This window comes from Trachypithecus francoisi, unplaced genomic scaffold (genome assembly GCF_009764315.1).
Source record: "Trachypithecus francoisi isolate TF-2019V2 unplaced genomic scaffold, Tfra_2.0 Lachesis_group16, whole genome shotgun sequence".
Taxonomy (NCBI): domain Eukaryota; kingdom Metazoa; phylum Chordata; class Mammalia; order Primates; family Cercopithecidae; genus Trachypithecus; species Trachypithecus francoisi.
The window spans coordinates 9,622,503-9,694,591 of NW_022681461.1; the positions used below are offsets into that span (position 1 = coordinate 9,622,503).

At 45.5% G+C, this 72,089-nt stretch overlaps 1 protein-coding gene and 1 long non-coding RNA gene across 2 annotated transcripts; both read left to right on the top strand.

Moving 5' to 3' along the window:
• Positions 1–17,685: 17,685 nt before the first annotated feature.
• On the top strand, positions 17,686–18,469 carry LOC117098383 (ubiquitin-conjugating enzyme E2 C). Its single transcript, XM_033236882.1, has one exon. The coding sequence runs from the start codon at positions 17,741–17,743 to the stop codon at positions 18,278–18,280; it is 540 nt and encodes a 179-aa protein (XP_033092773.1). The 5' UTR covers positions 17,686–17,740; the 3' UTR covers positions 18,281–18,469.
• A 6,053-nt stretch (positions 18,470–24,522) lies between these two features.
• Positions 24,523–36,493, top strand: LOC117098384. The gene is made up of 3 exons (XR_004443391.1): positions 24,523–24,692; positions 24,933–25,032; positions 36,133–36,493. It is a non-coding gene; the product is annotated as an uncharacterized LOC117098384 (long non-coding RNA).
• The last annotated feature ends 35,596 nt before the right edge of the window (positions 36,494–72,089 follow it).

Genomic DNA, 72,089 nt, shown 5'->3' on the forward strand with positions numbered 1-72,089 from the left:
ATAACAGACATCAATTTCTTCTTTTTTTTTTTTTTTTGAGATGGAGCTGTACTCTGTTGCTCAGGCTGGAATGCAATGGCACAATCTCAGCTCACTGCAACCTCTGCCTCCTGAGTTCAAGGGATTCTCTTGCCTCAGCCTCCTGAGTAGCTGGGATTACAGGCATGCGCCACTAGGCCCAGCTAATTTTTGTATTTTTAATAGAGACAGGGTTTCGCTATGTTGGCCAGGCTGGTCTCGAACTCCTGACCTCAGGTGATCTGCCTGCCTCAGCCTCCCAAGGTGCTGGGATTACAGGTGTGAACCACCACGCCCAGCTCAGAAATCAGCTTCTAAAAAGTCATCTGGTAAGTTGATGGAGATTGCATACTTAGATCAAAGAGTTTAATTGCTGACACCACTTCAGCTATAAGCATTAGCAGAAAGTAAAAAATGTATACTTTTGAAAGGGTTCAGAGTATGGGGGTTCATAGTATGATGCTCCAAAACATGCCACTGTAGCATAGGATTTATTTTGAGCTAAAGGCAGTTGAGAAAAAGCAGACACAGGATGAGTCCTTTGCCCTCCTGCCCTCTGTCTAAAAAGTAAAATACAAATTCCCCTGAAAAGGTGCCCCTCCCCATTCCTGTGTTAAGAAGGGAATAACAACCTTATCACTGGAGATGAGATGGCACCCAGAAAGAGCCTAGACAGACAAACCCCGCTAACTAGTGCTTATTGTCCATTAGCTTCCCTGTAGATTTGCCTCCTCATGATTGGCCACCTCTAGAAACTCAAAGGCTTTTTTCCTTTGTCTTATTACTTCTCTTCAAATGTATTGTTCTTTGTGAAGATGCCACATAAACCCACGATGGAACCACTACTTTGAGTTACTCATCTCTGAGTGCTCCCATGTGAATACATGGTGCATATGTTAACAAACTTCATTTTCCTCTTGCTAATCTGTCTTTTATCAGTAGAATTTACAGGACCCCATTCAGTGAACCTAAGATGAGCAGAGGAAAAAAGAATAGTTTTCCCTTCCCTATAGTTTCTTATGAAATATTGTTTTGTTGAGCAACTGACTTGAATATTTTGATCCTTCCGGATTAAAAGTATTCCTTATGTGCAAAGAAATACAAATGGTTGGCCGGGCGCGGTGGCTCAAGCCTGTAATCCCAGCACTTTGGGAGGCCGAGACGGGCGGATCACGAGGTCAGGAGATCCAGACCATCCTGGCGAACACTGTGAAACTCCGTCTCTACTAAAAAATACAAAAAACTAGCCGGGCGAGGTGGCGGGCGTCTGTAGTCCCAGCTACTCGGGAGGCTGAGGCAGGAGAATGGCGTGAACCCGGGAGGAGGAGCTTGCAGTGAGCTGAGATCCGGCCACTGCACTCCAGCCCCGGCGACAGAGCAAGACTCCGTCTCAAAAAAAAAAAAAAAAAAAAAAAAAAAAAAAAAAAATACAAATGGTTATTGTTAGGGGAGGTATTAAATGCATTGATTGAATTACGTTATTTTATAGATCTTATTTATCACATTAAAGGTTTTGAAAGATCAATATGTGTTCTTGTTTATGTAAAAAGAGAAGACAGATGTTAATAACAATTCACTTATTAAACTAATTCTGTTATATTATTAATTAAAATTTCTTTCTTCAAAATAACCCCTAGGAAGCATTAAAAAAGTAATTAAGAGCCAGGCACAGTGGCTAATGCCTGTAATCCCAGCACTTTGGGAGGTCGAGGAGGGTGGATCACCTAAGGTCAGGAGTTCGAGACCAGCCTGGCCAACATGGTGAAATCCCATCTCTACTAAAAATACAAAAAATTAGCCGGGTGTGGTGGCAGGCACCTGTAATCCCAGCTACTCAGGAGGCTGAGGCAGGAGAATCACTGAACCCAGGAGGTGGAGGTTGCAGTGAGCCGAGATCGTGCCATTGTACTCCAGCCTGGGCAACAAGAGCGAAACTTCATCTCAAAAAAAAAAAAAAAGTAATTAAGTACCTGCCAAATACCCACCTTTGAGTAAGACTGTAGCAGTATCCACCTGCTGAAGTTCCGGATCACCAACATGTTTTCACTTGCATTTTCTTTTCCAGAGACTATTTTGGGGAGATTTAATTCGATATACCAAATGTGTCTTTCCTAGAGAAAAAAAATATGCACTCAAGTCACTTCAAGAGCACATCAGAACAAAGTTTTAGTAAATTGCTAAAATACTAGTTTCTTATTCTGTACTCAGCAAGACCACAAATAAAACTGTCATTTAAAAAAAAGTAGAAAAGGGAATAAATTCTGTAGCATCAACTCCTGCTTGAGTTTCCAGCCTCCTAGTCTGCCCCACAACTTCAAACTTACCTACCCTACAGACTTTGGACTAGTCAGTCCTCACAATTGCGTGAATCAATTCCTTGAAATAAATCTCTAGAGCCTTAGGAGGACAAGAATTTTTGTTTTGTTCGCTACTGGATCCCCAGCGTTTAGAACAGCGCTTGACACATAACAGAGGTATAATGAGTGAAGTAATGACAACTTTATTTTTTTAAAATATGGAAAAGTATCTGCTAGGTGAAAGCAGAGAGTATGAGATATAACACAGAAGAATTCTGTTTATGGGGTGGGGCAGTTGCAAGAGACCCTTCTCCAGTCCTCACCGGGGAGACAGGCATCCACAGAACCCACTGGATGGTGCCTTGGGTTTCATTCTGTCTGGTGGGGCTCTCAGTCTTGCCTTTTCTTTTCTCATATCCACATTCCAAGAAGAATAGAAAATAAATGACTTAATTACTGCTGTGGTGGATCTCCTCTCAGGGAGAAGGCCCTCATTTCCTGGCTGCTGGGAGTATCGGCTGCTGATGGCTCCCTCCTCCGGAACTGCCCTCAGCAGAAAGAGGCTGCCTCACTCAAGTCATGTTCCTTTCATGGGGGGCAGCTCAGAAAAACCATCCCAGCTCAGAACTCCACGTGGTCCACTGAGGCTGCTGTTGCACCCACATCACAGCCCAAGTCTGCCCCTTCCCTCTTGCTACTCACATTCCTTCACAGGATGATTCCCATGAGGGTGCCTCAAAGATCCTGGTGTGCAAATCTCCTCAAAAACTCTGTTCTAGGGAACCTCAATTATAATGAGGTGTCTGACACTTCATTTTTGTTGTTGTTGTTGTTGTTGTTGAGACAGATTCTTGCTCTGTCGCCCAGGCTGCAGTGCAGGGGCACGACCTCGGCTCACTGCAACCTGCACCTCCCAGGTTCAAGAGATTCTCCTGCCTTAGCCTCCTGAGCAGCTGGGATTACAGGCAGATGCCACACCTGGCTAATTTTGTATTTTTAGTAGAGACAAGGTTTCGCCATGTTGGTCAGGCTGGTCTCGAACTCCTGACCTCGTGATCTGCCTGCTTCAGCCTCCCAAAGTGGAGGGATTACAAGTATGACCCATCACACCCAGCGACACTTCATTTTTTAAAAGAATGTTGCAAAAATATCAGAATGTCCAACCGTTATCAGATTTTAACATACTGGTCTCAAGATTTTCTCTTAGACATTGGTATTTAACTGATACCAACAAAAGGATGTTAATTTTTGCTCAGTGATGTTCAATAAATTCATATGACACAAAAATAGAAGTCAATCAATCAATTTAGTAGAAACAAAAATTATAAAATTAATTCTTTTGAAGCATAATTGTTTTTGAAAGGTACTTACTTGAAATGTGTAACCATTGCGTTCACTTGTGCTTTGAACAGCCTTGGTTGAGAGGAATCCTGCCTTCCAACACACAGGGAGTTGCTCTTGTCAAAATCCATCTCAAAAAAAAAATTGGCAGCCAAAAATGGGAGCAAGACATGCTACTTCTCTGCTGACCTTGGAAACCAGGCACTCTGGACACATCTGTGTCGCTGTGGGCAGGGATTGAGGTGGAGGATGAAGGTAGAAACATCCTCTTTCTGTCCACACGCTACACTGCCCTCCGGGCGGGCTTGTAGCTTACGTGTAACTTCATTTTAGACTCTATTTCAATGTCATGCCGCCGATGATCCAAAGACAAGGTAGGGGATGAGTCAAGGAGAGAGTGATTTGGCAAAGAAGATGCATTTTTGGTTTCTTTTCTTTCTTTCCTCAGTCCCCAAATCCGTCCTACCCATGCCACACTGGGTGTCCTGAGGAAACCTGGGCCCAGGGTGGGGCCCTTCCCATTCTCAGAGCCACGTGTAAAGCAAACAGTGGTCACCACCAGTCCCAGAGGGGCTTTTCCTCCAGACAGAGACTGCTCTAATCAAGTAGAGGGATGCAGGTTGACAATAACGTCTCCCATGTCGTTCCTTGAAAAATGTGGCATGGATTTTTGCATTTTTTTTTTACCTTGAATCCTTGAAGAAAGTTACCAGCAAGTCAGTGAGCGCCCTGTGACCCACTCACAAAATGCAAAGGGAAGCCATGTGGCGGGAAGTAAATGACCTGTCAATCATGGGGACAGAGCTACGGTGGGATAGAAGAGGGTCCCTGATATCAGCAAATGCAAATAGGCAGAACTTCTGACTCAAAAAATAAATAAATAAAAGTCATTGCCAGTATTAAAAAAAAAAAAAAAAGTTCTGTACTTGACCACCCACAGGAGGCACACGTGAAATAAAAATATGCAAGCAGGTGGGGCGCAGTGGCTCACACCTGTAATCCTAGCACTTTGGAAGGCTGAGGTGGGCGGATTGCATGAGCTCAGGAGTTTGAGATCAGCCTGGGCAACTCCATCTCTACTAAGAATACAAAAAATTAGCCGGGTGGGGTGGTGCATACCTGTAATTTCAGCTACAAGGGAGGCTGAGGCGTGAGAACTGCTTGAACCTGGGAGGCGGAGGTTGCAATGAGCCGAGATTGTGCCACTGCACTCCAGCCTGGGTGACAGAGCAAGACTCTGTCTGAAAAACAAACAAACAAACAAACAAACACGCAAGCATATTAGAAAGTAAGATTGGCCGGGCGCGGTGGCTCAAGCCTGTAATCCCAGCACTTTGGGAGGCCGAGACGGGCGGATCACGAGGTCAGGAGATTGAGACCATCCTGGCTAACACGGTGAAACCCCGTCTCTACTAAAAAATACAAATAACTAGCCGAGCGAGGTGGCGGGCGCCTGTAGTCCCAGCTACTCCGGAGGCTGAGGCAGGAGAATGACGTCAACCCGGGAGGCGGAGCTTGCAGTGATTTGAGATCCGGCCACTGCACTCCAGCCTGGGCGACAGAGCGAGACAAAAGTAAGATCACCCTGCTGGTGCAGACTGAAAGCGAGTGTGTTTCTTATGAAAGTCACTGAGAGACAATTTCCACGTGGGATGATGTGAAGATTAACTACATGCAATGATATTAAATTTGTGACCTCAAAAGCATGAGTAGACAGAAGAAGAATGATAATACCTCTATTTCTACCTAGATGATAGGAGATCAAGAACTGGTATTAAAATTATTCCTCAGAATAACAAAATAAACGTAGGCTTGATCGGCAGGTGGGAGATATCAGGAGGGACACTCTAGTGGGGATCCCAGATGTGGATGTGTGAAAACTCCAGAGAGCAGACCCAGCACCATTCTCACTGCACCTGCCCCCAGAATATAAGCTCCACTTGGAATAGGCACCGACTCTGCTGAGGGTTGGAATGAAAATGTCTTTAATTGTACCTGACCCACTTCATATAAATAAACTTGTTAATGGGCCAGTAGAAGGCCAGGATTTCTATGCTGGGTTTTTCTGTTTCTTTCCCCGCCCCCGTCCCTCTGTCATGTCCTTCCTACTTTAGCCCCGCCTGAACACACACATTCCTTTCTAGGAGTTGTTTGTAAACTGCTAATATTATGCCACCCGCAATAAACCAATGCTGAAACAAAAGCAGCCATATGTAAAAAACAAATTAATAAATTGTCTGACATGCCCTAACTTCCGAACCATGAAAAGTAAAGATGCAGCTAAGTAACATCCACGCTGCCAGGCACTGAGCAAGGAAAGGTGTCCATGCAAGCTAAATACAAGGCCTTCCTCATAAAGTGAAGTTTGAACTACCCTGAAATATCATCTCTAACTATATAGACACTGGATTTAGGAATATCCAGGTAGGATCAAGGGGTGTAAATCATGTGTAGGAGAAACAACGGTTAGGCCTAAAATAGGATTGTCACTCAGGGGCTGAAGTCACAACACACGTTGCATCTTGGCAGAATGATTGACACCAATGAAAGGGAAATGGCCTGGGAGTACTTTAGACAAAAGAGCCTACAAGTTGCAGTATGGATTTTTCAGTGTGTTAGCCACGTGCACAGTGAAGCTGTTCTGGCCAACTTGAGGTCCACATATGGGAGTGATGGACGCATCAGCCACAACAGGACACAGCTCTCAGCTTCCAATTCATAGATGCTTCCTGAGGCCGCCATCTGGGAAGATGCCTCTAATGTGTCGGATGCACCCCTCTCCTCCACCCCAGCACAGCCTCCTAAGAATAATGAACTTCCAATATTGAGGGCAGAGATGTACAACAGAGCAGAACTGTGCTTCTTCTAGTCCTTTATTCACTCCGAATTTAAAAAATCAGGGCCAGGCATGGTGGCTCATGCCTGTAATCCCAGCACTTTGGGAGGCCAACGTAGGTGGATCACCTGAGGTCAGGAGTTCGAGACCAGCCTGACCAACATGGTGAAACCCCATCTCAACTAAAAATACAAAAATTATCCAGACATGGTGGCGTGTGCCTGTAGTCTCAGCTACTCAGGAGGCGGAGACAAGAGAATTGCTTGAACTCAGGAGATGGAGGTTGCAGTGAGTCAAGATCGTGCCACTTCATTCCAGCCTGGGTGACAGACCAAGACTCCATCTCAAAAAAAAAAAAAAAAAAAAAAAATTCGTGTTTGGGGTCTCTTAAGAGTTTGGTTAACTTGAGTGTATAGCTATGGGTCTATGGAAAATAACTGTGGACACTAGGCAGAAGTAGAGACCTCACTAAGGTGACAATGTCTGGGAGAAAGCTCCCTGGCCAGCAGGCATCCTCCCTGACATCACAGTGAGTCAAAGCTTCAACACTGATGCTTGTTGAAAATGGACTGGGGAGTCTGGGATCAGTCCACCAGCAACATACCAAAGGCCTTCTCTGCATGTCGTTTTCCACTGGAAGACATTTTCTCCAAAGAGAAAATTCCTTGGATGTTTTTGTCTTTTTCTCTATCAAACAATAGACATTTCCGGAAAGTCTCAGCATTTCCTTTTTTTTGAGACGGAGTCTCACTCTGTTGCTCAGGCTGGAGTGCAGTGGCACGATCTTGGCTCATTGCAAGCTCCGCCTCCCGGGTTCAAGCAATTGTCCTGCCTCGACCTCCCAAGTTGCTGGGACTACAGTGTGCCACCATGCCCAGCTAATTTTTTGTATTTTTAGTAGACATGGGGGTTTCACCATGCTGACTAGGCTGGTCTCGAACTCCTGACTTCGTGATCTGCTCACCTCGGCCTCCCAAAGTGCTGGGATTACAGGCGTGAGCCAACGTGGCTGGCAGAAAGTCTCGGGACTTCCAACAAGAAGAAAAACTGTAGTTTAATTTTGGCCACAAAATTTCTTTTTTGACCCAAAGTTACACAACATGAAAGTTCTGCCAGTCATTTTGGGTTGGGCCAGCCTATCTAAAAGTTGACATCTCACTGGGGATTTTGATCCCTGTTCTTCAGCATCTTGACCTGTGACCATGCTGTACAACTCTCGTGATGCGGAAGCCGCTTTTTGTGAGAAGAGGACTCCTAGCTTAGATCTCACGGTGGTGATTTCCTAGCTGATGGGAAGATATGCAGCAGGCCAGTCTTGATGTAGGTGTGATGAGAGCAACAGGCTGGGCAAGGAGTTGATGTCCACGCTGGGAAAGGAGTTGATGTCCACAGAGGAGCGAGCTGGGACAGTCACACATCTGCAAGGAAGGGACAGGTTCGTGGGTCCAGGATGAAAATCTTTCAGAGGGAAGGGTTAGCTTTGGTGCAGTGGTTAACAGCTCCAAAGCTATCACAGCTGACAGCTTACTTCATGACCCCGCATCTAGACTTCTCCCTGTCCTCAGCAGGAACGGGAGAATGGGAGCGATTGTGCTGCACCAGCTGCCTGTCTCCTGGGGGTCAAATTTGAAGACAAACATCTCCTTCAGAATTACAAACAAAAAAGGAAACATTTATTGTAACATGAAGACCCCCATTCCCTTTGATAAAGTTGTCATATATTTTATTGAAAATTATCGAAATTATAGTTTAATTCATTTCAAGATGCTAGTAGCAATATCACACGATACTTGGCATGAATGAACACATGTAATGAGCGTAGTCATCTCATAGCTCTATCAAGATAAGCTGTGGTGTCAGTCACAACACAGGAGCAAAGAGCTTGCTCAAATAATGACCAAAGTTCCTGCCACTTCCCAGCCCCCTATTTTTCTACAAAGCTTCCTTTTCTCATTACATTTTAACATTTTGTACAAAATAGTTCTTCTAGCACTTTTCTTTCAAAATGATTTCATTACCCATTTCCTTCTTTTAAAATATGCCAAACTGGGGGCCGAGCATGGTGGCTCATGCCTGTAATCTCAGTTACTAGGGAGGCTGAGGCTAATTTGGTATTTTTAGTAGAGATGGGATTTCTCCATGTTGGTCAGGCTGGTCTCGAACTCCCAACCTCAGGTGATCCACCTGCCTCAGCCTCCCAAAGTGCTGCGATTGCAGGGATGAGCCACCGCGCCCAGCCGGTAGTTTCAATATGAGAAATACAGAAGAGAAAAAGAGATCTTCTGATCATCAGGAAGTTCATGTAAGATAGCCCATCCCAGACTATTGATCAGAAATCAAACAGGAGCTAGCCGCAAACAGAGATCATTGGAACCGAAGAAAATAGATTTGTAATCAAAATTTCTATTTTTCCACTTGTCTGGCTTTGTTGAGAGGAAATGTCCTCAGCACTGGGGCTTTTTCTCTAAGTCATCTAGCCACGTGGGCATCTGCTTACAGTTAGTGACAGCACTAAAATGATTCATAATAATTCATTGGTCATAATCATCAACAGTTTAGAGCAGAAGGCAGCAAACTACAGCCCCCCACCTCTTTTATGTAGCCTATAAGCTAGAAATAGTTTTTTTACATTTTTTAATGCCTGAGGGGCGGGAGGGTGGGGGTAAGAATATTTAGTGACATGTGAAAAGTATGTGAAGTTCAAGTTTTAGTGACTCTAATAAATGTCCAGAATAAAGTTTTATTGGAACACAGCCATGCTCGTTCATTCAGGACTGGTCTAGGACTGTTTTCCCACTGTAATAACAAGGTTGAGTAGTTGTGATAGAGGTTTGCAAAGCTTAAAATATTTACTATCTGGCCCTTCATGGAAAAATTTTGCTGACCTGTGATTGAGAGAATAAAGTATGTGTGCATTTTTAATTCATTCCTTGCTTACTATTTGATATGGCTGACTATAAAAATATGCTTAAATGTATCAAAGGCATTTAGAAAAGAGAAAGAGAAATCAGAACTAAACAAAGTGGCTTTTCCAGAGAAGGTATTTGTCAAATAAATGACAACATGAGCAAATTCCCAAAACTGATTAGAATTTCATACCCTTCGAAGAAATGAGAATTTTAGATACGCTTTGAGATTTAGAAAACAGGCTCATATTTATAATATGTTTAACACAGAAAAACTAGACAGAAGAATCAAAATGGTAACTCAAATGGAAAGGTTTGCATTCATATCATATTAATGGAGTTATGATTGCCTACTTGGCTGATAGCTAAACAAGGTTTGCATAGGGTGAGGCGAGGTTCACATGACCACCTCTTGTCAAAAATGTGAAAATTACAATGGGCATCCTCATAATCTGGAAACCTAACAGTCCCCATGACTGGTAAGCCCTTTGTGCCTGATATACCCTGGGCACTCTTCTAAGCAGGCATTATCTCAGGAGGATTCCATTTTGAATTAGTGACTCATTTTTATATCACACTGCTGATTTATTTCTTGCATTGTTTTAAAGGGTTTGGGTTTGTCTGTTTGTTTGTCTGTTTTTTAGCCAGAGTCTTGCTCTTTGTTGCCCAGGCTGGAGTGCAATGGCGTGATATTGGCTCAGTGCAACCTCCACCTTCTGGGTTCAAGTGATTCTCCTGCCTCAGCCTCCCGAGTAACTGGGCTTACAGGCGCCCGCCACCACACCTAGATAATTTTTGTATTTTTAGTAGAGACGGGGTTTCACCATGTTGGCCAGGCTGTTCTCAAACTCCTGACCTCAAGTGATCCACCTGCCTCAGCCTCCCAAAGTGCTGGGATTACAGGTGCGAGCTACTGCGCCCAGCTAAGGGTTTGAGGTTTTTATTTATTTATTTATTTATTTATTTATTTATTTATTTAAGACAGAGTCTCACTCTGTCCCCCAGGCTGGAATGCAGTGGCGTGATCTCGGCTCACTGCAAGCTCCACCTCCTGCGTTCACGCCATTCTCCTGCCTCAGCCTCCCAAGTAGCTGGGACTACAGGTGCCCGCCACCTCGCCCGGCTAATTTTTTGTACTTGTAGAGACGGGGTTTCACCGTGTTAGCCGGGATGGTCTTGATCTCCTGACCTTGTGATCCGCCCACCTTGACCTCCCAAAGTGCTGGGATGACAGGCGTCAGCCACCATGCCTGGCCAATTTTTAAAAAATATATTTAAACAAACAGAGGAATTGATGTGGAATGGTAAAAATGTAAAATATGTAGAGCCTGTCACAGTCAGAATAAATATATAGACCCAAATATCTAAATTTAATGTTTCATTTGGGAAGGGAGACTCTCAGTTCGGGGCCTACACACAGAACAGGTGCCCTCTGGTAAGCTCCGCAAGGTTATGTATTGCTCTTTGAGAAAGTTCATTGGCACTAGGAAGCTCTGGGGAGCTGGCAAGTTCTGATTGTTGAGCACTGGTAATGGGAAAAATTAGTCCTAGAATTGCAGCAAGTTATCTCAGAAGCTAGAGATAAAACTGGTTTCAGATTTCAACAAGCAGTTCCAGCAGCGAGACTTGCAAAGGATGACACCTTGGGAGCAATGTTTTGGTCCCTGAGCGCTTTTCCCACCGCCCTCCCCCACCCACACCACCCCACAACCCACCCCCCACCCCCCACCCCCCACCCCCCGCCCGGCTTCTTGCTTCTTTTCTCTGCTTTAGTTGGGTAGAACAAGAATGACCCAATTGGGATGATCAACCCTCACAGGCCTAAGATAATGTTGATAGCCTGAGCATTCCTCCTGGTCTATGGGAGGTCCTGAACACCATTTTGATGGGGATAGATTGGTTTTAAATACAGGTAAGGAAGGAACGAAGACACTATGAATTTTCACGATGGGCTTCTGAAGTCTCGATGCTGCTTCCTGACCCAGCGCCCCACAGCAGGTGAGGGCTGCTGGCAGGCAGGCAAAGTGGTTTAGGATTCCTGGTTTTCCATTGACTTACCTTTAATGCTTTTTACTAAAGTAGAAGCTTGATGCTTCTGAAGGAGCCTGTGACCCCAGTCCTCTCCCCGCACAGTCATCTTTTCTCTTCCGTATTTTCAGTCACTACGCAGTGCGTCCCCTCCTTCGTGCAGACTCCCACGATGAGAGGGGACCTGCTGCTGGCGGAGAAAGACAGCTTGGAGCACGTCGCGTATAGTTTGAGTGACATGGGATATAGAGGGAAGATTCCCAGTCCCCATCCAGAAACAAGACTGTTGAATGCTTCATCCCTTCCCCTTGAGCCATGAGAACAGGCACCTGGACAGGAGGACACTTACTCTGGAGGACTGTCTGCAAAAGTCCTTTCAACCCAGGGTTCTTGTCCGACCACAGCACACAGCAATTTGGACAAGCGCTTGTGGCTTGTTTGAGTTCTGTATTCTAGGGAGCTCTTATCTGAATTGTTGTGTACCAACTGAGAGAGGGAGGAAGCAATTCAAAATTTCTCAGTTTAGAAACAGGAAAGCTGGGTCCTTGGCTGTGCCTGCCACCAACAGGGCCATTCTCCAGGCCCTGCTGGGAAAACATGAGGTGGGGGTGAAATCGCTGTTGTCTCAGGCCCTCCAGCGCAGACATTAAAACTGCCTATGATGGCTGAGTGCAGTGGCTCACACCTGTAATCCCAGCATTTTGGGAGGCCAAGGTGAGTGGATCACTTGATGTCAGGAGTTCGAGATCAGCCTGGCCAACATGGTAAAACCCCGGTTTCTACTAAAAACACAAGAAATTAGACCAAGTGCAGTGGTGCACGCCTCTAACACCAGCTACTCAGGAGGCTGAGGCATGAGAATCACTGGAACCCGGGAGGTGGAGGTTACAGTGAGCTGAAATCGTGCCATTGCACTCCAGCCTGGGCAACAGAGCATGACTCTGTCTCAAAAACAAACAAACAAACAAACAAGTGATGAGAATTGACTATGTTGAGAATTGACCCCATCAGAGCATGAACAGGCTTTGCTAGTGCATTCAGCTGGTTAGAACTTCAAGCGACCATTCACCTTTCTTTTGAGAATCTATTTCTAAGGCACAGGGCAGAAAGATTTGTGATTAGTATATTTGGGAATATCTCACACAAATTATTTCAGAAATGTTATTTAACATTTCTAAATTAACAAAGTTTATTATGTGCATAACCTGGTTAGGAGGAAGGAAGCAGAAAGTTTAACTCTGAGATGAGTCAGACAAGTCAGAGATGTGCGATTGAAAAAGAATTGTTCCTACCTCTCCTCTGAGAATGTTCCTGAACATCCCAATGGGACACTTAAACAGAGGCGCTGATAGACATGGTCACAGGCATTAACCTTGGGACACTGGGCCACAATGTGTGCACTAAATGGCACTGATGGACACTTCAGAGGCCTGATAGCCCATCTCCCAAAGAACCTACCTTATTATAGAGCAGAGATCGACACTCAGAAACAGCAGAATGAGGCACTGTTTCCCAAGCTTAGCAGAAGATAAGAATGGCCTGGGATGCTTGCTGAAGATACAGATTTGGAGTCCAAACCAGGGAATTCTTACTTGTGTAACCACTCTGGATTGAAGCGAAACTTTCAAGAAATGGGGAGAGACAAAAAAAGAAAGAAAAAAGAAAAAATTAAGTGAAAATTTAAGTGTGAAAAAGGAAGAGAAGGGATTTGGAGCCTATGTGCTCCCTCATCTCCTTCTGCCTCTCACAGCTCCCAGGGGTCTCCCTGCCTCGTTACAGAAAGAAGGGCATGGGCAGAGCTGGATAAAAGCAAATGTGTTTTCTGTTTCTTTGCTATGAGAGATCCTGACCCTAGATTTCAGAGTCCATCAACTGACAGAAGACAAGGACTGCTTTTGTCTCTGGGCGCATGTCAGTGATTACTAAATTGAGTGCATTGGCAATTCACTAGGCCATGGTAAAACTCTTCAAAGAGAAAAGCCTTAGTGGCTTTTAGTCACTGTAAGATGGTTATCGATGTGGCAGTCTCTTCACAAACCACAAAGTGCCACCCTCTTCGGTTCCTTGTTTTAAAAGATGAAGTAACCAGAACATGGGAAATGACGTGAGCTGACATTTCAAAGATCTACAGATGGCAGACAGGCACAGGAAAAGACTCTCAGCACCATCAGCCATTAGGGAAATGTAAAGTAAGCAAAATGAGATATCACTACACTCCTAACAGAGTGACTGAAATACAAAACAGTGACAGCACCAAATACCAGTGGAGACGCTGGGAAAACAGATCACTCATACACTGCTGGTGGGAAGGCAAAGTGGGACAGCCACTCGGGATAGTTTCAGCCAAGTTTTTTGACAGTTTCTCACAAAACTGACCATGCAACTAATCTACAAACAAGCAAGTAAACTCTGGGGTATTTATCCCAGAAACATGAAGATTTATGTTCCTACAAAAACCTACATGTGGCTGAGTCTGGTGGCTCACACCTGTAATCCCAGCACTTGGGAGGCCAAGGTGGGTAAATCACTTGGGATTAGGAGTTCAAGACCAGACTGCCCAACATGGTGAAACCCCCATCTCTAATAAAAATACAAAAATTAGCTGGGTGTGGTGGTGGGCGCCTGTAATCCTACCTACTCGGGGGTCTAAGGCAGGAGAATCACTTGAACCTGGGAGGCGGAGGTTGCAGGGAGCCGAGATCATGCCACTGCACTCTGGCCAGGGGACCTGAGAGAGACTCTGTCTCAAAAAAAAAAAAAACAACAGTCTATATGTCAATGCTCAGAGCAGCTTTATTTGTAACAACCAAAAACTAGAAGCAAACCAGAGGTTTTTCATTGGATGAATTGTTAAACAAGCTCTTGTACATTCCATGTCATGGAATACTTGTCAGCAATCAACAAACTATTCATGCAACAACTTGTATGAATCACAAGGCAGTTATACTGAGTGTAAAAAAAAAAAAAAAAGCCAAAGGTAATTTACTGTAGGATTGTTTATATATCATTCTCAAAATTCCAAAATTAAGAAAGAAAAAAGGAAATCACAAAATTATAGAAATGGGGAATAATCTAGTGAAGATTACTGATTGCCCAGGGTTAGGGTTGGGATGGGAAAGTCAGGGGCCAAAAAGGGTTAACATGAGGGATCCCTGGAGTGCTGGAAATGTTCTGTATCTTGACTATGCCAGCATCAATATCCTACCATGGTACTTGTTTTACAAGATGTTACCATTGGGAGAAACTCAGTGAAGGATACTCGGGATCTCTCTGTATTATTATTATTATTATTTTTTGAGATGGAGTCTCGCTCTGTCGTCCAGGCTAGAGTGCGGTGGCATGATCTCGGCTCACTGCAATCTCTGCCTCCCGGGTTCACGCCATTCTCCTGCCTCAGCCTCCAAAGTAGCTGGGACTACAGGCGCCCGCCACGACCCCTGGCTAATTTTTTATATTTTAGTAGAGATGGGGTTTCACCGTGTTAGCCAGGATGGTCTCGACCTCCTGACCTCGTGATCCACCCGCCTTGGCCTCCCATAGTGCTGGGATTACAGGTGTTAGCCACCGCGCCCAGCCATCTCTCTGTATTATTCTCAAAACTGCAAGCGAGTATACAATTTTCTCTAAATAAAAGATTAATTTTCTAAAAATATGGTGTGATTATAATTGTGTTTCACTTCATTCTTGTTTTATATATCCCAGCACAACACACATGTATATTTGCTTGACCCCATAGGTATTTGTATTTCTGAACTCTTCTAAATGACAATCAAACAGCCAGATGAATAATTAACCACTGAAAAGATGTTAGCTTCTTGTCGTTTGACAAAAGGATTTATCTCTTTTTACCATTTCACATGACTGAATCATTTCCCCATATACATACCGCTGAGAAGCACTGTATAATTTTCTTTAGAAGTTATATATAAATAACATGTGTTGGCCAGGTGTAGTGGCTCACGCCTGTAATCCCAGCACTTCGGGAGGCTGAGGTGGGAGGATCACCTGAGGTTGGGAGTTCGAGACCAGCCGGACCAACATGGTGAAACGCCGTCTCTACTAAAAATACAAAATTAGCCACGTGTGGTGGCACATGCCTGTAATCCCAGCTACTCAGGAGGCTGAGGCAGGAGAATTGCTTGAACCCGGGAGGTGGAGGTTGTGGTGAGCCGAGATTGTGCCATTGCACTCCAGCCTGGGAAACAAGAGCGAAACTCCATCTCAATAAATAAATAAATAAATAAATAAATAAATAATAAATAACATTTGTTATTGGAAATTGGGATTCTGAAATGGGTTTCATTGAACATTGTATTACAGAATGATTAAATAGAAGCAGATGGTACCATGGCCATGAGACCCAAAGGATGCGGGAGAGACTGTTGCTTACATGAAGGAATGACAGTAAATGAGATATTTCAAGTGGACAAAATTGCTTACAATGACGGGGCCTATCATTTGCAAGCAAGTACAACTAGAATCAAGCACCGAACAGTCTGCAGGATCACATATAAAGACTATAAAGAATAAAAGCTAAGTCTGCAAGCATAAAATGCTATCTTTCATTTTCATCTTTCCTATGAAACATAAAAGACCCAAATCAAAAATTAAACCCACAGCCAGTGAATTGAGCGAGCCATCTCTGCAGCTGAATAGGCCTCAGGTGATCTTGGTGAGTAACAAATGAATAAGGAAACACCTGAAAGGCTAAGACATTCGTATAATTATGGAACCTGCTGAGGAAGGAGCAGCTGTAATGAAAGCCACAGGGAAATGCAACGCAGAGTGTTCTGGGTAATCCCCTAATCACACTTTTTAACGAGAGAAAAGTCCTTTCAGGCATGTACCTTTCATTCCTCTAGAAACTAAATGCTGAATCTCCCACTAGAAAATTACTTAAATCAATGAATATTCTTTGGAATTTGTCTTTATGTAGAAAGACAGATGAAGGATAAATAGTCCAGAAAAATAATTAAGTCCTATCGTTTTTCATAAGGCTCTTTTTCCTTGTCCTGAACTCAAAGCACTTTATGATCTAGATAGGCTATTGTACTCTCCAGGGCAGACTCAACTTCCATCCAGTGCTCCGTGGGACGACAGCCAATGGCCTCGGACACCCCAGCTGCTGGGGTTTGGTCTCCTCCAGTCCCCATCTGCCCTTTAATTGTCAGAGGCATTTGAACCAGAAGAACTCCATCTTGAATAGAGGCTGGGTAAAATAAGGCTGAGATCCACTGGGCTGCATTCCCAGGTTAGGCATTCTAAGTTACAGGAGAGACAGGAGGTCAGCACAAGATACACATCACAAAGACCTTGCTGATAAAAGGTTGTGCTAATGAAGCTGGCCAAATCCTACCAAAACCAAGGTGGCGATGAAAGTGACTTTTGGTCGTCCTCACTGCTCATTATATGCTGATAATAATAATATGTTAGCATGCTAAAAGACACTCCCACCAGCACCAGTTTACAAATGCCATGGCAACATCTGGAAGTTACCCTATATGGTCTAAAAAGGGGAGGAACTTCCAGTTCCAGGAATTGCCCACCCCTTTTTCCCAAAATCTCAGGAATAAGTCACCCCGGTTTAGCACATAATCAAGAAATAACCATAAAAATAGCCAACCAGCAGCCTTTGGGGCTGCTCTGCCTATGCAGTCACGGTTCTTTTATTCCTTTACTTCCTTAATAGACTTGCTTTCACTTTATGGATTCGCCCCAAATTCTTTCTTGCACGAGATCCAAGAACCCTCTCTTGCGCTCTAGATCAGGACCCCTTCCGGGGCACGTCATCACCATTCAGGAGGGTTAGTCCACTCACATTTCCAATCCCTGCTCCAATTGACTGCCAGCGAGAAAGGAGCTCCCAATGTCTCACACGTCATTCTTGACATCTTACCTCCTTCACGAAAACCATTTTAACTGACAGGAAATGAGATCATAAAACTTATTACCATCTTCTCTGCAACTCACCCCAACACCTCCCGTAGCTTTATCTTTGTCCCCGCTGCAAAAAATATAAATATATATATATATTGGTTGAGATGACATGTGCCTGTAGTCCCAGCTACTTGGAGGCTGAGGTGGGAGGATCTCTTGAGCCCAAGAGTTTGGGGCCGCAGTCAGCTGTGATTGTGCCACTGCTCTCCACAGCAGGTGATTGAGCAGGACCCCATCCCTAAAAAATTAATAAACTAAAAGTTAAAAAAAAATCAGTGGTGTAAAACAACATCCATTTTATTATGCTGAAAGAAGAAAAGAAGAGGCAGTTGCAGTCGTGTTCTCCGAGTTCCTGTCTCTCTGCCAACGCCGCCCGGATGGCTTCCCAAAACCGCGACCCAGCAGCCACAAGCGTCACCGCCGCCCGTAAAGGAGCCGAGCCGAGCGGGGGCGCCGCCCGGGGTCCCGTGGGCAAAAGGCTACAGCAGGAGCTGATGACCCTCATGATGTCTGGCGATAAAGGGATTTCTGCCTTCCCTGAATCAGACAACCTTTTCAAATGGGTAGGGACCATCCATGGAGCAGCTGGAACAGTATATGAAGACCTGAGGTATAAGCTCTCACTGGAGTTCCCCAGTGGCTACCCTTACAATGCGCCCACGGTGAAATTCCTCACACCCTGCTACCACCCCAACGTGGACACCCAGGGCAACATATGCCTGGACATCCTGAAGGACAAGTGGTCTGCCCTCTATGACGTCAGGACCATTCTGCTCTCCATCCAGAGCCTTCTAGGAGAACCCAACATTGATAGTCCCTTGAACACGCATGCTGCCGAGCTCTGGAAAAACCCCACAGCTTTTAAGAAGTACCTGCAAGAAACCTACTCAAAGCAGGTCACCAGCCAGGAGCCCTGACCCAGGCTGCCCAGCCTGTGCTTGTGTTGTCTTAATTTTTCCTTAGATGGTCTGTCCTTTTTGTGATTTCTGTATAGGACTCTGTATCTTGAGCTGTGGTATTATTTTTGTTTTGTTTTTGTCTTTTAAATTAAGCCTCGGTTGAACCCTTGTGATGTATATTAATAAATGCATTTTGGTCCTTTTTTAGACAAAAAAAAAAAAAAAAAAGAAGAAAAGAAGAAAACAAACTTTTTATCTGAAGAATATGAGCCCCTTTAAAGTATCAGGCCCAGAGAAGTGTTGGAATGAAACAGCAGTCATATGTCTCCCCTTTGAGCGAAATAGTTACATTTTGAAGCCCCTTGCTATGCGGACTCTAAACTAACTGACACCAAGTAGCCACAAAATGCCATACATTCGGCTGGTGAGGTGGCTTACGCCTGTAATCCCAGCACTTTGGGAGGCCAAAGTGGGCGAATCACGAGGTCAGGAGATGGAAACCATCCTAGCCAACACAGTGAAACCCCCATCTCTACTAAAATACAAAAAATTAGCCGGGTGTGGTGGTGTGTGCCTGTAGTCCCAGCTAGTCGGGAAGCTGAGCCTGGGAATTGCTTGAACCTGAGAGGCAGAGATTGCAGTGAGCCAAGATTGCGCCACTGCACTCCAGCCTGGTGACAGAGCTCCATCTCAAAAAAAAAAAAAAAAAAAGAAGCCATACATCCTGTGGTTGGTTCAACAATGTGTAGCTAATTACTAACCAATGTTACTTTTGTAAGCCAAAGAGCATTCTTGACAAACAGCTTGGGTAATATCCCCTCTCCTGATTCATCCTTTTTTCTTTGAAAACCAGAGCCTCCCCCTCGTTCCCCAGAACACTCTCCAAGGCGACCTGGGAAGTGTGTCCCGGGCACAGCCCTCAACCATGGCCCAAATAAACTGTCGGTTTTAATTTCGCCTCAGTTTCTTCCTTTTACATTAACAATGCCATCTAGATTCTGAGGTCAGGACTTTGAACAGGCCCTGAGAGGACAGCTTGTCTGCCCCACAGTGTCTGGGATCACAGCAAAGAGGACTCCAATGGCAGGGGCTGGAATCACCAGAGGCTTCTTTACTTACTTGAGGAAGTGAGTGAAGGTTTGACTTGAAGGCTGAACTCATCTAGGACTGGAGCTCTGATATGTGGCTTCTCTGTGAAGCTTGGGTTTCCTGCCAGCATGGCTGCCTCAGGTGGATGTGGATTCTTACAAAGGGACCCTCGGCTCTGAGAGTGTCTGATGATGAAGGCAGCAGTTGCATGGTCTTCTATGGTCCAGAATCAGAAATTTCAGTGTTTGGGATAAAACAAACTAATTATTTTCTTCTCTCACACCAACACACCACCAATCAACACAGCAGACTTCTGTGACCAAATGAAGGGTTTTTTTTTTTTTTTCCCTACATGCCAAGAAGCAGACACAAGCTGGGCGTCCTCTAATTCAATTCCAAGATTATCTGCCTGGAGATAGCGTCAGATCCCACAGGTTGAGGGCTCAATCCCACAAGCCCCCTCTCCTGCTTCCCCTCAATTGCAAGTCCAGGCCTCTGGAACTTCAGACTGACTGGCTTCACAGTGGAGTTCCCATAATTCCCTCTTTGGTTTTCATTAATTTGCTGGAGCAGCTCATGGAACTTAGGGAAACACTTACTTGTATTTACCTGTTGGTTATGAAGATATTTTATTTGATTTTTTTGAGACGGAGTTTCGCTCTTGTTGTCCAGGCTGGAGTGCAATGGCACGATCTCGGCTCACCACAACCTCTGCCTCCCAGGTTCAAGCGATTCTCCTGCCTCAGCCTCCCGAGTAGCTGGGATTACAGGCATGTGCCACTACCCTTGGCTAATTTTGTATTTTTAGTAGAGACGGTTTCTCCATGTTGGTCAGGCTGATCTCAAACCCCTGACCTCAGGTGATCCGCCCACCTCTGCCTCCCAAAGTGCTGGGATTACAGGCATGAGCCACCACGCCCGGCCTTATTATGAAGATATGTTAAAGGATACAAATGAACACCCAGATGAAGGGATACACAGGAAAGGCAGGTCTGGAAGGGTCCCTAGTGCAGGAGCTTCCGTCCCTGTGGAGCTGGGGTGCGCCACCCTTCCGGCATATGGATGAGTTCTTGCTTACCTTCCTGTCAGCCTCCACGTGTTCAGCAATCTGGAGGTAAGTTCTCCAAACTCTGTCCTTTTGGGTTTTTATGGAGGACTCATTTCCTAGGATGATTGACAACCATGTAGAAATGTGATTGGACAAAATGCACATGATCTAAACCTGGCAAGGCCTGCTGTCTGTTCAGACTTCTCTCAGGCTCTCTATGTAGCCTTCCTTCCTCTAGGGTCGGGAGCTGGGCCCTCTGTGGACTGCGAGTCTTTTGACCACAATCAGATGAAGTCCTGCCTTGGATAGATGAAAGATGGGCAGGAGAAGGGCAGAGAGAAGTTCTGTTTCCTGAGGCCTGCCTCTGAGGCCCAAAGTGTCCCAACATTATAACACAACACTGTAACAAGGGTTATGGGAGTCATTAATACAAGCCAGAAACTGTGGACACACACACACGCACACATATACACATGTATGTGTGTGTGTATGTGTATGTGTGTATATATATAGGTTTAGGACTTATATGTATACGTGTGTGTGTATGTATATAAAACCATAATATCACACATAGGGTCACCTCTGCCATATTCTGTTGATAAGAGCAGCCTGCCCAAATTAAAAGGGTGGGAACACAACCCCTACTCTCCACCTGATGGGAGGGGCTGCAAAGAATTTGTGGCCATTTTTAAAAACTGCCGTGTGTCTCATACATGTTCTTCATTTGACCTCCTGAACATCTCTGGGCCTGCTTCTTTTCTTCGCCACCACTACCCTATTCCAAACCATCCTCCCCCACCTGGACCACCTTGATACCCTCCCCCTGCTCACCCTGCACATGCCCTTAGGCACTGCTCAGCCACCATCTATTCTCTGCCCTGCAAGCAGGGTGATTGTACAAACCCAAATCTGCTTATCACTAGCTTCCAACCTTCGGAGGTTAAGATACAGAGTCCTGGGCTGGGCGCGGTGGCTCATGCCTGTAATCCCAGTACTTTGGGAAGCCAAGGTGGGCAGACTGCCTAAGGTCAGGAGTTAGAGACCAGTCTGGCCAACATGGTGAAACCCCATCTCTATTAAAAATACAATAAAAGTAGCTGGACGCGGTGGCACGTGCCTGCAATCCCAGCTACTTGGGAGGCTGAGGCAGGGGAATTGCTTGAACCAGGGAGGTGGAGGTTGTAGTGAGCCTAGATCACACCACTGCATTCCAGCCTGAGTGACACAAGTGAGACTCTGTCTCGAAAAAAAAAAAAAAAAAGATACAGAGTCTTTGCTTGGCCTAGAAGGCCCTGTGTGGTTTAGTCCCTGATGATATATCTAGTTTCCTGACCCTGGGCTTCATTATCTTCCTGAGGGCTGGGTGCTGTCTAGGGCTTCAGGGCCTTTGCACATTCTGGCCCCTCTCCCCTCAAATGCTCTTCTTTGCGGACCCCACTAACCTTCATCCAGAAACCTCCTATTCATACCACTTACACATGGGAGGCTTCTCTATGCCCCAGAGTAAGTAGGAGTCCTGCTGTGATGTGGCCTTGCAGACCGCACCGTCAAGAGGTAGAGTCTATGCATGGGAGTTGGTCATGTGATTTGTTTTGCTCAATGCATCATTCACAAACATTAATACAAGAGGAAATTTGAAAAGTGGTTGTGCATCAGGGTCTGCTCTCTTGCTATGACTGGAAGCCCAAGACCACCAAGTCCTAACCAGCCTTCTGAACACTGGAAGGTCATGTGCAGAAGAGCTAAGGCTCCCTGGTGGAAGACCTGCTGACTGGCAGACACGTGTGAGGCCATCTTCCATCAGCCAGCGCCAGCCCACCCCTTAACTGACCAGGGACAGAGGAGAGAGCTGAGCAGAGACCACACAAGCTGACCCAGCCTGGAAGCCCCTTCCAGCCCAGATGACACACAGAATCATGTACAACAATAAAATGGTGGTGGATTTAAGCCGCTGAATGTGAGGGGAAACTGATGGATATCCATGGAAGTTTTTTTACTATCAATAACCTCATCAGACTATGAGCTGCACAAAGGCAGGCACCAGGTGTATCTGCTTGCAGCTTGATCACATATATTTAAAACAACACCCCACACGAAGTGGATTCTCCATAATTATTTATTTGGGGAATTAATTAAGTAAATAAGTAAATAGTCTCCACTGGAGAGACGAAATTGGCTGTCAAGGTTTTGCAGCTCTTTTTTTTTTTTTGGGACGGAGTTTCGCTCTTGCTGCCTAGGCTGGGGTGCAGTGGTACAATCTTGGCTCACCGCAACCTCTGCCTCCTGGGTTCAAGCGATTCTCCCGCCTCAGCCTCCCGAGTAGGTGGGATTACAGGCAAGTGCCACCATGCCTGGCTAATTTTGTATTCTTAATAGAGATGGGGTTTCTCCATGTTGGTCAGGCTGGTCTCGAACTCCTAACCTCGTGATCCGCCCACCTTGGCCTCCCAAAGTGCTGGGATTATAGGCGTGAACCACCACACCCAGCTGGTTTTGCAGCTCTTAAAAACAGTGACTCTACAACGTTTTTCTCACATTTGCTGGGGTCACTTTCTAAGGTGTATGGAATAGTCCTTTACAAACCAACTCCTTCCTCTCCCTGACAACGTGGATATTGCTTCCTCCTCTGCCTGTCGAGGTATTTCGTCTGTACCTTAGTTTGAGTTTCCCCCCTGAGCACCAAGTTCAGAGCCAGGCTGTGGAACACATGGTAACTAACCCAATGTATTCCCTTCCTGCAGAGAATACACAAGTTCCAAGAAGGTCCACAGGGCCTCAGGGGAGGAAAATAAGGCAGGAGGACTGAGGTCTAATTGAAAGCCACTCACCTCCAGCCCCAAGGTTTTTTTGACCTGGATAAAGTAAAACAAAGACAGCACAGTGAAATCATAGGGAGGCAATGGCATTTTGCACACCTTAGTAACAGCATGTGGGGGCCTGTGGTGTCCTGTATGACTGCAGAGGACCAGAGAGCTCTCTGGGACAATGGAAACATTGTCTCTGTGGCGGTGATTACCTGAGTACGCATATTTGTTGAAACTTAGTAACTGCACACTTAAAATAGGTGCAACCTGTACATAAATCATTCTCCAAAACAGTGATTTTGGAAAGGCCTCATGTGGTCCTTTTCTCTTTCCTGGTTCCTTCTCTGATCACCTGCCAACAGTGCTTCCTGGTCCCCCGGGTTGGAGCATGTGGAGGGATGAAGCAAAGGTAAAACAGAAATGTCATTCACATGGATCCAGAAGTAAGTTGGCTCATACTGGTACCTAGAAACACCTCCCCACACACCTTCCCACCAAGAAGCAGTTTGCCAGCCCATCTGTTCTGCCCTCTGTGTTTCCCTGGGCGGGAGTTACCCCACAGCCATTGCATCCTCCAAACCCCAGAAGTTCAGTTGAGCTGAACCTCACCAAGCCTGAGGCAAGAAGATAAGCTCCCCCTACCTAAGTCCTTGACAAGGCAGGAGGAGGGGCTCACAGCGCACAGCTGCCTACAGAAGTCTTCCTCTCAAAGCTCCTTAACGTTCCTCCTCCTCGCCACGTGTATCTGCTCACCGCTTCATCACGAGTGTTTAAATCAGCACCATCTGTAGCTCACTTGGGAATGCAGCATCCTTGGAAATGTGGAGTCGGGTGGATATACCAATGTCCATCTCTTGCTACAAATGGTGACTGAACTTGTGGCCATCAGGGCTTTTTGTTCTGTTGTTGGTGGTTTTACCTGTTTTTTATACCACCCAGCATCCATTGACAATTGCAGCCTAATTTTTCCTCCATGATGGCTACTTCCCCAACTCCAGGTGGTTTTAGTAAAGAGGACTCCAGCGACGCACGGCCTAGGTTCAAGGGGTGAACAGGTCAGCCTTGCAGATATTCAAGGCAGAGCCACCTGGGCAGAGGGAAAGTTATGGACTAAACTATGTCCTCCCAAAATTCGTATGTCGAAGCTCTAACCCCCAGTGTGACTGCATTTGGAGGCAGAACCTAAAATTCTTATGTTGAAGCTCTAACCCCTAGTGTGACTGCATTTGGAGACAGAACCTATAAGGAGGTAGTAAAGGTTATGTGAGGTCATAGGGTGGGCCCTGATCCAATAGAAATGTGTCCTTATAGGAACAGGAAGAAACACCAGGGATACCTCCCCTCACCCGCTCCTTCTCTCTCTCTCCCTCTACCGCTCTCCCATGAGAGGACACAACCAGAAGGAGGCCATCTGCAAGCCAAGGAGACAATCCTCACCAGCCATGGAATCTGTAGGCACCTTGATCTGGAACTTCCAGCCTCCAGAGCTGTGAGAAATGCATTTCTGTTGCTAAGCTGCCCTGTCTGGATTCTGTTGTGGCACCCTGAGCTAAGACAGGGACTAATTGGTGCAAAGGCCCTGGGGGGGGGGACCTGGAGGCAGGTTTGAAGGGTCGGGGAGACGGGGCCGTGATCACCATGTGGAGGATGGCAGTAGGTGGACATGGGTTAGAAAGGCCGTGGGCCAGGCGGCCTCCTAGGCAGCTTCCTGATGTTGGCCTTTTCCTAGATGGAAGCCAGCCGTCGGGGCACACACACCACAGTACAAGGATCCCAGCCAGGCCCAGGAGGGGAAGCAAGGACGCCCTAGAGGCGTAGGGCACTGGCAGGTAGCACCGTGGGGGATGAGAGCGGGTTGGAATCTAGATCCAATTTGAGAGGGGAGGACGCTGGAGGGTGGGATGTGAAAACAGGAGGAGAGAGAGGACTCCGAGGTCATTGGAGGTCTGAACAAGTGCAAGGATAGAGGTGCCCCGAGCTGACACGGGAGGCCCGCCCAAGGGCCGGTGTACAGGGGGAGATCCTGGGGTCTGGAGGCCAGGGGTCGGGCCATGAGGCTGTACCAGCAAAGGTGGTGCGGGCCCTGAAACCAGGCGAAGACAGCGCTGGCGGGAGGCAGCGGCCCCAGAGTCAGGACCGAGGAGGCCCGGGCTGGCTGCCAAGGTCAACCAGGTGGAGGCCTTCGGGGCTCGGCAAGAGCAGTTCTGTGACCTGGCGGAGCCTGGCGTCTGCCTGCGTGATGGGGAGGAACCGCAGGCGGCGACCGCGGACAGAATGTCCAGGGTTCTGGGCGAGGAATGGAGAATGAGGCGGAGCTGGGCTGCAGGAGACGGAGGCAGAGAGAGACGGCCTGGCGGGAGATGCAGGGGCCCGCGGCAGGCCCTGGAAGCTCCAGGCGGGAGGAGGGACGTGGTGGCGGGGAGCAGGGCAAGGGCTGGGGCCCAGGCTCCTTCCGCAGAGCCTGCGGGTACGGCAGGCTGAGGGGTCAGACTGAGCACACGGGGCTGAATAGCGAGCCCCGCCCGGCAGGGGAAAGGAAGGGAGGACGGAGTGAGAGCGTCTGCAACGGCAGAAAGACAAGGGAGGGCGAGCAGAGCCAAGGGAGTGCGCGCTAGCCCCGGAAGAGGATGCGCAGGGCTGGCTGCTGAGCCACGGTGAGGAGCTGCAAGGGCTCGCGGGGCTGGAAATGCTGCGGCAGAAACTGGAAGTCTCCTGCCTAGGTTGGCTTAGGAGTAGAGGGGTGCACCCTGGTCACCCTCGCACCTCCGGGGCGCCACGCGCTCGCTGGCGGGAGGGCAGAGGGAGGCGGGAAGGAGACGCGAAGGCGCTGCGATCCCGGGCACGCAGCCCTGTAGGCGTGGAGGCTGCTGGAGCGGCCGGGCAGCTTCTCGGCGACTCCACGCGTGACTGCAGAGATGCTGCAGGGAGGCAGCGCTCACAAAAGCAGCTCCGCTCACAAAAATACGGCTACGTAGGCACCGAGCAGCCGTCTGCTTTGACACCACTCGACCCTGCCAAAAAGAGCGATTGATGGGGTCAGAAGGGCGGGAGGTGGAAGGGAAGGCGGGGAGTGGGCAATGACCGGAGCCTGGCTTTCCATCCCAGGACTGCGTGGTGTTCTCAAGGGAATTTAGCCAACCATTTCGTCCTAACCTCAACAACAGGTCCTCGTGAGTCCTCATACAGCCTATCCTTAGGCGGTAACAGGCTGCAGCTGTTGAAGTCTAATTTCACTCTATTGATCGATACTTTCAATAGAATGCTTTCTGATTAATTCTGTGCCTTTCGTTTTACTCTGGACATGTTTCAAGATAGTGTATTAATAGGACTCTGGTGTTATGTATTCAATCAATTTATAGATGAAACCCGGAAAACTCAAATATGGTTACAGGACTGGATTAAATGATATTTACTTTGACAATAGAGAAATAAAAGTATACTGGACTTATGGAAATATTCTAAAACTGTATTGCAGTGATGGTTACAGAACTGTACAGATTTACTGACAATGGGTGAAATTAGTAGCATGTAAAAAATACCAGCTGTTAAAAATGAAAAAAATATATATCAGTTAAAAAAAAAATACGTGTCTAACTGGAAGAACGTAGGATACAGAAGCTGGGGGGAAAGAGGGAAGGGTAGGGGGACTAAGACCCTCATTCACATCGTGGTGTGGAAGTTTATACAGTCTAAGTTTACAGAACAAGAAATTCAAGTTCAAGCATATTGATTAAATCTAGTTAACCTATAGGAAAACTGACTATAATAATATAAGCACAACAAATTAGGAGGAAGAAGATAAGTAGCCTTAATCAGCTAAACCATCTTTCATAATGGAAAGCCACTGCAAAAGAAATCGAGGTTGATAAATACAGAAGCTCGATAAGTGCATTATTACTTAAAATTCTGAATTTTGAAAGGAACTCCCCAAAATCTAAAAATGCTAATTGTTAAAAAAATGTTTTTGAGATAGGGTCTCTCTCTGTCACCCAGGCTGGAGTGGAATGGTGTGATCATAGCACACTACAGCCTCTCTGACTCCTGGGCTCAAGTGATCCTCACATCTCAGCCTCCTGAGTAACTGTGACTACAGGTGGGCACCACCACACCCAGCTGATTTGTTTTATAGAGAAGAGGTCACGCTGTATTGCCCAGGCTGGTCTCAAATTCCTGGCCTCAAGCAGTCCTGCCACTTCAGCTCCTAAAGTGTTGGGACCACAGGCATGAGCCACGTGCCAGCCTACATTTTTGCCTTTAGGAATTGTCCCACGAATTCCTGGATTGGCATAACAGTTGGTCTTGTCCTAATAGAAGAGATGTTGAAATAATCTGTCACCTTCACACTGCCGGGCATGTGCACACACGGCCATGTCTGTGCATGTCCGTATGTGTGCACATGTCACATGAATGTGCAAGTGTGTGCAAATGTGCAAGTGTTTGTGTGCTTGTCTGTGAGCATGTGTGTCCATGTATATGTGTGTATGTATGTTTTAAGAGACCTGTAAAATCAAAAGAAAAACTAGCCTCAAGTAAAATTACAAAAAATCCCCACACATATTTACAGTGATCACTGTCTTTCATTTCTTGAATAAATATTAAACTTTGATTATCTGAGATGCTTTTATATTTAGGAAACTAGTTAATACAGACTAAATTACATTTCAATATTTCAAATATTTTCCTAAATCTCAATGACTTTTATTACTGAATCTGCTGCTAAAGGTCTTGGTACAATTAAATTTTGAAACTTTTTTTGAAAGGAGGGGAGAAATTTTTATTTTTCTAATTTTATGCTTCTAATTTATATTCTGCACATTAAGTGCTATGGAAACTTGTCTTTAGGATATCCGTATTTAACTTGGGCAATATTATTTCATCTGAATTTTTTTGGAGAAATACGACGTAGGTGTCTGCTCATAAACATCAAAAAATGTGCCAAATGAGAAAATAGGGCATTAACAATCAGAATTTATTTTTTTTTAAATTTTGATGGTTTTGGGGGTGTAGGTGGTTTTGGTTACATGAATAAGTTCTTTCGTGGTGGTTTCTGAGGTTTTAGTGCACCCATCCCGGGAGCAGTGTACACTGTACCCAATGTGTAGTCTTTTATCCCTTGCCCCCTCCCCACCTTCCCCACCGAGTCAAAAGTCCATTATACCATTCTGTGCCTTTTCATCCTCATAGTTTAGCTCCTACTTATAAGTGAAAACACACAATATTTGGTTTTCCATTCCTGAGTTACTTCACTTAGAACAATGGCCTCCAGCTCCATCCAAGTGGCTGCAAAAGACATTATTTCATTCCTTTTTAGGGCTGAGTAGTATTCCATGGTGTATATGTACTAGATTTTCTTTATCCGTTCGTTGGTGGATGAGCACTTAGGTTGGTTCCATGTCTTTGCGACTGTGAACTGTACTGCGTGTGCATGTGTCTTTTTCATATAATGACTTGTTTTCCTTTGGGTAGATACCCAGTAGTGGGATTGCCATATCAAATGGTAGTTCTACATTTAATTCTTTAAGGAATCTCCACACTGTTTTCCATAGTGGTTGTACTAATTTACATTCCCACCAGCAGTGTAAAAGTGTTCCCTTTTCACCACATCCATGCCAACATCTGTTGTTTTTTGGCTTTTTAATTATGGCCATTCTTGCAGGAGTAATGTTGCATCTCACTGTGGTTTTAAGTTGCATTTCCCTGATGATCTGTGATGTTAAGCATTTTTTCATGTTTGTTGGCCTTTTGTATATTTTCTTTCAAGAAATGTTTATTCAGCCGGGTGCGGTGGCTCAAGCCTGTTCCCAGCACTTTGGGAGGCTGAGACGGGCGGATCCCGAGGTCAGGAGATGGAGACCATCCTGGCTAACACGGTGAAACCCCGTCTCTACTAAAAATACAAAAAACTAGCCGGGCGAGGTGGCGGGCACCTGTAGTCCCAGCTACTCCGGAGGCTGAGGCAGGAGAATGGCATAAACCCGGGAGGCGGAGCTTGCAGTGAGCTGAGATCCTGCCACTGCACTCCAGCCTGGGCGACAGAGCGAGACTCCGTCTCAAAAAAAAAAAAAAAAAATGTTTATTCATGCCCTTTGCCCAATTTTGGATGGGATGATGATGATGATGATTATTATTATTATTTTATTATTTTCTTGCTGATTTGTTTGAGTTCCGCGTAGATTCTGGATACTAGACCTTTGTTGGATGCAGTTTGCAAGTATTTTCTCCCACTCTGTGGGTTTTCTGTTTGCTGATTATTTCTTTTGCTGTACAGCGCTTTTTAGTTTAATTAGGTCCCATTAATCTTTGTTTTTGTTGAATTTGCTTTTGGGGTCTTAGTCATGAATTCTTTGCCTAAGCCAATGTCCAGAAGAGTTTTTCCGATGTTATCTTCTAGAATGTTTATAGTTTCAGGTCTTAGATTTAAGTCTGATGTTGTTTAGATCTGTGTCCAGGTCTGCACCAAATCTCATGTTGAATTGTAATCCCCAGTGTTGGAGGTGGGGGCTGATGAAGGGTGACTGAGTCATGTGGGTGGCATTCTCATGAATGGGTTAGCACCATCCCCTTGGTGCTGTTCTCATGGTAGAGTTCTCAGGAGATCTGGTTGTTTAGAAGTGTGTGGCACCTCCCCACCGTCTCTCTCTCTTCTTTCTGCTCCAGCCATGTAAGACATACCTGTGCGAGCTTTGCCTTTGCCTGCTGCCATGATTGAAAGTTCCCCGAGGCCTCATCAGAAGCCGAGCAGATGCCAGCATCATACTTCCTCTAAAGCCTATGGAACCATGAGCCAATTAAACCTCTTCTCTTTATAAATTACGCAGTTTCAGGTATTTCTTTATAGCAATGTGAGAACAGACTAATACTAAGTGTTTGACCATCTTGAGTTGATTTTTGTATAAGGTGAGAGATGGGGATCCAGTTTCATTCTTCTACGTGTGGCTTGCCAGTTTTCCCAGCACCATTTATTGAATAGAGTGTCCTTTCCTCAATTCATGTTTTTGTATGTTTTGTCAAATATCAATTGGCCATAAGTATTTGACTTTATTTCTGGGTTCTATATTCTGTTCCAATGGTCTATGTGCCTAGTTTTCTTTTTTCTTCTTTTTTTTTTAGATGGAGTCTAGCTCTGTCTCCCAGACTGGAGTGCAATGGTGTACTCTCAGCTCACTGCAATCTCTGCCTCCTGGGGTCAAATGATTCTCCTGCCTCAGCCTCCCCAGTAGCTGAGATTGCAGGTGCCTGCCACCACACCTGGCTAATTTTTTGTATTTTTGGTAGAGATGGGGTTTCACCATGTTACCCAGGATGGTCTTGATTTCCTGACTTCGTGATCTGCCCGCCTCGGCCTCCCAAAGTGCTGGGATTACAGGTGTGAGCCACTGTGCCTGGCCTACATGCCTGTTTTTATACCAGTACCATGCTGTTTTGGTAACTATAGCCTTGTAGTATGATTTGAAGTCAAGTAATGTGGTGCCTCCAAATTTGTTCTTTTTGCTTAGTATTGCTTTGGCTATGCAGTCTCTTTTTTGGTTCCATGTAAATTTTAGGATTGTTTTTTCTAGTTCTGTGAAGAATGATGATGATATTTTGGTGGGAATTGCATTGAATCTGTAGATTGCTTTGGGCAGTATGGTCATTTTCACAGTATTGATATGTCCCATCTGTAAGCATAAGGTGTGTTTCCATTTGTTTCTGTTATCTATGATTTCTTTCAGCAGTGTTTTGTAGTATTGCTTGTAGAGATCTTTCTCCTCCTTGGTTAAGTGTATTCCTAAGTATTTTATTTTTGCAGCTGTTGTAAAATGGATTGAGTTCTTGATTTGATGTGATTTTCAGCTTGGTCGTTGTTGGTATATAGCAGTACTGCTGATTTGTATACATGGATTTTGTATCCTGAGACATGATTGAATTTGTTTATTAGATCTGGAGGCTTTTGGGATGAGTCTTTAGGGTTTCCTAAGTATACATTCATCATCGGCAAATAGCGACAGTTTTACTTCCTCTTTTCCAGTTTGGATGCCTTTCATTTCTTTCTTTTCTCTGATTGCTCTGGCCAGGATTTACAGTACTGTGTGGAATAGAAGTGGTGAGAGAGGGCATCCTTCTCTTGTTCCAGTTCTCCGGGGGAATGCTTTCAACTTTCCCCCATTCAGTATGATGTTGCATGTGGGTTTGTCATATATGGCTTTTACTACTTTCAGGTAGTCCCTTCTATGCCTATTTTGTTGAAGGTTTTTGTTATAAAGGGATGCTGGATTTTATGAAATGCTTTTTCTGCATCTATTGAGATGACCATATGGTTTTTGTTTTTAATTCTATTTATATGATGTATCACATTTATTGACTTACATATGTTAAGCCATCCCTGTATCACTGGGATGAAATCCACTGGATCACAATGTATTATCTTTTTGATATGCTGCTGGGTTCAGTTCACTAGTATTTTGTTGAGGATGTTTGCATCTATATTCAGCAGGGATATTGGTCTGTAGTTTTTTTTTTTTCCTTATGTCCTTTCCTGGTTTTGGTAGTAGGGTGATACTGGCTCCACAGAATAATTTGGGGAGGATTTCCTCTGTCTCTATCTTTTGAAATAGCTTCCGTAGGATTGGTACCAATTCTTTGAATGTCTGCGAATTTATCTGTGAATCCATCTGGTCCTGGACTTTTTTTGTTGTTGTTGTTGGCAAATTTTTTTATTACTGCTTCAATCTCACTGCTTGTTATTGGTCCCTTCCGGGTTTCTATTTCTTCCTGATTTAATCTAGGAGGGTTGTATACTTCCAGGAATTTGTCCATTTCCTCTAGGTTTTCTAGTTTTTGCATATACAGGTGTTCAAGGCAGCCTTTAAATCTTTTGTATGTCTGTGATATCAGCTGTAATACCTCTTGTTTCATTTCTAATTGAGCTCATTTGGATCTTCTCTCTTCTTTTCTTGGTTAATCTCACTAATGATCTATGAATTTTATTGTGTCAAAGAACCAGCTTTTTGTTACAATCAGAATTTTTAGATTTACCCACATACTTTCTTCTTTCAACTTGCTATTGGGTTAATTTATATATAGCATTTACCCTTAAGGTTGTTGAAACATCCTATCAAGGTATTATACAGGAGTTTACATCTTTTGCATAAGTGGTGCCCTGGGTTGCACTTATTTTGACCAAATGAAAAATAAACACCGCTGGCACCATACACTAAACTATCTTTGTAAAAGATTGTGAAAACCAAAGGGAACCTTTAAGGTTGAAAGGACCCATTAGTAGTTCATCTTTGGGCTTACAGAAAGAAAAGAAAAGTTGGCCTGTACTACATTTCACATCTCCTACAAATAGTGTTTCAGCAACTGAAGCCTTTTTACTTCTAAAACTTATTACACTAGGATTTACTTTGAAATATAGTTTACAACCAAATCAAGTATAATATACAGACACTGGCACTTTAGCACAAGGGCAAACTTTTTAAAAATTTGTTTTGGACCTTTAAAATTAGACCATACTATAAAAAACAGTCCACGCTCTTATATTCAGCAAATTCATACTAAAATATCTCATTCCTGTAGGATAAAGACCAAGAAAACTTTACATATGCTACAAGTTTATTACATGTATTTACATGGCTCTTTCTTCCCTACTTATTTAAAATTTTCACATTATACAACTCCCCAAAGTAAGTGTCCTCTCCCCAAAGCAAGCTTTGCAGAAACAATGAGGCCAGATCACCATAAGAATAGCTTGTGCAGGCCCGGCATGGTGGCTCATGCTTGTAAGCCCAGCACTTTGGGAGGCCCAGGTAGGCAGATCACGTGAGCTCAGGAGTTTGAGACCACCCTGGCCAACATGGCAAAACCCCATCTCTACTAAAAATACAAAAATTAGCCAGGCGTGGTGGCACATGCCTGTTATCCCAGCTACTTGGGAGGCTGAGGCACGAGAATCGCTTGAACCCTGGAGGGGGAAATTGCAGTGAGCTGAGATGGCACCTCTGCACTCCAGCTTGGGTGACAGAGCAAGACTATCTCCAAAAAAAAAAAAAAAAAAGAATAGCTTGTGCAGTGCTATAATACAAAAATGTATTTTGAAAGCTGTTGAATCACTATTAAATAATGTTTCTATAAAAATAGTTTTGGTGTATTTGTTGGCAGACACCTATCCAATGCATTTAAGAAAGAGAGCTATTGGGGTATACTCTGCCTTATTCTAATGAGCCCCAAGTACCCTTTCCACCTTCATCACTGTACAGTTTACTAAAATGCAACTATTAGGCCGGGTGCGGTGGCTCAAGCCTGTAATCCCAGCACTTTGGGAGGCCGAGACGGGCGGATCACGAGGTCAGGAGATCGAGACCATCCTGGCTAACACGGTGAAACCCCGTCTCTACTAAAAAAAAAAATAAAAAACTAGCCAGGTGAGGTGGCGGGCGCCTGTAGTCCCAGCTACTCGGGAGGCTGAGGCAGGAGAATGGTGTGAACCCGGGAGGCGGAGCTTGCAATGAGCTGAGATCCGGCCACTGCACTCCAGCCCGGGCGACAGAGCGAGACTCCGTCTCAAAAAAAAAAAAAAAAATGCAACTATTAGGAAAAGTTCATCTTTTCATTTTACAGTACATCAGGTTGTTGGCATATTAATGTCTTGGCTATTTCTAGTATACTAAACATTTAGATGTTTATCTACTTCTCAATCTTTATGTTCTTAGCTAGATGCTTATAATCTGATTCACTAACTTTCAGCCATTTACTGTCCATGATTGATAATCTTATATTACTATTTTCCTCAAACCAACAATAGAAAAAGTTGGTTCCTTTACCACTCCCTATGTCTAAACATGAATGCTTTCACTTAAAAGTTACTCAGTTGAGAACACTTACTGTCAAGTACAATTATTAATTTAATTACTTTAAGTTATACTGATGCTACCATTACATCACAGTGCACCCAACACATAAAGCAACATGTAAAGCAAATGAGATGAGGTCTGATTAAGTGTGTGTGTGTATAGATAGATAGATATGTACATATATAGTTTGTTTGTTTGTTTTTTGAGACGGAGTCTTGCTCTGTCATCCAGGCTGGAATGCAGTGGCCGGATCTCGGCTCACTGGAACCTCCACCTCCTGGGTTCAAGTGATTCTTCTGCCTCAGTCTCCCAAGTGGCTGGGATTTCAGGCACCTGCCACCATGCCCAGCTAATTTTTGTATTTTTAGTAGAGACGGGGTTTCATCATGTTGGCCAGGCTGGTCTCAAACTCCTGACCTCAAGTGATCCACCTGCCTCGGCCTCCCAAAGTGCTGGGATGACAGGCATGAGCCACCACATCTGGGCATATTTTTTACATTAATTAGCAGTTCTATACAAATAGATTAATTCCCTGGTGAATTTGTTTCAGACCAATTGACATCTGTAAACATAATTAAATTTTAAATACTTTATCTTATTTTATATCTGCACTTTCTGTTTTTTTTTGAGACAGGGTCTCACTCTGAGATGGAGTTTTGCTTTTGTTGCCCAGGCTGGAGTGCAATGGCATGATCTTGGCTCACCGCAACCTCTACCTCCTGAGTTCAAGCAATTCTTGTGCCTCAGCCTCCCGAGTAGCTGGGATTACAGGCTGGTCTTGAACTCCTGACCTTAAATGATCCACCTGCCTCAACCTCTCAAAGTGCTAGGATTACAGGCATGAGCCAATGTGCCTGGCCTGTATCTGTACTTTAGATTTTAGGTTGAAATGTCCTTATTTTCTTATCTAAAGGATTAAAGGCAACAGGAAGTGTATTAGTCCATTTTTGCATTGTCATAAAGAAACACCTGAGACTAGGTAATTTACAAAGAAAAGAGGTTTAATTGGCTCACAGTTCCACAGGCTGTATAGGAAGCATGGTGGCATCAGCTTCTGGGAAGGCCTCTAGGGAGGGAACTTACAATCATGTTGGAAAGCAAAGGGAGAGCGAGCACTTCACATGACAGGAGTGGGAAGAAGGCAGGGAGATGTCACACACTTTTAAACAACCAGATCTCATGAGAACTCACTCACTATCACAAGAACAGCACCAAGAAGGAAATCTGCCCCCATGATCCAATCACCTCCCACTAGGCCCCACCTGCAACATTGGTGATTACAATTCTACATGAGATTTGGGCAGGGACACAGATCCAAACCGTATCAGGAACCCAGTGGTTTGGTGGTTAGGGAAGAACACCTGGTGATGGCAGCTCACTGCATTTGGCTCTGGCATCGTTCTGGTTAGCTTCATTTTTTTTTTTTAAGTTGAAGTTTCACTCTTGTTGCCCAGGCTGGAGTGCAATGGTGCAATCTTGGCTCACTGCAACCTCTGCCTCCCAGGTTCAAGTGATTCTCCTGCTTCAGCCTCCCAAGTAGCTGGGATTACAGTTGCCCATCACCACACCTGGCTAATTTTTTGTATTTTTAGTAGAGATAGGATTTCACCATGTTGGCCAGGCTGGTCTCGAACTCCTGACTGCAGATGATCCGCCCGCTTCTGCCTCCCAAAGTGCTGGGATTACAGGTGTGAGCCACTGCACCTGGCTGTAACTTGAGATCTTAAACTGGGACTTGATAAACTAGAGCTCCAGTTTGACTATTTGGAAAAGTTTTGTTAGTCCCCTTATCTGGCATGGCTTGCCATGCAGTTGCTGATGAGTTGTAACCCTGTCCTCTTTCTTCTTACAAACAGTCTTCATCGGGGAATTCTGATCCTTGGTCTTCTGTTAAGCTACTGGTGGTTCTTACTGTCCTTTCTAGATGGAGGAGCTGCGTTATTATTCCTCTCTCCATCACCTGTCTTCAGCTGCTTTGTCACCTTTCTGTCTGCTTTTCAGATTGCAGGATTTCCGCTACCTGTCCTTTTCCTTGGTGTCAAGCCCAGGACAATAGGTGTTGCTTTCTGACAGATCCTTTGCTTTGTCTCGATATAGGATTTTTCATGGGCCAATCTGCTGAATTCAGCCTAGGAGCTGAGGCCAACATCTGAGTTTCCTCAGCACACAGGTTTGAAAGAAGTCCTAGCAACTTCAAGCTCAGAACCATGGGTGGCAGTGGCTCTCTCTCCCTTTCCAGAGAGAGTCGAAGCCTCTCTCCCTTTCCAGAGAGAGTCAAGGTTTGGATCAAACAAAGCCCACAAGCACCAATGACTGAGCTGCTGACTACTCCAACATCTCTAACTCAACCTCCTCTTTCTGCCTCTACCCAAATTTTAAAACTTTTACATATGGGTTTAAAAATGGTGATGAGTAAAGTTGCATCCAAATGTATCAAATAAAATTAAATATCCATAAATGCTGTAATAATTCCTGCTTTCATGCTGAACTAAAGCATTTTCTGCTGGGCGTGGTGGCTCACGCCTGTGATCCCAGCACTTTGGGAGGCCGAGGCGGGCAGATCACGAGGTCAGGAGTTCAAGACCAGCCTGGCCAACATGGTGAAACCCCATCTCTACTAAAAATACAAAAATTAGCCGGGTGTGGTGGCAGGCATCTGTAGTTCCAGATACTCAGGAGGCTGAGGCAGGAGAATCACTTGAACCTGGGAGATGCGAGGTTGCAGTGAGCCGAGATGGCACCACTGCACTCCAGTCTGGGCAACAAGTGAGATACCATCTCCAAAAAAAAAAAGGAAAAAAAAAAGAATTTATTTTCCATTTATATTTCACATAGTCTCACTTCATATTTCAGCTCTCTCACCTCTGGTACCTGGAGTCCTTGGCTAGTACTGAAATTGAGTAAAGTCATTCTCATGAGTTTTAGTAAACTCAAAACTCATGAAGTTGGCAAAACTCAAAGAATGCTTTTGGTCTAGTTTGACATTGGCCAGTATGTTTTTCATATCCAGTCATTCCTTTTTGCCCTGCTGACATCCTCACTTCCTGCCTGTGGAGTAAAAGTTAAATATTAAATTTGAACTCAATTGAATGTGGACACAAACAATGGTCACCAAGTCCGGGAACAGGTTGTGTGAGTCACTTGAGGCATTTATCCTGCCCTGTTTCAGAGAAATCTCTATTTCAAACTATTCCTATGTGTTACTTATTGAAAAACAACAGACAATCGCAAAAACAAGTTGACCTTTTTGTGTTCCTTGAGCCCAGTCACAAAGGGCCCTCATGACTGGGCCTCATGCCAAACAACTTGTTACAAAAAGAGCTAGGGTCCCAGACTGCGCCACAGCTTCATGAGACCTCTCCTCATCTTGCACGGACTGGTGGCCGACTCTGGAGCCCAGGCTGTTGCTTCCTGGTCTGGTGATGAATCCTCCATAGTCTGGTGAGTGTAAAATATATATATATATTTATATTTTTTTTTCCTGTCTCCCCTTCCCATTGTAATTTGCTTATTATATCATTTGCTTATTATATATGTATTGCCATATACTTGGGATAAAGGCTGTTTACCCTTAAAAATATTGTCTGTGCCTTTTCTTTTCCCCTTGCACATTTCTTGCACAGAATACTGCCCTGGAGGAGGGGGTGGGAGAAATCTATGGGGATAGTACATTGAGTCTTAAAATGAACTTTGAAGGTCTCCGCAGAAATAATAGTTTGGAAGAAAAGATTTTTGAATCTCAAAACCATGAATTCTGAGTGTCATAAGCAATGGTACTGTCATAAAAGACTTGTCGTAAACAGGTTTGGCCATGGGGAAGACAGTGGGCCATGTCCAGGAGGGAAGTTGTAGAAGAAATTCAATGTGCTAAAACCCCAAGTGTGTAGATTAGGAGGATACCTTACTAGCTACATGTTAAAATGTGCTTAAAATCATATTAGTGTAGCCAGTGGTAAAAAGAAGGCTAAGAATTGGGATCTGTTCTTTGCCATTAGTCTAAGAATCTAAAAACTTACCTGGCTGAATAAAAAATATTGAATCTTAAGGCAAATGAGAGCCTATCTTGCTTCAGTGTTTAAAACGTGTTGGCACTTGGCAGAAACGTTTCTTCTCCTCACCATTTCACATAGTCCAGACACAAAAGCAGAACATCTGGCGGGATAGAATATTTTAATTTAATTCTAAGTATGGGAAATCCCCAAGACTCTCTGTTTGAAAGAAAACGGCTGTGCTGCAAGATTTAATAGATGATTTGTATTTAGTAGACATGGGACGGTGTGACTTTTGGCAAAGACAGATTTCCTTGCCACAGTGGCTGTTCTCCACCTGCCCTGGAAGTGGAGGCAGACAGCAGCCCTGGCGTGTGTCATTGACTGCTTCACTCATGACACCTTGTTCTCCAATCTCTCAGCTTCTACGATCCATTTTATCTTAAATAGCTGGGAAATTAATATTTCAAGCCCATTGAAGGAGATATAAAATACATTCTAATTTTGTACGTGTGTGTTGCAATAAAAATACCCTGATTAGAAAGAAAAATTCCACCGGCTCTTGTCCAGCATCCAAGACAGACAGGAGATGGAGCTTCAGACCCAGGAAACAAGCTCTCAACCACCCCAGCAACCACTCTTTATTTTCCTTTCAAATGCTGACTCAAACTTGGGTTTCAATCTTCTGTCTTTACTTGTGTTGGACCTTTCGTTTCTTCATCTGGAGACAGGAGTCATACCCCCTCCACACATCTAAAAAGTCCCTAGTGCCGTAGCAGGCTCAGCCTGGCAACTCCATGAACAGAAGATATTAAAATCAAAACAGAGGTTGCTTGGATCCCAGGACTCTCTACCTCGCCACTTCTGATATTGAATACCCTCCACAAACACAAAGATGTGAGGTTATCTAGAATATTTACTGATGTCCTGAGAAAGGTCTCAACATGTGGTTCCCTCCCTCCACACTTTGTAAAAATGTTCAAATAAGCAGCCACTCAGCTTGTCCAAATGCTTCTTTTGAAAGATCACTCTGTGTCTTTTCAGTGACTTTTTTTTTTCATTATAATGCGTGTGATGGTTAATTTTATTTGTCAATTTGCCTGGGCTGTGGGGTACCCAGATATTTGCTTAAACATTATTCTGGGTGTGTCTGTGAGGATGTTTTCAGATGAGATTAGCATTTGCATTGGTGGACAGAGGGAAGCAGTTGCCCCTTCCCAATGTGGGATCATCCAATCAATCTGTTGAGTGCTCAGTTGAACAAAAGGGTGGATGAAGTTTGAATGTGCTCTCTCTGCCTGACTGCCTTTCAGCTGGGCTATCAGTCTTCTCCGGCCTTTGGATTGAGACTCTATATCCCACCAGCTCTCCTGGGTCTCCCGCTTGCTGATTCAGATCTTGGGACTTCTCAGCCTCCACAATTGTATGAACCAATTTTTTTAAATAATAAATCTCTTTCTATATATACACACATCCTATTGCTTCCATTTCTCTGGAAAACCCTGACCTAATACAAAGGAGTAATACATATATTAACTTTTTAAAACTTAGAATCTATCAAAGCTATTTTAAAAATCACCTTTAGGCCAGGTACAGTGACTCATGCCTGTAATCCCAGCACTTTGGGAGGCCGAGGTGAGGTGGGTGGATTATTTGAGGTCAGGAGTTTGAGACCAGCCTGAGCAACATGGCGAGACCCTGTTTTTACTAAAACAAAACAAAGCAAAACAAAAATAGCCTGGCATGGTGGTGCACGCCTGTGGTCCCAGCTACTGGGGAGGCTGAGGTGGGAGGATCACTTGAGCTCGGTGCGTGGAGGTTGCAATGAGCCAAGATTATGCCACTGCACTCCAGACTGGGTGACAGAGCCAGACCCAGTCTCAAAAAGAAAAAAAACAAATTCACCTAAATTCTCAATTCTCTGAAATAACTAGAAACATTTAAATGTAATTATTCCCAATCGTTTTTCTTTATATAATTGCATAATAGCATAATATGCAGGTTTTGTTTTGATTTTTTGAGACGGAGTCTCTTTCTGTTACCCAGGCTGGAGTGCAGTGGCACCATCTCAACTCACTGCAACCTCCGCCTCCAGGGTTCAAGCCATTCTCCTGCTTCAGCCTCCTGAGTAGCTGGGACTACAGGTACATACTACCATACCCGGCTAATTTTTGTATTTCTAGTAGAGATGGGGTTTCGCCATGTTGGACAGGCCTGGTTTTGAACTCCTGGCCTCAAGTGATCCACTCACCTCAGCCTGCTAAAGTGCTGGGATTACAGGCGTGAGCCACTGTGCCTGGCCTGCAGTTTTGTAATCTGCTTTCTTTCACATTATTAAATTTTTGAGAATATGCTTTTTTAATATTATTATTTATTTCAAATAATTGATGATTATTATTTTTTTAAAATACAGGTGATAACAGAAAAAAACACAAAGAACATAAACCATCATCCTAACTCCCATCAGCCAACAACAGTATTAGGTAGCATCCAGTGAACAACACTAGGTGCGTCCCTAAACACAGAAGAATAGAAAATTTTTCACAAAAATCAGATTATATCATGTATGCAATTTTTAAATAAAGTTGTCGAATTTAATTTTCTGGAATTTATTATTACTATTATTATTATTATTTTGAGACAGAGTTTTGCTCTTGTTGCCCAGGCTGGAGTGCAATGGCACGATGTCAGCTCACTGCAACCTCCACCTCCCAGGTTTAAGCGAATTTCCTGTCTCAGCCTCCCTAGTACCTGGGATTACAAGCATGTGCCACCACGCCCGGCTGATTTTGTATTTTTAGTAGAGACCCTTCCTTACTTAACTGAAACTGGGGAGAGGTGGTGGGAATGGCTCACCCTGGGTGAAGGCACTAAGAGGATACATTCTCAGTAGAGAATTTTAAAGGTTGTCCTGCAACCTTTCCACATGCTGTGAGCTACCATGTCTCCTTTAAAAAATATGTCTTTTAGTGGGGCTAGTCTCAAACACCCAACCTCAGGTGATCCATCTGCCTCAGCCTCCCAAAGTGCTGGTGGCTCATGCCTGTAATCCCAGCACTTTGGGAGGCAGAGGTGGGTGGATCACTTGAGGTCGGGAGTTCAAGATCAGCCTGGCCAACATGGTGAAATCCCATCTCTACTAAAAATACAAAAATTAGCCAGGTGTGGTAGCGCATGCCTGTAATCCCAGCTACTCAAGAGGCTGAGGGGGGAAAATCTCTCGAACTCGGGAGGCAGAGATTGTAGTGAGCCGAGATCATACCACTGCACTCCAGACTGGGTAACAGAGTGAGACTCTGTCTCAAAAAACAAAACATAACAAAACCTCTTTTTATGATCAAGCCAACCAGTTGTTTTCTGAGGTATGTAGAAAAGAACCCTGCCTAACACATTCTCCAACCCAATACTGTGCATTTTTCTATCTTCAGAGTGATCATTTAGGTATGAATTTTTATGAAGAAACTTTTGTTTGATCTACAGAAATTCCTTACATTTGACTTGTTTCATTTTCTTCTATTAAATTCCAGAAAATTGCCAGGCATGGTGGCTCATGCCTGTAATCCCAGCACTTTGGGAGGCCAAGGTGGGCGGATCACCTGAGGTCGGGAGTTCAAGACCAGCCTGACCAACATGGAGAACCCCCCGACTCTACTGAAAATACAAAAATTAGCCGGGCATGGTGGCGCATGCCTGTAATCCCAGCTACTCGGGAGGCTGAGGCAGGAGAATCACTTGAACCCGGGAAGCGGAGTTTGCGGTGAGCTGAGATGTGCCATTGCACTCCAGCCTGGGCAACAAGAGCAAAACTTTGTCTCAATAAAAAAATAAATAAATAGAAGAAGTAGGGAAGGAAGAGGGGCCAGGCAGTCATGCTTACACTGTAGGGGTCAATTGGAGACTGTTGGGCACACAGGCCCTGGACCCTTGGCCTGGCTGCTGCCACCACCAATGAACAACATTACTGTCCCCATCTTTCCATCACTCCCTCAAGATTCGAGTCCCAGGAGGACACACCACAGGCGGTGGTTCAGAGAGTGTGGCAGGAAACATCTGGCCCACTCCATGCCGTCCTAGGAGGAAAGGGCCAGTTCTCCCAAAATCAGGGAATTATCCAGAGCAGGATGAATGTTTCTACTAGGTAGCCACAAAAATGTACCCTACAGTAACCGCTCCCTGTCCCACATCCATGTATATCTTTCTGCTACTTGCTGGCTGAGGTCCATTCTTTTCCTCTAATTTTGTCATGATTCTGCCTCAGATTCTGGGGTCAGTTGCAGAATTAATCACGGCTAACACCCCCGATTGGGCAGTGCCTTCCTTGCCATCTTATCCATGAGCACTGGGTTAGCAGCTGACCCATTTCGTCAAGTGGGTCATCTCGTCCACCAGATTCTTGACAGCTCCATTCACGGTGGGGCATGGCAGAGACTCGTGTGTGTGTAAACCAAACCCAAACTCTTCTCAAAGTGTGGAACCATTCTCATTTATCTCATACAACCTTACTTGCAAGGATGTTCAAGGGCAGGGTGATGCAGGTCTCAGATGGTGTCCTGTGGGATGTGCACAGCAGATGGCTGGGGAGAACCAGACCCCTGAAACCCTCAAGGCAAGACACGGAAGATGTGCTTCTTGGTCAAAAAAACCCTCTCGGTTGTTTCCTGTTAATTTGGGATTAAGAAAAAAATATTTCCTTATCTGTAGCTGCATTCTATATGCCTGAGGGTGTTTTGCTCCACTACAAAGCTCACATCTGGAAAAGCAACTGTGATTATTAATGAGTCATAAGCCACTGTCATTATCCACCATCCATCCACTTTTCATGCTGGTCAAACTGGAGGTTAAATAGGACTATGACAGGAATCAACATCCATGCATCTTTGGTCACTAACAGCCAACATCCTCTGAATTTCCCTCATGGATTTGCTATTGTTTTTGGCTTTTTTGCCAATGGTGAGGGAAGCTATCAAGAGTTTTCTATTGTAACGACTTTTTTTTTGTTTTTGACACGGGGTCTCACTTAGTTGCCCAGACTGGCCTATTCCAGGATTTGACCTTGCAGTTGATTCCCTAGACATGTGAAGATCTGAGTCTGATCAAAGATAGTTCAGAGATCATCAAGGTAACATGCAAGGACTGGTGAGTGAAGAGCCACTTCTCCATGCAATGGAACTTGCTTGAGCAAGAGGCCTTCAGGGTCTTCATGCAAGGAAAGTAGTTCGGGTTATATGAAGAGGGCAGGATGTGAGCTAGTAAGGAGGACCTGGGGGCAAGGGGAGGCGGGGTTGAGAGTAGTCTGGATGCTTTGGCTTCTCTTCTAGATCCCTAATCTAATTCTTAAGAGTTTTGAGCAATGCTCTAACCTTCACCTAAGTGATACTAAGATTCTGTAAACTCAACGGACTTTACAATTCAGCAACCTGCAGGACTGAACTTTATCATTTCAAAAGGACCCTGGGTTACACTTTGTGCCTCAATTTCAGAATGTAAGACTTTGAGGTTTCTTTTTCTCTTTCCTTAAGCTGTCCAATGCTGTGTCAGCATTGTGTCCCTAAATACTAAGTGGATTTTCCTTACCTTTTGTGACTACTGAGTCAGACAGCTAAGCCCACACAACCCACATTTCCTTAACAGCTTGCTTTCCGTAACTCACTTTCTGTGTTACTTAAGTTTTTGGTGCAGTTAATAGAAAACGTTCCTGGCAATCCTAAGGAAATTTATTGAAGGTATTGGAGGACTATTGGTGAGCCAGTAAAGCCAATGGGAAGGCCAGAGAAATAAGGCTTTGAAAGTAGTTGAGAATGAAGTGAGGCCAGGTGGAGGAGATACAGCCGAGGTCACGCCATCAGCATGTCACTAATCTACACCGTCAGCAGTGCTCCGGGCCAGCCCCATCGCCTCCAGCTCCTCCCTTGCCACCATCCCAGGAATCCCCTGCAAGTCCCTCCTGGGTCAGATTCCCTGGTTCCTGAGTGGCAGGTCTTTCTCTTAATGTGTTTCCTCAATGCCCATTTATGATTTAAATTAATACACTCTCAGAATATAAAAAATAAGAAATGTCCTCACCTTGATAAACATTACATTTTTAAAAAACACAACAACAACAACAACAACAAAAATAGGTAATTCAGAAATTTCAGATGACTCTCCTTCAGACTGGAAGCAAAACAATTATGCCTATTGTTAGTGCTATTTTTCAATATAGTACCGGGGGTGTTACCCAATGTTACAAGACATTAAGAAATTAAAGTTGCCATCCAAATGAGTATTGGAAAAGAAAAAGAGAAAACTATCATTATTTGCAGGAGTTGTGATAGTTTACATATAAATCTCAACACAACATGTTGTGTTGTATTAAAACTATTAGAAGAGGTAAGGCCAAATCACAGCTCATGCCTGTAATCCCACCACTCTGGGAGGCTGAGGTGGGCAAATTGCTCGAGCCCAGGAGCTTGAGACTAGCCTGGACAACATGGAGAAACCCCATCTTTACAAAAAATTGGCCAGGTGTGTGGTGGTGCACACTGTAGTACCACCTACCTGGGAGGGTGAGGTGGGAGGATCACCTGAGCCCAAGAGGTTGAGGCTGCATGATTGTGCCACTGGAATGTCTGGGCAACAGAGTGTGAGACCTTGTCTCAAAAAAAAAAAAAAATTAGAAGCATTTATAAAGGTTTCCAGGAATAATATTAACTCATAAAAATCATTAGTGTGGGGCCAGGTGCAGTGGCTCACACCTGTAATCCCAGCACTTTGGGAGGCTGAGGTTGGCAGATCACGAGGTCAGGAGTTTGAGACCAGCCTGGCCAACATGGTGAAACTCCATCTCTAATATAAAGATACAAAAAAAAAAAAGAATTGCCAGGCATGGTGACACACACCTGTAATCCCAACTACTCAGGAGGCTGAAGCAGGAGAATCACTTGAACCTGGGAGACGGAAGTTACAGTGAGCTGAGATTGCACCATCACACTCCAGCCTGAGTGACAGGGTAAGACTCCATCTCAAAAAAAAAAAAATCACTAGTGTTCCTCTTCACAAATGTAAAACTGTGTAAAATTATAAAGCAGGTAGGAATTAACCAATCCCAAAGAGCACATGATACTAATGGAGTCAATTTTGAAAGTATAAAATGGTCGTAAAAGACTGAGTAGGGTGGGCTGGGCATGGTGGCTCATGCCTGTAATCCCAGTACTTTTGGAGGTTGAGGCAGGCGGATCACCTGAGGTCAGAAGTGCAAGACCAGCCTGGCCAACATGGTGAAACCTCATCTCTACTAAAAATACAAAAATTAGCCAGGCATGGTGGCATGCACTTGTAGTCCCAGCTGCTCGGGAGGCTGAGGCAGGAGAATCGCTTGAACCTGGGAGGCAGAGGTTGCAGTGAGCCAAGATTGCACCACTGCACTCCAGCCTAGGGGACAGAGTCAAAAAAAAAGAGTAAGTAAATGGAGAAATAGACCATGTCCATAGACGGGATAACAATATTGTAAAGATGTCAGTTCACCCCCGAAATAATCTGGAAGGTTTATAGAATACCAATAAAGTGTTGAGGTTTTGTGGGTTTTTTTCAATTTCGATAAACTAATTCCACAATGCACATGGCAGGTCAGGCATGGTGGCTCACTCCTAGTGGCTCAATCCTAGTACCTTGGGAGGCTGAGATGGGAGGATAGTTTAAGTCCAGGAGTTCTAGACTAGGCTGCACAACATAGCAAGGCCACGTCTGTAAAAATAAAAAAATTATCTGGGCGTGGTGGTGCATGCCTGTGGTTCCAGCTACACAGGAGCCTGAGGTGGGAGAATTGCTGGAGCCTAGGAGGCTGAGCCTGCAGTGAGTCATGATTACATCACTGCACTCCGTACTGGGAGACAGAGTGAGACCCTGTCTCAAAAAAGAAAGAAGAAAGAATGAAGGAAAAAAAGCGAGAAGGAAGGAAGGAAGGAAGGAGGGAGGGAGGGAGGGAAAGAAGGAAGGAAGGAAGGAAGGAGGGAAGGAGGGAAGGAAGGGAGGAGAAAATCAAAACAAAACCAAAAAAAAAACACTTAAAACAAAGAGGTCTTTGAGGGCCCTTCATAGGCCTTTGATATTTGACTTGCCGAGACTTATTTATCTCTTTATAGGTCATAAATGTTTTCCTGGATAAATACTGCAACCTTTTCCAAATACATGCCATCTGCATCTTTCTGCTACTGTTCTTGCCTGCAGATTGTCACAATGTCCCACATTCAGCCTAAGCACCACGATGAGTCCCTCCTCCATGCTGGCCAAAAACCCCGCAGAGGCCTCTGAGTCAAAGCCGGCCTATGGCACCACTACTTCAGGGACTGGCCTCTGACCTTGAGCTGCTTCTGTGGAATGGTTACAAGACAGCTGGTCACTAAAGGGAGTGGCCTATATCATGATCACCTATCATTTCTTTTTGTTGCTATTGTTGTTGTTGTTGTTTTTGAGACAGCATCTCGCTCTGTCACCCTTTCACCTCCTGGGTTCAAGCAATTCTCCCACCTCAGCCTCCCGAGTAGCTGGGATTACATGTGCGCACCACCACATCTAATTTTTGTATTTTTAGTAGAGGCAAAGTTTTCATCATGTTGGCTAGGCTGGTATCGAACTCCTGACCTCAAGTGATCCACCTGCCTCAGCCTCCTAGAGTGCTGGGATTACAGGCGTGAACCACCACTCCCAGCCAATTACCTATTATTACTAACTGAAGGACCCCGGTAGTAATTTAACTTCCCTCTAACCTATGAGGCAAATTTATCTGTGTCATTGGCTATCAACAGCAGATATTTAGGAGCATTCTGGAGCTTTGAAGGCTATGAACTTCACCACACATACCTGATGGTGTATTTTGAGAACTGACTACTCCGCATCTGGGAACCCACAGGTTGCCAGCGCCCTCTCTTCTTTGTGAAGTCCAGTGGAGGAGCTTGGGTTTTAGAATAAGTCTCAGATGTGCTGGCCGCTGCTGGCCAACTACACTGCCTGGATAAGTTACACTACCTTCGCCTCCGTTTATTTATGTTAAAGCATGAGGATCACCTACGATGTGCAATTGTGAGAGCCTGAGACAGTGCCATGGAGCCTGGCGCCCTGCCTCACACCTGTCTCCTTCCTAATGCCTCTGGTTGCTGGTACCATGGGCCAAATTGCATCTCCCCCAGAATTCAGACATGAAAGTCCTAACCTCCAAGACTTCAGATGCAACCATATTTGGAGATGGAGCCTTCAAAGAGGTCACCAAGTTAAAATGAGACCCTTAGGGTGGGTCCTGACCCATGACTGGTATCCTATAACAAGAGGAGATGAGGACACACACACGCACAGAAGGCAACCTTGTGAGGACCCAGGGAGAAGACGTGATCTGCAAGCCAAGGGGAGGCCTCAGGAGAAACCACCCTGCCAACGCCTGGATCTTAGATGTTCAACCTCCTGAACTGTGAGAACATACATTTCTGTGGTCTAAGCCCCCAGCATGTGGCACTTTCTTATGGCAGCCCAAGCTGGCCCATGCACCTGGGCAAAGCGGAAGATGAGTGGGGATTCTGGCGAGAGGCAAATCCAGATCTCAGCAAGCCAGGCAGGGGTGCTGACGTCGCTCGACAGAAGCCCAGGACTGGCCCTGGCCTTGACCAGGTACTCCCTGCTACACTCTGTCACAGATGTTCCCAGCAACATGGGTCAGGGTTCCAAGGACAGGGTCCGTCTCTCCAGGACACTCTCCTGCTGCTTCCGTACTGTTTTGCAGATGGAAGAGCTCCAGGGCCCTGAGCCCTCTGCGGCTCCTCTGCTCACAGCATGTCCCCACAAACCTCATTTTGTACGGGCCCGGTGCTCGGCTCTGGGATGTGCTGCCAAGCCCTTTGCACAACACACCCTTCTTTCCCACACCTTGCCTTTCCAGCACCCCTGGGTGCCAGGATTGTGTGACCTCTTGCACCCTCAGAAGTCCCACGTCCTGCCCCATGGCCACTGATGCACAGACGACAGTGATAACTGACAGATGGACAGCCTTTCCTGGGGCTCCCAAATCACACTTGCTCAAGCTCAACATAAAACCAGAGTGGTGCAACTTCAAATGTGAGGAAGCTGAGGCTCGCAGAGGCAGGGCGAATGCTCAAAGGCACAGCACTGAGACACTTGCGTTCACCCTTCTGTGTGTCACAGAAGAAGCGCTGAGCTCTCTCACAGCTTCGTCAGCACCACCCAGTGCCCAGAACCCAGGCTCTGTCATGGGAGGAGCGTCATAGTTACAGATGCTGCTGTTAACATGAAAGCTGTTGTTGAATTCAGATCAAACCAAAAGAGAAGATCTGCCCAGTGAGATGACTTCCCCTGCAGGCTGGATGCCCCTGGGTGGCCTGGGTCAGGTCATCAATACCTGGGCTCCCGTCCCAGCTGCAGAGGTTGCAGCATGAATGACTCAGGCACAGGAAGCGCTGGGCCTTTTCAAGTCCATATCTGTGTGCAGGACCAGGGAGCACATTCTAGCGCCTCTAGACTAGCCAAGGCCATGAGCTCAGCCAGTTCCCAGAAGCATGTGCGGCCTTTTGGCAAATGTGTTGACCCCTTTCCTGGTTATACGGAATCAACGGTGGGAGGAGGAGTTGAGGTCAAATGTGACAAGCATATCTGGCATTCTCTGGTTGGTCCTAAGTTGGAAACAGGAACAAAAATGGGAAGCTGTCAGTTACTGATCAAGCCCTGGCCATTTGGGGCCAGCTGTTACAGGAGTTATTGGTTGGCTTCCTGGATTGTCACTAGAGATAGCAGTCTGACTTCCTACAAGTCTGACTTGTAATGGACTGCCTGCCTGGGCTGGTTCCTATAGATAAAGCATTGGTTTCCTGGGCAGCTTGCTGCAGACTGTGGGGCAGGGCACTGTTTTTTAATACAGTCTGGCCATTGTCTGTTTGTGTACTCAATCCTTTAATAGCTAAACCAGAGACGTGCAGAACCATCTGGGTTACCTTCTCTCCTGTCACCCTGTAGCTACTTGTACTGAAGAATCGAGCCTGTGGGCTCACAGGACCCACGTGCAGATGGGAAACGGCACCTTCCCTCCACCCAGGACACACGGACCTGTGCCAACCCCAACCAGCCACTGCAGTGTCAGATAAGAGCTCAAAATCAGCCTTCTTTTTATGCCTGGAGCTGAAAATATCTGGTGTGCTCTGCACACCACTGGGGCTCTCTGCACTAAAGGCCAGTGATCAGCCCAGTAACTGCTTCTCTCCTGGACAAAATGAGTGGCAGCCACTGCTCCCTCTCGGTGATGGTGGCCTACCCTGAGTATCCAAGTCTTTCCCCCATGTCTAGCCCAGTACCTTGACCAAAGTCAGGAGCTACTTTGGGTTCTCTCAGAGGAGACTCTGTGCAAGGAGGGAAGGAGGCAGGAAGAGATCACTGGGAAGTGACAAAGATTGTTGCCCTGACCGTACTTGAGTCAGGCTCCCGAACCTTCTCCTAGGCCTTGTAAGATCTAGTTTGGCAAGACCCCCCACCCTCGATGTCTGATCACCCTCCATATCTGATCGGTTTCAGGTGACATCTGGTCACCCTGGCCTGTCTTCAGCGAGAATCCTATTAGGTCAATTTAGCCAGAATCCCCCTCACCCCTGATACTTCTTCTTAGCAATTCTCCGTCCACTGACCTCCACCCTGCTCCTTGCCTATAAAATCCCACCTGCCCATGCTCTGTTCAGAGTTGGACTCAATCTCTCTCGCCCACTGCAAGACCCCAGTGCAGCATCTCCTGCACCTGCAGTGACGGTCCCCACCGAGCTTTGGCAGGTGTCATGAAGATATTGTCCTTTAACAGGAGCTCTGGGGACAAGGTGGAATGTGCAATCCAAAGTCATCTTCCCACTGGGCTCTGGCTTCCTTGGTCATACCTGAAGGCCAGTGGGCAGCTCTGGCCTGACACAAACCCAAACAGAGAGGGCTCCAGTGGCCAGTGAGCCTCTGCCTGGGATGCAGCCCCACCAGGGAGGCAGCTGTGGCAGCTGGGGTGGGGGATGGGGCGCTGGCCCACGTAGCCCTAACATGCCCTCTGCTTGACAGCTTCTTCCTGCCTCCAGGGCCCTGACTTATCTTTTCTTAGAACGTTTTCTTTAGAAAACTGGTTGTAAGTTCTTTCTCTGTCCCTTTGAGGTGTATGTAAATCGTTTTTAAAGGCCTGTTGCCAGCATTACCACCCAGGAATATCTTTCTTCATGGCCTAGAAACCCTTTCTTTGAACTATAATCTCCCAATGACTGTGAGAGGGTAGGAGCCTAACCTCCAAGTTGTAAAACTACTTCCTGTCTTAAAGATGTGAGAAGTTTACTATTCCTTTGGGTAAAGCCCATTAGCACACACAGATGGCCCAAAGACTCCTCTCTGCAGGCCTTTATTTATTTTATTTTATTTTTTTGATATAGGGTCTCTGTCTCCCAGGCTGGAGTGCAGTGGCACAAACATGGCTCACTGCAGCCTCAACCTCCTGGGCTCACATAAGCCTCTTGCCTCAGCCTCCCAAGTAGCTGAGACTATAGGCGCATGCCAGCATTCCCACTAATATTTATTTATTTATTTATTTATTTATTTATTTTTTGAGATGGAGTCTCGCTCTGTCGCCCAGGCTGGAGTGCAATGGCACAATCTCAGCTTATTGCAGCATCCACTTCCTGGGCTCAAGCAATCCTCCCACCTCAGCCTCCCTAGTAGCTGGGACTACAGGTGCGCACCATGGTGCCTGGATGATTTTTATATTTTTTATAGAGATGGGGTTTTGCCATGTTGCCCAGGTTGGTCTTAAACTCCTGGGCTCAAGCGATCCTCCTGCCTCACCCTCCCAAAGTGCTGGGATCACAGGCATAAGCCATTGTGCCTGGCTACAGGCCTTTAAAAGCCCTCTGCCCTTTGTCTCAGCAAAGCTGAGTTCAGACTGAGTTCTACCCTCTCTCCCCCATGGTCATAACCTGGAGTAAAGTCTTCTATACCTGTCTAACTGGTACAGTTTTTGTTTCATTTTGTTTTGAGACTGAGTCTTAATCTATTGCCCAGGCTGGAGTGCAGTGGTGTGATCTTGGCTCACTGCAATCTCCACCTCCTGGGTTCAAGTAATCTTCCCACCTCAGCCTCCCAAGTATCTGGGATTACAGAAGGATGCCACCATGCCCAGCTAATTTTTGTATTTTTAGTAGAGATTGGGTTTCGCCCCGTTTGCCAGGTTGGTCTCGAACTCCTGACCTCAGGTGATCTGCCCGCCTCAGCCTCCCAAAGTGCTGGGATTACAGGTGTGAGCCACCACGCCCAGCCCAGTTTTTGTTTTGACAGCACCCAGGGCCTCCTGTGCAGGTCTGTGGCTGGCCTCCTCACCTGCCTTCCTACTCTGAGGCGCTAACTGCAGGAACACAGGGACCACCGGCCAGCAGCGCAGCCAGGGGAGCTCAGGGCCAACAAGCCCCGCAAGCAAGCCGCAAGCCGCTACCAGTGCTTACCACAGCCCCAGGTCTGCCCTACTGCCGCATGCTCCACAAAAGCATGTTTCTATAGAAAGTAAATCTGCAGGAAATGAAAGCAGTTATTGGTTTCCATTGGGTCAATGAGATTGCCACTGGGCAAAGGATGTGGGTTCATTTCTCTTCCTTTTTTTTTTTGGTTGAACTATCTTCATGTCCTAAAAAAAAGAAATTTCTGACATGTACCTCAATTTTCTACCTACACACTTAGCTTCTGCTAGAAAATGAAAATGCCTGCTCATAGAGGGACAAACTCCTGAATTTTAAGAAGATCCATGAAAAATAATCCTTGGCCTTTCGCAGAAAGCTTAGAGGCCACTGGTGTGACCGGAGCCCGACTTTAGCCCCCTCTCTGTGAGGAGCTATCTTTTCTCATGCATGCCAGGCCCCCAGGGAAGGCATGACCCAGAGTTCGGTGTGAGCTTCATAATTTTTCAGGAGAACAGGTTGTCACAACACATGGTGGAAGCTGGCTTCTGCAGGTGAGGAGCTGCTGCCACAGCAAGGAGGGGAATGGAGGTGAGAAGGTGGCATTTCCTTCAAAACCATTTGTGGGGCTGGGCACGGTGGCTCACGCCTGTAATCCTAGCACTTTGGAAGGTCGCGGCGAGTGGATCACTTGAGGTCAGGAGTTCAAGACCAGCCTGGCCAACATGGTGAAACCCCATCTCCGTTTGAAAAATACAAATTAGCCGGGCATGATAGCAGGTGCCTGTGATCCCAGATACTTGGGAGGCTGAGGCAGGAGAATGTCTTGAACTCGGGAGGCAGAAGTTGCAGTGAGCTGAGATCATGCCACTGTACTCCAGCCTGGGTGACAGAGCAAGACTGTGTCTCAAAAAGAAAAACAAACAAACAAACAAACCATCTGGGGAACAACAGATTAGGTGTCCTGCTCGGTTTGGGTTTTTCTTAGGTTGGGTGTCCTCTTGACCCCTTTTAGGTTGAAAGCCATCGCCATATTCAGAGAAGAAAGAGCAGGATGAAGCAGACGCTTTGGGAATATAGTTCTTGGGAGGTGGGGTGGGGGGAGCAGCACAGACCAGCTGGACCCCAGGCCACGCTGCACTTCCCACAACACCACCCCTCACCTGGGCAGCAGAGTGGAAAGACTGCTGTAGGGCATCCACATCCTGCCAGAGCCCGCAGCCTCTTACTGTTTGCTTTTGTGTTCTCCAGTACTTCTGCGCTCCTCAAGCTGGTTTGAGATGCATATTGTAATGAGAGCTAGGAATAGAAGCCTCTTGGAATCCCTGCTGGGTTCCAGATAAAGAAAGGAGGCTCCTCTGAAAGCTCTTCCCCGTAGGGGCCACAGACCAAAACACAGCCAAAGATGCAGTGGGGAGGGCCTCTTCACACTCAGCCCCGCTTCCTGGGGCTTGTTTTTCTCAAGAACTCGTCAAGGGTCACTTTACAGTCCTCGGAGGGGACTCCTGATAAATATTTCAGCTCTGGCCTTGGTCCTGAGCCACCTGCCTTTTGTGATCACTGAGAGTCCATTTTTTCTCTCTCTGCTTTCAAGTGCTACCTGGTGGCTACTTAAAAATCAGTGGCCGGGCGCGGTGGCTCACGCCTGTAAACCCATCACTTTGGGAGGCCGAGGTGGGTGGATCATTCGAGGTCAGGAGATTGAGACCATCCTGTCTAACATGGTAAAACCCCATTTCCACTAAAAATTCAAAAAAATTAGCTGGGCGTGGTGGCAGGTGCCTGTAATCCCAGCTACTGGGGGCGGGGGGTGGGGGGTGGGCCTGAGGCAGGAGAATCGCTTGAGCCTGGGAGCCAGAGGTTACGGTAAGCCAAAATCATGCCACTGCACTGCAGTCTAGGCGACAGAGACCCTGTCTCAAAAAAAAAAAAAAAAATTGGTAAGGGCTGTATGAGACATTCCGGAGAAAACATGATGAAAGTTTCTTGACATTTTTGCAATGATTGTCATTATGAAAGTGAAACTGACTTTCCAGGCAGTCAAAAAAAAAAAAGAAAAGAAAAGAAAAGAGAAAAAAAGCTTCAGTTGTGTTCTAGTGGAAACTGGCTTTTTATTACAGCCTCAGTACTATGGGAGCCTGTAGTGCAAGCCAATACAATGTCATTTAGCATCACATAAAAAATGTTTATAAGTAGTGGTTAGGGGACAGGCATGGTGGCTTACACCTGTAATCCCAGCACTTTGGGAGGCTGAGGTAGGCTGATCACCTGAGGTCAGTAGCTCAAGACTAGCCTGGCCAACATGGTGAAACCCCGTCTCTACTAAAAATACAAAAATTTTTTGTATGGTGGCACATGCCTGTAATCCCAGGTACTCTGGAGGCTGAGGCAGGAGAATCGCTAGAACCTGGAAGGCGGAGACTGCAGTGAACTGAGATCGCGCCACTGAACTCCAGCCTGGGTAACAGAGCGAGACTCTCTCAAAAAATTAAAAGAAAAAAAAAAAGTTGTGGTTAGGGTATCAGTGACGGTTCAAGTATCCTTTTGTATTAAAAGTGTAAAGTGAGGGCTACTTGACGCATTTAATATTGTTCTTCCCTATTGCAGTTAGAATCCAGCCTTTACTCTTAAGTAGGGCAAACAGTCTTTCTCAGAGCACCCCATTTTACACCTGCCATGTAGAACTAGAAGATCTTTATAGAAGTCCCTGGCACCTAACACCACAAATATATATTTTTTTCCTTTAGCAATTTCATCCCCATACCTCTCAGAATACTAAAAACTCCCCACATCCTCAGGGCCCTCCACCATGTGGCTTCAGCCCCCCTCTCCCTGCTTCACTGTGGTGCACTCAGACCCCTGCCCCACCTTTTCTCATCCAAGCCGGGACCCATCATCCACTTTCCTGGAATGGTCTTCGTCATTTTCACTTGTCAGTGTGATGGTTAATTTCATGTGTGAACTTAGTTGGGTCTGGTACCCAAATATTTGTTCAAGCATTATTCTAGATGCTTTCTAGAAAGGTATTTTTCAGATGAGATTAATGTTTAAGTCGCCAGACTTTGAGTAAAGTAAATAACCCTCCATAATACAGGTGGGGCTGAAAGGGTTCAGGGCGTGCCGCCCAGAACAAGCCACTCTGGCATAAGTATTTTTTTGAGCTGAAGGCAACTGAAAAAAAGCAGACAAGGTGAGCTCTCTTCTGTCCCACTCGCTACCTTAAAACAGAGCACAAATTTCCATTTGTGAAGGTGCTCCCCACTTTGCTGTATCAGGAAGGGGATAACAGCCAGATCACTGAGATAAGATAGCACCAAGGAAGACTCTACTCACACAAGCCCCTTCCTGCCTTTTCCCGACATTAACCTTGTCTATTTGCTGCCCCTAAAAGCCTAACTCCTCTTTCCTTTGTCTTGTCAATTCTCTACAAAGTTACTGTTCTTTATTGAGATGCAACAATCTCAGCCCAAGTTCTTTTTTTTTCTTTTGAGACAGGGCCCCATTCCGTCACTCAGGCTGGAGTGCTGTGCTGTGGCACGATATGGACTCTCTGCAACGTCCATGCGATCTCAGCTCACTGCAACCTCTGCCTCTCAGGCTCAGTGATCCTCCTGCCTCAGCCCCACAAGTAGCTGGGACCACAGGCACATGCCCCCATGCCCGGCTAATTTTTATGTATTTTTTTGTGGAGACGGGTTTACCGTGTTGCCCAGGGTGGTCTCGAACTCCTGGACTCAAATGATCCACCTATCTCTGTCAAAGGAGTTTGAACCAAAGCAACTCCATTTTGAATAGGGGCTGGGTGAAATAAGGCTGAGACCTGCTGGCCTGCATTCCCAGACAGTCAGGCACTCTAAGTCACAGAAGGAGATAGGAAGTCATCACAAGATACAGATCATAAAGACCTTGCTCATAAAACAGCTTGCAGTAAAGAAGCAGACTAAAACCCACAAAAACCAAGACGGTCACAAGAGTGACCTCTGGTCATCCTCACTGCTACACTCCCACCAGCACCATGATGGTTTACAGATGCCATGGCAACATCAGGAAGTTACCCTCTATGGCCTAAAAAGGGGAGGCAGGAATAATCCACCCCTTGTTTAGCATATAATCAAGAAATAACCATAAAAATGGGCAACCAGCAGCCCTTAGGGCTGCTCTGCCTATGGAGTAGCCATTGTTTATTCCTTTAGTTTCAATGGCCGGATCTCAGCTCACTGCAAGCTCCGCCTCCTGGGTTTACGCCATTCTCCTGCCTCAGCCTCCTGAGTAGCTGGGACTACAGGCGCCCGCCACCTCGCCCAGCTAGTTTTTTGTATTCTTTAGTAGAGACGGGGTTTCAGCGTGTTAGCCAGGATGGTCTCAATCTCCTGACCTTGTGATCCGCCCGTCTCGGCCTCCCAAAGTGCTGGGATTACAGGCTTGAGCCACCGCGCCCGGCCTCCTTTAGTTTCTTAATGAACTTGCTTTCACTTTACTGTATGGACTCACCCTGAATTATTTCTTGTGTGAGATCCAAGAACCCTCTGTTGGGGTCTGGATCGGGACCCTTTTCCTGTAACACCTCAGCCTCCCAAAGTACTGGGATTACAGGTGTGTGCCACCATGCCCGGCCCTAAGAACAAGTACTAACCACCCTTTTCAATGACTCATCTCTGAGTCCTCGCGTGTGTAAGCACACTTCAGCAAACTTTGGTTTGTTTCTCTCCTGTTTCTCCATCTTTCATTAGTCTAATTTGCAGGGCCTCATCCAATGAACCCTAAGATGGATAGAGGAAAGATATTGTATTCCTTGCCTACAGGACTCATGCAATCCATTGAAGGCCTTAAGACAAAGGCTCACCTACCCCATGGAGGAGGGAATTCTGCCAGCAAACTGCTTTTGGGCCCGAGCGGCAGCTTCAACTCTTCTCTGAGTTTTCAGCCTGCCACCTGCCCTGCACATTCCTGACTCGCCAGCCCCACAGTCATATGAACCAGTGCCTCAAAATAAACCTCTCAATCTATTTAGGAAGTGTGTTTTGCCAAGATTAAGGATATGCCCATTACACAGCCCCAGGAGGTCCTGATGACATGTGCCCAAGGTGGCTGGGGTACAACGTGGTTTTATACATTTCAGGGAGACATGTAGCTTTTTTATCTTTGTAGCTACATTATCTAGGAGTAAAATGGGAGGCAGGTTTGCCTAACGCAGTTCTCAGCTTGACTTTTCCCTTTGGCTTAGTGATTTGGAAATCCCAGGATTTATCTTCCTTTCACCACAGATAGATAGATAGATAGATAGATAGATAGATAGATAGATAGATAGATAGACTGATGAAAAAAGCCAAATTCTGTAAAATATTTGAAAAGTTTACTCTGAGACAAATGTGAGGATCATGATCCTAAGGTGGTTCTGAGAACCTGTGCCCAAGGTGGTTGGATTAAAGCTTGATTTTATACATTTTAGGGAGACAAAAGTTATAGGCAAAGACATAAATTAATACAAGTAAGCTATACATTGGTTCATCTTGGAAAGGCAAAATATCTAGAAACAAGCTGCTTCCGGGTCATAGGGCAGATTCAAAGATTTCCTGATCAGAAATTAGTTGGAAGAGCTAAACTTTGACTGAAGAGTTGAAGTCAGCAGAAAGAAATGCTTGGGGTTAAGATAAGGGGGGCTGTAGAAGCCAAGGTTCTTGTTATATAGATGGAGCCTCCAGGTAGCATGCTTCAGAGATAATAGATGGTAACAGTCTCTTCTCAGACCTTAAAAGGTGCCAGACTCTTAATTAAATCTCTCCTGGATCAGGAAAAGACCTGGAAAGGGAAGTGGATTTTCTACAGAGTGTAGATTTTCCCCACAAGAAATGGCTTTGCGGGGCATGGTGGCTCGCGCCTGTAATCCCAGCAGCACTTTGGGAGGCCAAGGCGGGTGGATCACTTGAGGTCAGGAGTTCAAGACCACTTGAGGTCAGGAGTTCAAGACCAGCCTGGCCAATGTGATGAAACCCCCATCTCTACTAAAAACACAAAAAATTAGCCAGTTGTGGTGGCAGGTGCCTGTAATCCCAGCTACTCAGAAGGCTGAGACAGGAGAATCACTTGAACCTGGGAGGTGGAGATTGCAGTGAGCCAAGATCACACCACTGCACTCCAGCCTGGGCAACAAGAGTGAAACTCCATTTCACACACACACACACACACACACACACACACACACACACCACACAGTGGCTTTACAGGGCCATTTCAAAATGTGTCAAAGAAAAGTAAATTTTGGAGTAAAATACTTTGATTTCCTTTAGGGCCTATTATCTGTCATGGGACGTTATACCACCAAGTTTGGAGTGGGTATCTCATTTCCTACATAGAATCTGTGTTGTCAGTCTTGGATTTCTATTTTAATGATAATACTGGTCAGTTTTTCTAACCTCCAAAAGGGAGGGAGTATAATGAGGAACATCTGACCCCTCCTCCCTTCCTGTCATGACCTGAACTAGTTTTTCCCATGTCTTTGGAATCCCTTTGGCCACTGACCCATTCAGTCAGTTAGGAGGCTTAGACTTTATATTTGGTTTACATTCAGATAGGTAGGTAGGTAGATAGATAGCTAGATAGATAGATAGATAGATAGATAGATAGATAGATCATCTTATCTCTGTTTCTCTGGAGAAAACTGACTAATCCAGTGAACCAGCTCTCTTTAACCATCGTCTCTGGAGGTGGTGGCTGAGAGCATGGCCTCTCTTGATGTTCTCCTTGGGCATTTTCACACCTGGGGCTACCATGTGTACTTGCCGCCTGATGTCCCAATGCCTGAGAGCCTTCGTGGGCACTCAAAGCACAACCACTGAGCCAAGCACAGGCTTTCTGCTGAGCAATGGGTGGATGGTGAATGTAAGATACAATACATTCCTCTTCAGAGATTTAGCCTGTTAACTTCCTTATTCTTTGTTCTCAAACTCAACTTCCTTGTTCTCCATGCCTCCTTGCCTCTAGTTACTGTGAACAACCTTCTTGCCAATTCGAATCAATAACTCACATCTTTCCCTTGGTTACCCACTCTGCACCCATTCTTCCCACTGAAACTGCGTGTCCTGCCACTGTAACTCACATCCCCCTCCCCTTCCTTATTTGGAAAATATTCACAAATAGCCAATCAGGTCAACTTAGAATGTGTGGTCCGACCCCAGCCCCTGAGGGAGTGACACAGAGGTAGGGACTGCATTAGGGATAAAAACCCTTTCCCTCCTTTGTTCAGTGTGCTCTTGCGATCATGATTGATGCAGGCAGCACCCGTCTGCAGAAGTAAATTTCCTGGCTGAGAAAACTTTTGCCTGAGTGCTGGTTTCACTTTATGGGCACCGAGCATTTGTTTCCAATAAATCTGGGGGCTCATCCAGGATCCCCATTCTCCTCCAATTAAGGGGTCTCCAGTCAACTCTTGTGAGGAGACATGTCCCACTGCCTCATTTAGATGGCCTCAGGGTGAGGGATCAGGACCCACCCGGTGCCACGAATAAACCTGGAGTCTCAGCAACGTGAGGAGAAAAAGGCTTGCAACACCATGGCGACCAGGTAACTCTGTGCACAGACTAAGGTAAGAAACGTCGCAGCAGCAACAAAGTACTTCCTTGGTGGTCGGGATATTCTGGAGGTTTAAAATGCATGAATGGTAACAAGCACGACTGCTGTGCAGAGCAAGTGAGTCTAATCTGTGGTTCCGTAGTCACCTCATATGTCTTAGGGTGGCCCTTTGGGGGTCCCAGCAGGGGACTTGCCATCAATGCTAAGAGGGGCCCGAAACATCTGCAGGAGGGAAGTGGCCAGAGCAGATGAAGTGAAGGGAGAAGGGTGTAAGGAGCCTCCAGCAGGTGGGGAAAAAGGATAGGCAAGAAATCTCTAATACAAGGGATTCAGCCTCAGCAAGCCTCCAGAGAAGAATAGGCAAGAAGTCTTTAGTATGAGAGATTGAGCATCAGCAAGCCTCCAGAGAAGAATAGGTAAGAAGTCTCTAATACAAGAGATTGAGCCTAACTGGGACCCAACATGGGAAATACACCAAGCAAGACAGGGAGTAAAAAGGATAAAGCTAGCAATAAAGATATTCTCCCTGATAGTTCCCTAGGTCTCATGTTGAAATATTGGAAAGATAATGAGAGGACTAAACATAAGAAAAGGCAACAAATGATAAAATATTGCTATTTTATTTGGACTCAGGGACCCGTCCTCAAACCCTCAATCTTCTGGCCAAAGCCTGGGTTGAATGACGATGTGATATGTCAACTTCTAATTCAATATGTAAATGATAAAAGTCCGGTTTCTCAAGAAGAATTGGACTATGCTCTTTGTTGGAGGCAGGGACCTGTCCTCCTCTTTCCCTGAAAGACAACTAGGGAAAAACCCCATCTAGCACCTCAAAATGAAGCGTCAGAAAGCCAGATCCCATGCCTAAAGACTCCAGCACATGGGATCCCCTAGACCATCTTCCCCCACTCAGTGCCCCTAAACCTTACCCTCAGGCAGCTGCTGCTGTCCTGGATCCTGCTCCAGATCCTTCCCCCGCTCACATTATTCCTCCTCCTTACAATCCTGATTCTTTGGAATCATCATCCCATGAGCCTGTTCCCTCCCAGCCTAAGTACTCCTCCCTAAAAGGACTCCAGCATGAAGTATAACAATGTGAAAAGAATATCCAGAATTTCCCGTTTCCCTCCACACCTAAGGAGTCAACCCCAACTCTCTTCCCCTTAAAAGAGGTGCCACAAGGAGGGGGAGCTATTGGCTTTGGGAGTGCTCCCTTAACTAGTTCAGAAGGTCCTAAGTTTGAAAAAGGAACTAAAGCCATTGTTAGGTGGCCCTTATGGGGTGTCAGATCAAGTTGATCAATGATTGGGACCTCAGTTAGACACTTGGGTCAAGTTCATGTCCAACTGAGGTACCGTCTTTTCAGGGGAAGAAAGAAACAGAATCTGTAGGGCTGCTATGGCAATTTGGGAACGTGAACACCCTCCTGGTCAAAACGTCCTACTGCAGATAAAAAATTTCCCACCCAAGACCCCAAGTGAGACAATAATAATGCAGCTCACTGAGAAAATAGGCAAGACCTATGGGAAAGGATAATAAAAGGAATTAGAGAATCAGTAGCCCGAACCCTAAACCTCTCTAAAGCATTTAATATACAACAGGAAAAAGATAATGGGCCTATGAAATTCTTAGACAGGCTAAAGGAGTAAATGAGACAGTATGCAGGCCTAAATTTGGAAGCTCTCCTTGGACAGGGAATAGTAAAGCTACATTTTATCACTAAAAGTTGGCCAGATATTTTTTAAAAGTTACAAAAATTAGAAGATTGGGAAAACCAACCCCTAAGTGAACTTCTCAGAGAAGCTCAAAAAGTGTATGTGAGGAGAGACGAAGAAAAGCAGAAACAAAAGGCAAAATTCATGTTATCTGCTTTCTAGCAGATGGCTCCAAACCCATATGCTTCCAAACAAGGTCTCCAGGGGGCCAAAAACTATAAAGGGTCCAGACCCCTGTTCGAAGGACACAAGCTTCCAACTAGGGGACCTAGGCCTTCATTTCCTAGGCCTTCTAAAGAGAAAGTAGAGGAGAGACCAAGTATATAATTCTTGAGAAATTGGTCTTTTGTTTCAAATGTAGGAATGTCAGCGGTGGAGTGTAAATAAGGCAATCCATAGAGCATCTCATAAGGAGAAAGGCCAATATCTTTCCGAGGGACAGTTCAGATTCTTAACAAGGCAATAGGAACACATTTAATCCATGGCAACCGAGTTTCTAGAACTAATTTGGTTAAGTGGTTCTTCAGGGTCTGATTCATCCTTTCTACCCTACCTGATGAAGGTGGGTACCAAGGAGTATGATATTCCCATTTAATGTCTAGTGTTTGGGATACATTTTTAATGATATGTGCCGTGAAGAAATCATCTAAGCTGGCATCTAAGCCAGGTGGCTCACATCTGTAATCCCAGCACTTTTGGAGGCCAAGGCGGGTGGATCACCTGAGGTCAAGAGTTTGAGACCAGCCTGGCCGATATGGTGAAACCCTGTCTCTACTAAAAATACAAAAAGTAGCTGGGTGCCTGTAATTTCAGCTACTTGGTAGACTGGGACAGGAGAATCACTTGAACCCAGGAGGCAGAGGTTGCAGTGAGGCGAGATCTCACCACTGCACTCCAGCCTGGGTGAAAGAGCAAAACTCTATCTCAAAAAAAAAAAAAAAAATTAATTGTTATAAACCCAAGTGAAGTAGTTTCCCGATGCAGACACTGAGTGTCTGCATCACCATAGTGACTTACTTTCCCCTATTTTGCCAACAGTCCTGAAATCTTGGTTGTATGGATCTTGAAATGATCTTTCATGAGAACAACCCTGATCAACATTAAGGACATGCAGATAATCATCATGCTGGGGTCACTGTCCAAACCAAACATAACTGTCTCAATCCCAATCTGCAAAATAGAAATGTATTAAAAACCTGAATCATGATACGCTACAGTTTCTTTTCCTTAAGCATAAAGTGCACTGTTTCCTGTTATATTGAATATTCAGATTCTGCTTAAAAAAAAGAAAATTTAAAAAGCTTTCTCAAGTCCAACAGAGCTTATAAAAATAAAAAGTAAAAATAAAAACCTTACATCAGACAGACTCTACTTTCTCTTTTCTTAAAACCAAAGGTCTCCTAACACAGGCACTGCCCCTGGAGTTCTCAGTACATCAACATCAGCCTGGGGATCATGTCCTCATCAAAAGCTGGAAAGAGGAGAAACTCGAACCAGCCTGGGAAGGACCTTACCTGCTGCTCCTAACCACTGAAACTGCAGTCCAGAGGGCAGAAAAAGGATGGATCCATCACACCTGAGTCAAGAAAGCACCACCACCTCCGGAGTCAGGGGCCGTTATCCCAGGGGAAAACCCTACCAAACTAATGCTAAGAAAAGTTTAACTCTCTTTCATCTATTCTATTACTCCTTCTTCTTTCCTCATTCTATGGCTGACCACCTCATTATTAATGTAACCAGGTCAAGCTCACCCCAAACTATTACCTTTGATGCATGTCTTGTTATACCCTGTGGAAATCTCCAAAGTCAAAAGCAACTCTCAGCCTCAGAGAAGTATCTCTGCCTCTTTAAGATAAAAGGCTCCCCCTATCAAGACCCTTGTTCCTTAACAAATGCAGGAAAACAGGTCTGCCATAGCTGGAATGATGTTATGTGGACAACTGACTACTATCAAGGCTGGACCTCATCAACAGGTGGTTGTATGTCCTTAAAACCATACATTCGCTTCACTAAAGGAAGTACCTCCCACAATTGCCAGTATAACCAATGTAATCCAGTGCAAATTTCTATTCTCATTCCCACGTCTACTGACCCTAAACCTACTTTAAGTTGCTTATATGGCATGGGAGCCAAAATAGCAGGGACACATCTTATTGGATCTTTTGAGATATGTTTTATTATTCCTTCACCTCCTACATCTCCTTCTACACTATCCCCCAATGTTCTGTTCTTCCTCCACCCAAAGATAAAACCAAAATAGATACTGTAGAAGTAAATGACCTAAAACAAACTTCAGCAATTGAAACAGGATATCAAGATGCAAATGCCTGGACAGAATGGATTAAATATTCCGTCCACACTTTAAATAAAAGCAATTGTTATGCTTGTGCGCACAGCAGGCCAGAGGCCCAGATTGTCCCCTTTCCACTCAGATGGTCCTCCAGTCGACCAAGCATGGGCTGTATGGTAGCTCTCTTCCAGGATTCTACAGTTTGGGGCAATAAATCATGCCAAGCTGTCCCTCTGCTCTATCCTGAAGTTCAACACCCTGCAGGTCAGCCCCCGAGGGCCATCCAGCTTCCGTCTCCCAATGTCAGTTTCACCTCATGTCTTTCATGACAAGGGGAGAACTTGGCATTCCTTGGAAGTTTAACAGGATGTAGTGAGCTTAAGCCCTTCCAAGAGCTTACCCATCAGTGTGCCCTTAGTCATCCTCGAGCGGATGTGTGGTGGTATTGTGATGGACCCTTACTGGACACTCTGCCAAGTAACTGGAGTGGTACTCGTGCTTTTGTCCAATTGGCTGTCCCTTTCGCCCTTTCATTTCTTCAACCAGAAAAAGAAAAGCCACAACACCATAACATAAGAAAAGCCCCTTAGGGGTCTTTTGACTCTCAAGTTTATTTAGACGCAGTTGGAGTCCCACAGGAGTACTAGACAAATTCAAAGCTCAAGACCAGATAGCTGCAGGATTTGAATCAGTATTTTGGTGGGTAACTATCAATAAAAATATAGATTGGATAAATTACATCTTTTATAACCAGCAGCAGTTTATTAACTACATTAGAGATGCTATCAAAGGAATAGCCAAACAGTTAGGGCCTACTAGCCAGATGGCTTGGGAAAACAGAATGGTCCTAGACATGATATTAGCCAAAAAAGGTGGAGTTTGTGTTATGGTCAAAACTCAGTGTTGTACCTTCATCCCAAACAATACTGCCCCCAGTGGGAGCATACCAAGGGCCTTACGAGGCCTTACTGCTTTATCCAGTGAATTAGCTAAACATTCTGGAGTCAATGACCCTTTTTCAGGATGGCTAGAAAGGTGGTTTGGTAAATGGAAAGGACTCACAGACTCAATTCTTACTTCTCTTGCAGCCATAAAAGGTGTACTCATTCTTGTTGGGTGTTGTGTCATACCATGTATCTGTGGGCTAGTACAGAGGCTTATAGAAACAGCACTTACTATAACCTCCCTTAGCAATCCTCCACCTTATTCAGATAAGCTTTTCCTTTCAGAGGATCAAGTCAAACAGCAAAGCCAAGACATGTTAAAAAGGTTTGAAGAGGAGGGACCATAAAAATTGAAAGGGGAAAATTATAAGATACAGTAAATTCCTCTTCAAAGATTTAGCCTGTTAACTTCCTTATTCTTTGTTCTCAAACTCAACTTCCTTGTTCTCCATGCTTCTTTGTCCCTAGTCACTGTGAACAACCTTCCCGCCAGTTCTAATCAATAACTCACATCTCTTCCCTTGGTTACCCACTCTGCACTCATTCTTCCTGTTGAAACTGCACGTCCCACCACTGTAACTCACATCTCCCTTTCCTTCCTTATTTGGAAAAGTATTCACAAATGGTCAATCAGGTCAACTTAGAATGTGTGGTCTGACCCCAGCCCTGGGGGAGTGACACAGAGGTAGAGACTGTGTTAGGGATAAACACATTTTCCCTCCTTTGTTCAGTGTGCTCCTGTGATCTTGATTGATGCAAGCAGCACCCTTCTGCAGAAGTAAATTGCCTTGCTGAGAAAACTTGCCTGAGTGCTGGTTTCACTTTGTGGCACTGAGCATTTGTTTCCAACAGTGAATATTCTACTTATTTTTAAAAATGTCTTCTTTGAAGTAACTGTGAGGTTTGACAGATACAATTTTAAAGCATAACATTTGGAAATTAATTCCGAGTTTATTCTTTTTAGAAGCTGGAACACAGAACCATAGGAACTGGAGTTAGAGAGCATCTCATTAATAGCTAACACTCCTCTAATAACTCATGAATTCATTAATAATCGCAACCTTAAAACCTCATCAGTAATTACTCATTGGTAACTCATTTATTAACTCACTAGTCACCTACGACTTCCCCCAAGTGTCCACAGAAGGGAGGAAGGTAGGAGGGATGCGCTGGCCCCGCCAGCCTCTGCTGGTGCATCCCATCACATCCATCATCTGTCCCACAGCTTCCCTGGCCTGTCCCCCAACAGAACCCAACACCAACACACCCAGCCCCTGCCCAGAGCTTCCTTTCCAGCCACAGCTCACTGGGTCAAGCGGGGCTGGGGCTCTTCTCCCCTTTTCTCTTTGATCGATGTAATTTATAAGCATGGAAGGAAGTCAAATTGCACATTGTAAACTTTTGCACAGAAAAGTTTACAATGAAAATTTTCTTTGCCTTGCTCCTCCCCACCTGGAATGCAGCTTCCCAGTGAAAGGACCTACAACCCACCAGGAGGGAATAAAGATTGCTTTAGACCAGCAGTCCCCAACCTTTTTGGCACCAGGGATCAGTTTTGTGGAAGACAATTTTTAACCCAGGGTTGGGTGAGGGGACGGTTTCAGGATGAAACTGTTCCACCTCAGATCGTCAGGCGTTAGTTACATTCTCACAAGGAGCAGGCAACCTAGATCCCTCACATGTGCAGTTCACAACAGGGTTCCCCCTCCTATGAGAATCTAGTGGCACTGCTGACCTGACAGGTAATGCTGGTTCACCCACCCACCATTCACCTCCTGCTGTGTGGCCCCATTCCTAACAGGCCACAGACAAGCTCCAGTCCATGGCCTGGGAGTTGGAGATCTCTGCTTTAGACTGAAGACATCTGAGATACAGCAGACACAGCTAGAGACTTTTTTTTTTCTGAGATGGAGTCTCTCTCTGTCACTCAGGCTGGCATGCAGTGGTGCAATCTCGGCTCACGGCAACCTCTGCCTCCTGGGTTCAAGCGATTCTCCTGCCTCAGCCTCCCGAGAAGCTGGGATGACAGGTGCACACTACCACGCCCGGCTAATTTTTGTATTTTTAGTAGAGACAGGGTTTCACCATGTTGGCCAGATTTGGTCTCGAATTCCTGACCTCAAGTCAGGATCTGCCTGCCTCGGCCTCCCCAAGTGCTGGGATTACAGGGGTGAGCCATTGCGCCCAGCCTAAAGGCCTTTTTTGAGCTTCCCATATCTCATTAAAGGCAGATTTCTGATCATGAAGCTGCCATACGTCCCTTCTGAAGGTGCCTGTTCACACCAAGATTAAACCCTGTGTAAGCAAGCCCTCTGGAAACCTTCCGTACTTTCCCCCGTAGTCCTTACCACCCCGTTTTTACGATGCTGATGTGTGAACTCTCACCCCTGGCGGCTCCTGGAGCCACTCCTTTTGGAGTGCTCCTAAATATAGTGAAAGCAAACTTTTCTGCTGTTCCTCTTTCTATTGTCAATTAAATTGCAGTCCTCTCCACCTCCCCACCACTCAGATATATTGGTAAAGAAAAGCTTTCGTAGGCAGGGCACAGTGGCTCATGCCTGTAATCCCAACACTTTGGGAGGCCGAGGCGGGCAGATCACCTGAGGTCGGAAGTTCGAGACCAGCCTGACCAACATGGAGAAATCCCATCTCTATTAAAAATATAAAGTTGGCTGGGTGTGCTGGTGCATGCCTGTAATCCCAGCTACTCGGGAGGCTGAGGCAGGAGAATCACTTGAACCCGGGAGGCGGAGGTTGTGGTGAGCCGAGATCACACCACTGTACTCCAGCCTAGGCAATAAGAGCGAAACTCCAACTCAAAAAAAAAAAAAAAGTAAAACTTTCCTTTCAAAGCTGGGAACACTTGTGGTGTTTTCTGGTGGTTAACTCTATTATTATTCTTTAAAATCCTAGTTTCCCTTTTATTACTATTCTATAAATCCTCAGTTCATTTTGATTCTTTTATTGCTTATCTTTACACTTTCAAATAATAACCTCAAAACTCCATTTCTTGTTTTGTCAATTTAATTTGCCCTTGGGCTGTGTGAGAGCATCAGCACCTGCTGTTGGGTCACCGGCACAGAGGCCCCTCCTAGCTCTGGCCAGCAGCACTCCAATTCTGACAGCACTGAGACTTGCCCACTCGCATTCTATTCTGCAACTATATTGGGTTTGTCCATGTTTTTGTCTAACTGCTGCTTCTACAAGATAAAAATCAATATGCATCAAATGCATTATATTGACTACTATATAAAAAGTGGTCATAGCCAGGTGTGGTGGCTCACACCTGTAATCTCAGCGCTTTCAGAGGCCAAGGTGGGTGGATCACCTGAAGTCAGGAGTTCAAGACCAGCCTGGCCGACATAGTGAAACCCTGTCTCTACTAAAAATACAAAAAATAGGTGACTGGGTGCGGTGACTCACGCCTGTAATCCCAGCACTTTGGGAGGCCGAGACGGGCGGATGAACAAGGTTAGGAGATCAAGACCATCCTGGCTAACACGGTGAAACCCCATCTCTACTAAAAATACAAAAATTTAGCTGGGCATGGCGGGCACCTGTAGTCCCAGCTACTCAGGAGGCTGAGGCAGGAGAATGGCGTGAACCTAGGAGGCGGAGCTTGCAGTGAGTCGAGATGGCGCCACTGCACTCCAGCCTGGGCGACACAGCGAGACTCCATCTCAAAAAAAAAAAAAAAAAAAAAATTAGCAGGGAGCCTGTAAACTTGGGAGGCTGAGGCAGGAGAATCGCTTGAACCCTGGGAGGAGGAAGTTGCAGTGAGCTGAGATCGCACCACTGCATTCCAGCCTGGGTGAAAGAGCAAAATTCCGTCTCAAAAAAAAAAAAAAAAAAAAAAAAGGGGGTCGTTATAAACCCAAATGAAGTAGTTTCCTGATGCAGACGTTTTTGAGTGTCTGAATCACCATAGTGACTTACTTTCCCCTATTTTGCCAACAGTCCTGAAGTCTTGGTTGTATGGATCTTGAAATGATCCTTCATGAGAAAACCCTAATCAACATTAAGGCCAGGCAGATAATGATCACGCTGAGGTCACTGTCCAAACCAAACATAACTGTCTCAATCCCAATCTGCAAAATAGAAATGTATTAAAAACCTGAATCATGATGCGCTACAGTTTCTTCTCCATAAGCATAAAATGCACTGTTTCCTGTTATGTTGAATATTGTCCGGAGCCATGAGGCCCGGAATTAGCCGACCTCTGTTGCTTGATCTCCTCAAAGCGGAGACAAAATGGCACATTTCCGGGTTCCTCATTACAAACCTTTCCCGCGCGCGCCTAAAGCTTTTCCCGCGCGCGCCCAAACTGTTCCCCCGCGCGCCTAGACTTTTCCCGCGTGCGCCAACCTTTCCCGCGCGCGCACAGACATTTTCCCGCCCAGGAAGATATGCAGGCTAGGGCGCAGGCGCGATCCCACGCCCGGGAAAGTACAAACCCACGGCGCATGCGCGATTGTAATTTGAGAAGACCCGGCCCCCCGTCACCGCCCTGGCCCAACCTCTTCCCCTGCCAGCCTATATAAGGTATGACCCTACATTCAATAAACGAGACTTGATCAAGCTATTTGTCTTGTCTCAATTTCTCGTGTTTTCTTGTCTCCTCCATTCCCACTCCCCCTTCCAGGGCCCGTTCGACTGTCCTGCGGGTCGGGACAGAATATTTGATCAGATTCTGCTTAAAAAGAAGAAAATTTAAAAAGCTTTCGCAAGTCCAACAGAGCTTATAAAAATAAAAAGCCTTCATCAGACATTAGGGGCTAAGGTTTTCTGTTTGTAGTTAAATGTGCCATTAACAAGAATAGAGAATATTTGAAAAAAAAAATTTGTTTTGAGACAGGGTCTCACTTTGTTGCCCAGCTGAAGTGCAGTGGCATGATCTCAGCTCACTGCAGCCTCAACCTCCTGGGTTCAAGTCATCCTCCCACCTTAGCCTCCTGAGTAGCTGGGACTACAAGTGTCACTATGCCTAGCTAATTTTTGTATTTTTTGTAGAGATGGCATTTTGCCATGTTAACCAAGCTGGTCTCAAACTCCTAGGCTCAATCGATCCACCTGCTTCAGCTCCCAAAGTGCTAGGATTACAGGCGTGAGCCACCATACCCAGCCAAGAATAGAGAGTACTTAATCTCCATTTCTCTGTATAACATGCTGGCAAAATATTACATAATGCTCTTAGGTCCTTGGCCAATGAACACCTTCAGTCAATCATCCAATTAACCTTGGTGGTTCGTTATTACCTGTCATAACAATACAATACACCATTTCCTCTACCTCCTACATTGAAGGTTGTTTAAGCATCAACAGTTCCATGCAGCTGAGTCCAACCCAGAATCAATGCAACAGCATGTTCTTCTACCATTTTTGAGCATGGAGTTTACCTTTCCTTCAAGTTCATAGTTCTCAGTAACTAGACCTATGTAATATGTACATATGCAGGCAGGAAACCTGATGCAAAAGGGTCTTATAAGTGCACTTATGAACCTGGGCAAGCTGCTGTGTCAAAATACGCACAGTCTAACTTCTGGCTGAGTTAGCCACAACCAATAAACAGTAGATCCATGCAATTTTTATTTGGGAGTTATCTTTATAAAATCACAGACAGAACTAAGAAGTCACGAATGTGAAAAGGCACAGGAAATGTAAATGAGTGAACAGAGAGAATCAGACAAGATGGATGGAGGTAAGAGGGTAACAGGGAAACAGGGAGGTAAAGAGGGTAACAGGGAAATGAATGTGAGGATCAGACACTTTCTTTATCATTGAAATGGTCAGAACAGGGCTTTGGACCTAGGCAAAGCCTCCATGCTGGGGCTTCCCAAATTTCGGCATGAATCAGAATCCCCTGGAGGCAGAGCTGCCAGATACAATACAGAACCCCAGGCCAGGCTCGGTGACTCATTCCTGTAATCCCAGCACTTTGGGAGGCCACGTTTGGTGGATCATGAGGTCAGGAGTTCAAGACCAGCCTGGCCAAGATGATGAAACCCTGTCTCTACTAAAAATACAAAAATTAGCCGGGTGTGGTGGCATGCACCTATAATTCCCACTATTCGGGAGGCTGAGGCAGGAGAATCACTTGAACCTGGGAGGTGGAGGTTGCAGTGAGCTGAGATCGCATCACCGTACTCCAGCCTAGGCAGCAGAGAGAGACTCTGTCTCAAAAAAAAAAAAAAAAAAAAGAAAAGAAAAAAAGAAAGAAAGAAAATACAGAACCCCAGCTAAAGGTGAATTTCAGTTAAACAAATCATTTTAGTATTAAACATGTTCCATGCAATAATTGAGACATACTCATATTAAAAAATGATGTCACTTATCTAAAATTAAATGTAACTGTATGTTTTGCGTTTTTGCTCTGCCTACACTGATTGCTGTGCCCACACCCAGAGTTCTTGATTCAGTGGATCTGGGATGGGGCCCAAGAATCTGCATTTTTTGAGACAGGATCTCAGCTCTGTTGCCCAGGTTGGAGTGCCGTGTCACAATCACGGTCACTGCAGCCTCGATCTCCTGGGCTCAAGTGATCCTCCCGCCTCAGCCTCCCAAAATGCTGGGATTACAAGCATGGTCCACAGCACCTGGCCAAGAATCTGCATTTCTGACACGTTTCCAGGTGATGGCGGTGCTGCTGTGTGAGGATGCCCTTTGAGAATCCCTGCTACAAAGCCCCTCCCAGTGTGGTGGCATTGCTGTGTGGTGGCCTTGCACTGCGGATCGCTCACCTGAGGGATGCTCTGTGAGCGCTGGCTGTGTCGCCCTGCCACTGTGTCTCTGCTTCACCGGAAACATGCGTTTCTCCACTTTGAGGCAGAAGCACCAAGTGCTCCTGTGAATTAATTTGCTCATTTAATGCTCATTACATTTAAATTTAAGTGTCATTGAAAGGACTTATTTTCCCACACTGGACCATGGCCCTCTCCATGCTCACTTCCTTAGAATAAAGAAGAACATGAGGCTGGTGAAGGGGCCTGATGGATTATTGCATTGGCTCTGTCTGTGGTGACAGGCTCACAAAAATACTGTCACCATGGTATTTCTCAGCATTTGCTACATAGGAGCTTTTTCACACTTCAGGAAACATATTTACCATTTTAAAACCAAAGACATCAGCCTCCCATCAATATCTGTGATTTAGCTGTTACTAAACATTGTAAATGTATCAGTGTCTTGTTCCTTGGAAGTAGAACACCTACCATTGGACTCCCTTTACTCTAATTAACCAATGGCACCCCACATGAGTCGTTAATAACTGGTTGGCCTTTGTCCCCTTCAGAGGGGACACGCATGGTACAGTTGCCAAGTCATGGACTCACTTTCTGACAAAAGCTTCTCCAAGATGCTCCTGGCTGGAAGCCGTATGTGTCAGTTTGCTGTGGCAGATAATACTCTGTCCTCTGGGCACCCAAAATTCGTGTGTTGAAGTCCCAACCACCAGTGTCTCAGAATGTGACTGTATTTGGAGGCAGGGTCTTTAAAGAGATAACGGGCCAGGCGTGGTGGCTCACACCTGTAATTCCAACACTTTGGGAGGCCAAGGCAGGCAGATCACCTGAGGTCAGGAGTTCAAAACCAGCCTGGCCAACATGGAGAAACCCTGCCTCTACAAGAATTAGCTGGGTGTGGTGGTGCATGCCTGTAGTCTCAGCTACTTAGGAGGCTGAGGCAGGAGAATCGCTTGAATCTGGAAGGTAGAGGTTGCAGTGAGCCACTACACTCCAGCCTGGGTGACAGAGTGAGACTCTGTCTCAAAATAAATAAAATAAAATAAAATAAAATAAAAAATAAAGAGATAACTAATGTTAACTGAGGTCCTTAGGGTGGAACCTAATCCAGTATGACTGGTGTTCCTTATCAGAAGAGGAGATGAGGACACAGGGCAGGTACGCCCATCTGCAAAGCGAAGGAGAGAGGACTCAGGAGACAACAACACTGCAGACATCTTGATCTCAGACTTCCGGCCTCCGGAATTGTGGGAAAACAAATTTCTGTTGTTTAAGCTGCCCATTCTGTGATACAAAAAGCCCTCACTTAACATTGTCAGTAAGTTCTTGGAAACTGACTTTAAGTGAAATGATGTATAACAAAATCAATTTTCTAAT

Bases quoted from the DNA above. Each gene is read 5' to 3' on its own strand.
- LOC117098383 (XM_033236882.1), top strand. From the start codon at position 17,741: ATGGCTTCCCAAAACCGCGACCCAGCAGCCACAAGCGTCACCGCCGCC.